Raw genomic sequence first — 69,654 nt, forward strand, 5'->3', positions numbered from 1 at the left:
CTCAATTAATAATGCTTCACATAAATAGCTGAAGGGGGTCACTTGAGTGGCAGTAAGATTGCGAGCAGGAGCTAGCTCTCCAGAGCCAGAACAACGATCATGTTACTATATGCATGCAGTAGCAGTTCTCAAGCTGCAGGCTGAAGCCGTCGATAGATATGCTACATGCATCAGGATGCAGCAGAGACCGGCCGGAATCATTAATTATTATCTTAGAAAATGTCACTACTACAAAATAGGCCTTTCTTCCATGCCATTTGTCCCGGTTACCTTTGGGCCCGGGACAAAAGGTGGCTTTTGTCCCGGGTCCAACGGCTAGCCGGACCAACGTGGGGGACAGGGGCTTTTTGTCCCGGGTGGAGCCACCAACCCGGACAAAAGACCCCCCTTTTGTCCCGGTTGGTGGCTCCACCCGGGACAAAAGGTCCAACCCTTTTTATCCCGGGTGGTAACACCAACCGGGACAAAAGGTGACCCTTTTGTCCCGGTTGGTGTTACCACCCGGGACAAAAGGCCCCTTTTATCCCGGTTGGTGTTACCAACCCGGACAAAAGGCCTCTCCACGTGATAGTTCAAAAAGAAGTTATTCTATACTGAGTCACGTGTACTACTTAGGTGAATTGGCAAGGAAACCATGCGTTGGGCAAGAGGTCCTGGGATCGAATCCCGTGGTGAGCGAAAATTTTTTTAACGTCAGACACCTTTTGTCCCGGTTCTTCCACCCGGGACAAAAGCCTCGAGAGGCTTTTGTCCCGGAAGCCTTGTCCCGGTTCCAAAACCGGGACAAAAGCCAGTTTGGAACCGGGACAAAAGGCCAAATCTGTAGTAGTGTGTTGCAGTTACCTGAATGTTCGTTTCATCGATCTCGCATAATTAATAATCCTTCACAACGTACGCGCACCAATGCAATCATCTAGCTTCGATTGCATTCAAAGTCTGCCCTGGAAATAGCATGGACGGATCCGTGTGCTAAATTAATACTAGTAACACGATCCGGTGATGTTGAAGTTGTGATTTGCCGGAGGAAAAGATCTGGTACGTCATTTGCTGTTCTGCACCCAGAATGCACTTTTTGCATATAGGTTCGTGCCCGTGCATTGCTACAGGCGGCAAAAAAAAATTCAAAACAATGCATAAAGCTTGAGGAGAATACGATCAACCTCATTGATATCCACAAGCAAACATGCATCTTTATAATAGTTTCAAAATAAAACAAACTAAGGTACACCACGATATCTAACTCACATAGCTCGCTTTCATCTGGTCCACCTACTTGCCTTCATCTGGTCCCCTATTCAAAAAAGGATGCTCAATTGTATTAAAATTTGCTTATGGTGTTGCATCCGGAAACCATAATCAGTGAATGACATCATCGAACAATGCTGCAGAGTTAAAAGATGAGAGCCAATCGATTTCAGAAGATAAGAGCAACTTCTGACAGCAAGCTCGTCATATTCCATCAGCCCATTATTTCTAGACATGATCCGGTGTTTTTTATGACAATCCTTGGAATCAGTCGTGCATTCATTCCAAATTTAAAGGCCGATTAGCAAATAGAAAAATAACCGAACAAACAATCTCAAATGTTAAAATGTAGTTCACCATTGCAAAGAGCTCGTCGAAATAATTAAAATGAATATATTATTTATCTAATTTCGAGTCCATATAAAAATCGTCCGGTTCAATTAAAACCGTCCGGTTCTCCTGTTCCCTAAAAGTCAGTTAATCCAATTAATTTTTACCGGCCTGAACGCATGGACAACCCGTGAAATGAACCAAACCGCGTCTGATCTGGTCCTAATAGCTTTTTTTTTTAGAAAAATATCTGGCCGTAGTCCTAATAATTGGAAGTGCGCCAAGATGTCTACGGGACGTGCATACTCCAGTGCTGCATCTTGCTTTATTTAAACAATATCTTGCACCTGGTCCTAATCTGGATTCTATTAAACAATATCTACAACTTTTGGTACATAAAGTTTTTCATTTGATAAATGTATCTTGCTTTATTTTAAATACTAGTTTAATGCATTTTTATTTAAATCTCAAGATTCATCCTTTGGATGCATGTCATATTTGGCCAGAGTATTGCAAATGGTGAGCATAGGCTTGTACAAAATTGGTAGGCCCAGAAAATATTTCTAGAATAATTTTTTAAATTAGATCTTGCAATATGTCTAGTTAAAATGGGTTATTTATCCATACTGTTATACTGAGTATTAGAAGCCATAACTTTTACAGTACCATTATTTTATTTTTTTAAGAGCTATAAAAAAATCTTGGTAAATTTTAGATAAGCAAAACTAGACCAAATGAATTATTTCAGATTTTTCTAGGTACAAGAACTATTTTTCTTGATTTAGATACAGTGATCAAATGAAAACTTTATGTAATAAAAGTTGTAGATATTATTTCATAGAATCCAGAATAGTTGAGTTTGTATTTTTCCGATTTTTTTATGATTTTATATCGATTTTACAAGTTCACTGTTTAATGCGCCTTGGGCGCCAGGACCTAAATGTATTTTTTTTACATTTAGGTCCTATGCCAAATGGATGAGCGATAGGTACCCTGTCTCCCATTGGGGGCGATAGGCACTTATTTTTGAAAATTTTCCTATTCGATATATATTTTTGAAATTTTGTTTTTTTTAAATATAAAAATGAAAAAAAAAACAGCCGGCGCCTCACGGGCCCGTGGCCAGCCGCGCGAAGGGCGGGCGGCCCTGCACGCTGCAGAGGGGTTCGCGGCCCAATCGAGGGAGCTGCTTGCCCGGCCTGCTGCAGGCAGCAGCACGTGGTCAGCCCAGCAGCCACTCTGCGGCTGCCAGGTGGTGAGGTGAGTGGGGGCTGGCAGCCCAGCAGCAGCTCGCGGCCAGCACTGGCGAGTGGCCCAAGCAGCACGAGGAGATTTCAAGACTCGGTTTACATTGCACTTGTTATTAATTCCTTATTTAAGACTAGATGATTAGCTTTTGGTGCTGCTAATGATGCTGAATTAATTTGTTGCTCAGTTAAGTACCTGTTCTTTCTAATGTTTATTAGTCTTTGCATGCTTAGAAGAGAGACACGTCAGGCGGTAATCGGGATATAGGCCTTGTTCTCATCAAGGAGAATTATTAAAGGCTCTCATTCACTCCCCCCTCTCTAATCTCCCGTCCCAATCCTTCAAATTCCATTCTAATAATTATAATTTAAACACAAATCTATTAAGCTAATAGGATTATATGCAGAATGTATTTGTATAATATTGTTGGTCAAATTTCATTCCAATAGAGGAGTGGGTCAAAGAGCGTGCTATAAGTTATAGAATATAAACATGGCTCAGTGATGTATAGTTTGGAAAGTGGTTGAAAAATGATGGGATGTCAAATTCTAAGGTAAATAGTTCGGTTTATTAAGTAGATTTCAATTCCTACAAAATAAGATGATCCAAAGGGTCCCCCTTAGGGAGGAGTGGCGTTCAATGGAAAAAATTTCACCCTTTGTGGTTTTCTAAGTGAGAGAGAGAGAGAGCTTATAATAAACACTAAATTGCTCAAAGTTTATTTTGTTGCCACAAATGATATTAAATATATATATGAGAGATTATTAGCGATCAAACTGTGATCTTTAAAACCACCATACAAATTCAAAACACATTTTGTGACGAGTGAGTATCTGTTTACATGCTGTAAAGCTTCTTATTCACTGTCACCATGATCCGCAATGATTGACCTCAAGTTTGAACTCCACTTCTCCACCACATCCGATTAATCTGCATTATTTTTTATCTTTACAAAAACAATATTCGTCCTTCCGGTAAAATGATACGGCACTGGTTCATCTTTTCTTCTCTCCACCTTCGGCTTTGGGCCCAACGATTTTCAGCACTGACGCGCACCGCCGTGCTCGTTCTCTCCTCTCCCTCTAAAAACTGGAAAAAAAAGGCAGGTTATCATTATCCACGTGCTGTGATCTGTTGCGTCTATTCAAACTCGAAGCGAAACAGCACTCCGAATTTCGAAACTTCGTTACGATATAATCCCGCCCATTTTCCTCTCACGTCTCTCTCTCTCTCCTGACTCTCTCGCTCTATATATACACACATCAACGGTGTCCACTCTAGACTCATCGCCGCGCGCCGCACCTCGATCGTATCGCTAACCAACACCACAAAGCTCGCTAGGTACTTCCTGCACAATGGCGTCGTCGTCCCCGTCGCATCTCCTCCTCCTCGTCCTCGCCGCCTCGCTGCTCTGCGGCACCATCCCCGTCGCCTGCTCGTCGTCGCGAACAGCCGCCGCCACCACCGTGAACGTCACCGCCTTCGGCAAGGCCTACGGCAAGGTCTGCGACGCCGACCGGTTCGCGGAGCTGGGCCTGAACATGTCGGCGTTCCCGTACTGCGACGCGTCGCTGCCGTACGCGGCGCGGGTGCGCGACCTCATCGGCTGGATGACGGTGGAGGAGAAGGTCGGCAACCTCGGCGACGTCTCCCGCGGCGCGCCCCGCGTCGGCCTGCCGCCCTACAAGTGGTGGTCCGAGGCGCTGCACGGGCTCTCCAGCACCGGCCCGACCACGCTGTTCGACGACCTCCGCAGCCGGCCCGGGAACCACTCCGGCCGCGCCACCGTCAACAACGGCACCGTCTTCGCCAACGTCATCAACAGCGCCGCCTCCTTCAACGAGACGCTCTGGAAGTCCATTGGCCAGGTACGTACGTTACGTGCTTGAATCATTTCGATTATTTGAGATCTACAGCAGTCAGCAGATTTGATCTGTATTCTTCAGAAAATTAAATTTATTTGGTGTCATTAATCGATCGATCTGCACGAATAATGAACGATCTGTTCTTTTCATCGATGCGCTGCAGGCGGTGTCGACGGAGGCGCGTGCCATGTACAACCTCGGCAAGGGCGGGCTGACGTACTGGAGCCCCAACATCAACGTGGTGCGCGACCCGCGGTGGGGGCGCGCCCTCGAGACCCCCGGCGAGGACCCTTTCGTCGCCGGCCGCTACGCCGTCAACTTCGTCCGCGGCATGCAGGACATCCCGGGCCACGACGGCGGCGACCCCTACGCCCGGCCCATCAAGACGGCGGCCTGCTGCAAGCACTACGCGGCGTACGACGTCGACGACTGGCGCAACCACACGCGCTTCACCTTCAACGCGCGCGTCTCGGAGCGCGACATGGCCGAGAGCTTCCTCCGCCCCTTCGAGATGTGCGTCCGCGAGGGCGACGCCGGCAGCGTCATGTGCTCCTACAACCGCGTCAACGGCGTCCCGGCCTGCGCCGACGCGCGCCTCCTCTCGGGCACCGTCCGCGGCGACTGGCAGCTCCACGGCTACATCGTCTCCGACTGCGACGCCGTCCGCGTCATGACCGACAACGCCACCTGGCTCAACTTCACCGGCGCCGACTCCAGCGCCGCCGCCATCAGGGCGGGGCTCGACCTCGACTGCGGCGAGAGCTGGATCCAGGAGGGCGGCCGCCCGCTCAGGGACTTCCTCAGCGTGTACGGCATCGCCGCCGTCGCGCAGGGCAAGATGCGCGAGTCCGACATCGACAACGCGCTCCGGAACCAGTTCATGACGCTCATGCGGCTCGGCTACTTCGACAACATCCCGAGGTACGCCGCCCTCAACGAGACGGACATCTGCACCGACGACCACAAGAGCCTTGCCCTCGACGGCGCCAGGCAGGGGATCGTGCTCCTCAAGAACCACGGCGACCTGCTGCCGCTGGACGCCAAGAAGATCCTCGCCGTCGCCGTGCACGGACCGCACGCCCGGGCACCGGAAAAGGTCATGGACGGGGACTACACAGGTCAGTGCTGTGTGTCAAGTAGTAGTTGACAACAAGAATCTTTTTTTATTTATTTGTAACCGCACGATCGATATGATTTAGCCTTGTTATTAAATATAATGATGGCACGTTTAATTTGAGAATAATAGTTTAACTCCTCATGTACATACAACAACTTCTGATCTGAATCGTACGCAGGACCACCATGCCGGTACGTCACGCCGCGCCAAGGTATAAGCAAGGACGTGAAGATTTCGCACAGGGCGAATACGACCATCTACTTGGGTGGCATAAACCTTCACATCGAGAGGGAGGGCAACGACAGGGAGGACATTCTCCTGCCCAAGAACCAAACACAGGAGATCCTGCACTTCGCTGCGGCCTCGCCGAACCCGATCATCCTAGTGATCCTGTCGGGAGGCGGCATCGACATCTCCTTTGCGCAGAACCACCCCAAGATCGGCGCCATCCTTTGGGCCGGGTATCCTGGCGGGGAAGGTGGCAACGCCATTGCCGATGTCATCTTCGGAAGATATAATCCAGGTTAATTATAATTAATTAGGAAAAATACCTCTATTTGTGGACTATAATGTTCTGCTAGAATTTGTTGTCTGCAATACTGACTGAAACATAAAGCTCTGTTAACTTTTTTTTTTTGTTTGAACAGGAGGAAGGCTGCCATTGACATGGTACAAAAACAAGTACATCCAGCAGATCCCCATGACTTCCATGGAGTTCCGGCCGGTGCCGGAGCTGGGGTACCCCGGCAGGACGTACAAGTTCTACGACGGCCCGGAGGTGCTCTACCCCTTCGGCTACGGCCTCAGCTACACCAAGTTCCTCTACGAGACAGGCACCAACGGCAGCGCCGTCACGATCCCCGTGCCCGGCGGCCACTGCAAGGGGCTCAGCTACAAGCCCAGCGTGGCCACCACGCCGGCCTGCCAGGCCGTCGACGTCAACGGCCACGCCTGCGCTGAGACCGTCAGCTTCAACGTCAGCGTGACCAACGCCGGCGGCAGGGACGGCGCCCACGTGGTGCTGGTGTACACGGCGCCGCCGCCGGAGGTGGCCCAGGCGCCGATCAAGCAGGTGGCGGCGTTCCGGAGGGTGTTGGTGCCGGCGAAGGGCACCGCGACCGTGCCCTTCACGCTGAACGTGTGCAGGGCGTTCGGCATCGTGGAGAGGACCGCGTACACCGTCGTGCCGTCCGGCGTGAGCAAGGTGCTGGTCGAGAACGGCGACTCGTCGTCGTCGGTGTCGTTCCCTGTCAAGATCGAGCTCTCGGTTTAGTTTCTGTTTGCCGCGGTGATGTTCTCGAGTCCGTGTTCGTGGCTGTCTTAATTGGATTACGTTCAGCATCCAGCTGGACCTGAAAAGAAAGTACTAGTTCTAGTATAATTTGAAGGTAACCGTTTGTTCCATAGCATTGGGATCTCTCTGTTTCCAGTCGAGTTTCTTGAATCAGATGAATACTTGTGTGAGATTTGTAAAATTATCCAGTGCTTTTATCTGTTGTTGAATATTACCAAAAAAAATGGAACAGTTAGCACGCATATTTCTAGGTGCAGGGTAACGAACTTGGAATACATCTTTATCTTTTTGCCGTGACGACTTACGATGATGGCGGCAGCCGGCGGACCCAGGAAAAAATTCTAGGTAGTTCGGACAAATGAACACACATCAAGCATATACCAAGCTGAGAAGGCTCTTGCAACTGATGTTGTGTAACTACCCTTGTCTCACCGGCGAGATCGACCGGGAGCGTGAGTAAGAACAGGAGAAATCACAAGCGGGCAAGGAGATCTCGAGTGGAGCTGCCGAGCTGGCAGCTTGCCAAAACTCCAAGTTCAGTATTCTGAATATTGGAACGATAGATGATGTTCAGGTCTCATAAAACATTGGCTTATGTAGGACAACGCACACTGGCCTCCCAGGGCCCACTCGTCATACACTCGTTATTACAGACTCCCACTACTCAATAGTCGATGGCATATTTCCTTCTGACGCTTTCTGCTCCTCATTGGTGACAACACCCTCCCCTGGAGAACTTGCTTGTCCCCAAGCAAGAGCATCAGGAAATCTCTCGCGCAGAACATTGGCATCCTCCCAAGTAGTAGCATCTGCCGGCAGATTAGTCCATTTGATGAGAACCTGGGTAATAGCATTGTTACCTTTTTTGACGAGACGCCTATCCAGGATCTGCTCAGGTTCAACGAGCCTGTGTGAGATCAACTGGTGTTGGTAGAGAGTGGAACACAGGCGTGTAGTCAGGTGTGAATGGTTTAAGCTGACTGACATGGAAGACTAGATGGATCTTTGCATCTTTAGGCAGATCAAGTCTATATGCTGCTTTGCCAATTCGTTCCAAAATTGTATATGGACCGAAAAACTTCAGAGCCAACTTGGGATATGGTCGATTGACTAGTGAACTTTGGGCATAGTGTACCTGCTGCTCCCTGCTGAAACTCCCTATCAGTTCTTCTCTTGTCAGCCTGATTCTTGATTCTGTTTTGAGCACACAGTAGGTTGGCCTTGAGCATCTCATTATGTGCGTCCCTCTCCTGTACCCAGTCAGTTACTGATGGATCATCTGTAGTACTGAGAGAAGGAACAGCAACAATATTTGGATCATAACCATATAGTGTCAGATAACTAGGCAATTTTCGGTATATTTTAATTCCAAATATTACTAGCAATTTCATGGCATAAATGAGTGATAATGTGTGAATAAGATATGTGCATGTGTTTATGTTATTCTAACTAATAAGCGTGAACAAAAGGTTAAATCAGAATAGGTTTAGAGTGTACCCCAAGACGGGACCAGTGCCGGAGGCACCGGTTGCGCCGTTACCAGCTGGAATAGACATGCTATTCGACTGGTCTTGCCTGAAGTAGTTGAACGATGTCGATGCAGGAAGAGGTTCGTAGTGCAGTCCAACGAACGGTCACCAGGAAGCAGACGAAGTAGTCGTTCATTCACGCCGGGAAGTAGACGAAGTAGTCGATCAGGGAGCGAGCAGTCGCGTCAAGACGCTCCCCAAAAACCTGATTGCCCACGTCCCGTGCAGGACCTTCAGCGAGCAGAGGTTCCGGAGGCCTGCTCTCGCTAGAGCTGTGCGCGCAGCACTAGCGATGAGAACGGCAGAAAGCAGCAGAGGGAGAAGGGAGAGGTCTCCTAAGCAGGAGTACCTGGATCAAGTGCTGAAGTGTGTGTAGATGAGAGGAGGAAGGGGTGGTTTATATAGGCGTGGAGGTACCTCAGGTTCAACGAACCTGGACGTCGTAAAAAGCTTTGTTGAGCGGCAGTTACTGGTGTGATTCTCTAGTCATTACTGTCAACGTTTATTCTCTGTTTTAATGTTCTTAACAGAAAAACGTTCTTCTCATCTCAGCACATCATGTCGCACCTGCACGTCACGTCCGGCCGCGCACCCCCACGCCCACGGCCACAGCCTCGGCCTCGGCCCGGCTCGGTGAGGCGAGAGAGCGCGCGCGTGTGGTTCACCGACCTCCTCTTACCGGCTTCACAAGTGGTGTACACGAAGTCCACCCTATAAGTCGGTTGAGATCCTTCTCAAATCCCGGTACGGAATTAAGCAATTGATTCCCTAGCATTTAATAGTGGGCTTTAAATTCTTTTATTGTATTGATTAGAATAAATGGGCCAAGCCCATAATTCCAACAATCCCCACCAAGAAATTCAAGCCACACTAGAAATGCCCTCATTGATATACCAGTATTTGACAGAGACTGTTAAGTTGAACTTCCATATAGGACAAAAGCTACACTTATTCACAACTGTACAATGGACTATGCCTTGAATTGACAGTCTTGTGCAAACAAGTTTGACCAGAGCCCTACACTGGTACTAGGCTGCAAAAGCATCCCCGCGGTTTGGAGCTTATAAGTCATACTCCAGGCCCTTCATGAGTTTCTAGAGAATACCCAGTTCTCATAGACCATGACAAGTAGTTAGACTCATATAGGTGCGTTCCTTTCAGATGTTCTGTAGGACAACATCTTTGTTTCAAGAAAACAACTCATTTATTTTAAAGAAACCACCTGGAACACATTAAGGTATAGACCAACCTGCCGTACAGATTAGAAGAGAAATGCACCTTATACACGGTATGAGCCCTTTTAACAAAGGTACTCTTCTCTCAGTCAGACTTTAGTTTGTTTGACCATCCTAATTCACGGGATCTCCGATCACATAGGACAGGTTTCCACTATAGAATGACTCACGTGGGTCTCAAGCCCAATTCCATAGATGCATTGTCTATCACATTTCGTGAAAGACCCTTTGTAAACTGATCTGCCAGATTTTTAGCCGTCTGAACATAGTCCAGGGATATAACTCCGGAGTTTCTCAATTTTCTGATAGATTTCAACCGCCTTTTCACATGTCTAGATGACTTCATGTTATCCTTTGAACTGTTCACCTTGACAATCACCGTTTGATTGTCACAGTTCATTAGAATTGCCGGTATCGGTTTTTCAACTATCGGCAAGTCCATAAGGAGCTCACGAAGCCACTCAGCCTCAATAGTGGCGGTATCTAATGCTGTGAGTTCTGCTTCCATAGTTTACCTCATTAAGATGGTCTGCTTGCAAGACTTCCAGGAAACAGCTCCACCACCAAGTGTAAACACATATCCACTTGTGGCCTTATCTCATCAGCATCAAAAATCCAGTTTGAATCACTATACCCTTCTAGTACCCTTGGGTACCCGGTGTAGTGAATTTCATAGTTCATTGTCCCCTTTAGATAGTGCATTACTCTTTCAAGAGCCTTCCAATGATCATCTCCCGGGTTTGAAATAAACCGGCTCAGTTTGCTTACAGCAAACGAGATGTCAGGTCTTGTAGCACTAGCTAAATACATTAATGAACCAATGATCTGAGAATATCTCAGCTGATCTCGCATTATCCTTTTGTTCTTCCTCAGAATTAAACTGGCATCATATGGTGTTGAGACAGGTTTATAGTCGCTATAACCAAAGCGACTTAACACTTTCTCCACATAGTGAGACTGTGTAAGAATCACCCCACTATTGCTCTCTTTTACCAGCTTTATATTAAGGATAACATCAGCTTTTCCCAGATCCTTCATCTCAAAACTTTGAGATAAAAACTATTTGGCTTCCTTAATCACATTAAGGCTAGTGCCAAAGATCAGTATGTCATCCACATACAAGCACAAAATCACTCCTTCAGCCCCACCATAGCGATAGTACACACATTTGTCAGCTTCGTTCACAACAAAGACAACAGACATCAAAGTTCTATTGAATTTTTCATGCCACTGCTTAGGCGCTTGCTTGAGACCATATAAAGATTTCAACAACTTACAAACCATTCCTTCTTGACCCTTTGATACAAACCCATCCGGCTGATTCATATAGATCTCCTCTTCTAACTCTCCATTGAGGAAAGCCGTCTTAACGTCCATCTGAAGAACGAAAAGACCATAAGAGGCTGCCAGGGAAAATAACACTCGAATTGTGGTCAATCGGGCAACTGGTGAATAAGTGTCAAAGAAATCTTCTCCTTCTTTTTGGGTATAACCCTTGGCCACAAGACTAGCCTTGTACTTTTCAATAGTACCATCTGGCCTAAGCTTTTTCTTGAACACCCACTTGCATCCAACCGGTTTACATACATAAGGACGTTCAACGACCACCCAGGTTCCATTAGACATAATAGAATCCATCTCACTCCTCACTGCTTTCTTCCAATAGTCAGCATCAGGAGATGAATATGCCTCTTCAATGGTTCTGGGTGTATCATCTATGAGGTATACAATGAAATCATCACCAACAGACTTTACAGCCCTTTGTATCTTGCTCTTTCTCGGAGCATCACTGTTATCCTCCTCAGGATTTTCCACAAGTGTATGTTCATTATGTTCTATCGGCACGGCAGAGCTATCATCCTCGATGAACTCTTGCCTAGATGAACTTGTTTCATCTCTCATGGGAAAAATATTTTCAAAAAATGTAGCATCTCTGGACTCCATTATAGTACCAACATGCATGTCAGGTACTCCAGATTTCACTATTAAAAATCTATACCCAACCTGTGAATAGCATAACCTAGAAAGATACAATCCACAATTTTAGGTCCAAGCTTACTTTTCTTGGTTATTGGCACACTCATTTTTTGCCAAACAACCCCATGTACGGAAGTAAAGTGTTGGCATTTTCTTCTCCCATTCCTCGAATGGTGTTATCTCTTTATTCTTTATAGGAACACGATTTAAGACATGACATGCAGTCAATATAGCCTCACCCACCATTCCTTGGAAAGTCCCGCTGTATCTAACATGGCGTTAACCAAATCCGTTAGAGTGTGGTTCTTTCTTTTGGCAACCCCATTTGACTGAGGTGAATAGGGAGGCGTCCTCTCATGAATAATACCATGTTCGTCGCAGAATAAAGTAAATAAATTTGAGAAGTACTCGCTACCACGATCTGACCTAACTCTTTTGATCTTTCTCTCAAGTTGGTTTTCTACTTCAGCTTTATAGATTTTAAAGTAGTGTAAAGCTTCATCTTTTGACTTCAACAAATAGATGTAACAAAATCTAGTACTGTCATCAATCAAAGTCATGAAATATCTTTTACCACCTTTTGTCAACACTCCATTCATTTCGCACAAATCGGAATGAATTAATTCTAACGGTGCCAAGCTCCTCGCCTCCGCGGCCTTATGAGGCTTGCGAGTTTGTTTTGATTCAACACATACATGACACAGAATTTTTTGACAAAAGTAAACTTTGGAATTAAACTCAAATTAGCTAAGCGCATCATACAACCAAAATTAACGTGACAAAGCCTCGAATGCCAAACATTTGTTTCATCAACGTTAATAACATTGTATACAACTTTATTACAAACATCTGACAAAGAAAGACGGAACAAGCCTCTGCTTTCATAACCTTTTCCATCAAAAGTACCAAACTTAGACAAGATACATTTATTGGACTCAAAGACTAATTTAAAACCATCTCTACACAATAGAGAGCCGTTGACTAGATTCTTCTTGATGGTGGGGACATGCTGCACGTTCTTCAGCTACACGGTCTTCCCCGAAGTAAACTTCAGATTTACTGTACCAACACCAAGAACACACGCATGCGATCCGTTCCCCATCAGCAAGGAGGAAGTCCCGCCGTCCTGGTAAGAAGAAAACAAAGAAGCATCAGCACAAACATGAATATTAGCACCAGTGTCAACCCACCATTCGGGTGAACAAAAAACTGAAAGAACTGTAGGTAATAAATTACCGTACCCCGATGTTCCTCCAGGCTCGCTAATGACCATGTTGGCGGAGTCGTTGCCTTTGCGGTTCGGACACTTTGCAGCAAAGTGTTCCGTACTAGCGCACACATAGCAAGCTCCCTTCTTCTTCTTCTTCTTCTTGAGGGTGGTTGTCTGCTTAGTCTTTGGTTGGTTCTGCGGTGGCTTTTTCTTATTCTTGTGGGAGTTGTTCTTCTGAATAAGGTTGGCGCTAGAAGCACCAACAACTCCTTTCCCACGTATGTCCTTTGCTCTGGCCTTCTCCTCAACATCAAGAGTCCCTATGAGTCCATCTATGATGAACTCATGTCCCTTGTGTTTTAGAGAAGTAGCAAAGTCCCTCCAAGAAGGTGGCAGCTTAGAGATAATACCTCCGACCACAAACTTATTTGGTAACACACATGGGAACTCTTTGCTACAATTTTTGAGATCGTTTGCCAAAGTATGTATTCCATGAGCCTGTTCCACCACAGAACGGTCTTCGACCATCCTATATTCAAGGAACTGCTCCATCGTATACAACTCACTGCCGGCGTCAGACACTCCATATTGAGCCTCAAGAGCATCCCACAACGCTTTGCCAGTTGGCAGCCGGACATAGGAATCCACCAGGTTTTCACCGAGAACACTAATGACCAAGCCTCGAAAGAGGGTATCAGCCTCATCGAACACACTCTCTTCCTCTGGAGTGAACTGTTCAGGCTTACCCTCTTTTACATGGATCACTCTCGATATTGTTAACCATAGTATAAGCAGCTCTTGCCAACATTTGTAATTTGAACCATCAAAAGGTGGTGGTTTGATTGATGCAGCAAAGCTAGATACCAAAAGCCTATTAACAAAATCAGGTTTTTGGATTGTTAGATAACTAGGCAATTTTCGGTATATTTTAATTCCAAATATTACTAGCAATTTCATGGCATAAATGAGTGATAATGTGTGAATAAGATATGTGCATGTGTTCATGTTATTCTTACTAATAAGCGTGAACAAAAGGTTAAACCAGAATAGGTTTAGAGTGTACCCCAAGGCGGGACCAGTGCCGGAGGCACCGGTTGCACCGTTACCAGCTGGAATAGACATGCTATTCGACTGGCCTTGCCTGAAGTAGCCGAACGATGTCGATGCAGGAAGAGGTTCGCAGTGCAGTCCCACGAACGGTCACCAGGAAGCAGACGAAGTAGTCGTTCGTTCACGCCGGGAAGTAGACGAAGTAGTCAATCAGGGAGCGAGCAGTCGCGTCAAGACGCTCCCCAAAAACCTAATTGCCCGCGTCCCGTGCAGGACCTTCAGCGAGCAGAGATTCCGGAGGCCTGGTCTCGCTAGAGCTGTGCGCACAGCACTAGCGATGGGAACGGCAGAAAGCAGCAGAGGGAGAAGGGAGAGGTCTCCTAAGCAGGAGTACCTGGATCAAGTGCTGAAGTGTGTGTAGATGAGAGGAGGAAGGGGTGGTTTATATAGGCGTGGAGATGCCTCAGGTTCAACGAACCTGGACGTCGTAAAGAGCTTTGATGAGCGGCAGTTACTGGTGTGATTCTCCAGTCATTACTGTCAACATTTATTCTCTGTTTTAATGTTCTTAACAGCAAAACGTTCTTCTCATCTCAGCACATCACGTCGCACCGCACCTGCACCTGCACGTCACAACACGTCCGGCCGTGCACCGCGCCTCGCCCATGGCCTCGGCCTCGGCCCGGCTCGGTGAGGCGAGCGAGCGCGCGCGCATGTGATTCACCGACCTCCTCTTACCGGCTTCAGAAGTAGTGTACACGAAGTCCACCCTATAAGTCAGTTGAGATCCTCCTCAAATCCCAGTACGGAATTAAGCAATTGATTTCCTAGCATTTAATAGTGGGCTTTAAATTCTTTTATTGTATTGATTAGAATAAATAGGCCAAGCCCATAATTCCAATATATAGTGCCTTGAATAAGGAGCACTGATGAAGAGATGAATGGTGAGAGGTGTTGTACCAAAACTCAGCCTGTGCTAGTCATTTCTTCCATTTCTTGGGTTGATTGTACACAGAGCATCTTAAGAACATTTCTAAACATTGATTGACCCTTTCACTTTGGCCATCTGTTTGTGGATGGTAGGCTGCGCTCAATGTCAGCTGCATATCCATCAATTTGTGCAATGCTGTCCGAAAATTGCTGGTGAATATTTTATCCCGATCAGACACAATGGACTTAGGCAAGCCATGGAGCTTCACCACATTGTCAAACACTACTTGAGCAACCACTTGGGCAGAAAAGGGATGTCGGCGAGGAATGAAATGTGCATACCTTGCAAACCTGTCAACCACGACCGAAATTGTGTCATATGAGATCGGGATTTATTCCTAAGTTAAGAAGCGTAGAATTAATTCCGATCTCTTATTATATCTATTATGAGTATATTTAGTTGAAATTAATTTTCAATCCGGAATAAATTCTAATCTCTTTTTTTACTTATGATGAATCTCTTATTGTCCCTATCAATTCAGGCTCAGAATAAATTCATGTGTAACCAAACGAATCCTAAACTCGTAAGCAAGCAAACCATGTGAGAGGCTTATTTTTTTAGGTCAGTTGGATCCATGCCACTCCAATTTCTTGAAATTGGATCTCATGTTGAAAATCATGCCATTGAGTGGCATGGTTTTCAACATGACACCCAATTTCACAGAGTTGTGGTGGCATGAATCGAATTTTCCCTATTTTTTTTCCTTCGGCAGGGGATGGTGCGAATTTTATCCAGATCCGCAAATCTTGGTAATGAGAATAAGTACACGTGGTTGGCCAAGAGCCCAGGAACCAGTAGTCCCACGTGCTCGTGGGATGCAGAAGAGATCGGAGCATGAGAAGCTGGGCTCGGCTGCTTACCGCCAAACACGTAGTGCGACTCGGTGGCGACGGGGCTCCGCAGCTGTGACGCGCTCAATCGCTACAACGACCCATTTAAAAGTGCATGCCACTGTTAAGGAGCGGGATATAATTGGCGAGTTTTTACCTGTATATCATTATAAAAAACTAAAATTATCTACGCACCATCAAAATTTTAAAAAGTTCTTTTGTACCCTTGTTCGAAGATGTGTGCCACTTCGGTCATTTTACCTCTAACAGTAGTTAACTTGTAGCCGAAATAACGATTTTAGCCTCAGTTGTAGAATACAACAACTTTTCTAGAGATTGTTACTCTTGTGCACTGTACAATTTGATAAAAAAAATTGTACAGTGGCATAAGAGTAACAACAGAAAAGCTGCCTCATTTTACAATTGAGGGCAAAATCGTCATTTTCGCTGCAAGTTAACTACTGTTAGAGGTAAAATTGACGGAAGTGGCATATAGGTAAAAGAAACTTTGAACAAAGATACAGAGAAACTTTTCAAAATTTTGATGGTACGTAGGTAATTTATATTTTCTATAATGGCACATGGGTAAAAGACTCGTAATTGGCTCCTCTGCTGAGGGTCTATTTATAAAACTACTGCTCTTTTAATATGTTTGTGGTTCTTATAAAAAAAGGAACCATCTCATCTAGTGATATTAGAGCACCGATATAACTTGCTAGTTATATTTTTTTATTATGTATATTTAAAAGAAAGTTAAAAGGGCGAGAATAACTTTAACTAATAATTAGAAAGAGTTCTAATAAGCGCGGGTTTTCCAATATATATTCAGGGCCCTGTACTGATTCATTTGCAATCTGTGCGGCTCTGCTCCACGAAAGCAAATAGGTTCTGAGCTGAAGCTCTCGGTGGCTAGCTATGAAGATGGATACTGACTTCCATATGGCCAAAGGCGGGAGTGAAAGCAGCTACAGCAGCAACTCCAGGCTTCAAGTTTGTGTCCAATCTCTTTGTAATTCTCTTTATCCACAAAAGATGCTCACTTACTGTTATTTGATTCTTCTGTTCTGACATAATTCATTTCGTGCACCATATAGAGAAAAGCTTTGTTAGAGACTGAACAAGTTCTTGAGAAGGCCGTGAAAGAAATATGCTCCGCTGTGCTCCCTCCAAAACTGGTGGTTGCTGACTTAGGCTGCTCTTCAGGAGAAAACACACTCATCTTCGTCTCTGAGGTGATCAAAGCCATGAGTGACCACCAGCAACTGGAGGTCCAATTCTTCCTCAATGATCTACCCGGAAACGACTTCAACTATATCTTCGGTTCACTTGGAAACTTCAAGGAGTCGATTGCAGCGGAGCACAAGGGAGGAACACCACCTCAATTTTACATTGCTGGGTTGCCTGGTTCCTACTACACTCGGCTTTTCCCCTCCCAAATTGTTCATCTCTTTCACTCGTCGTACTGTCTCCATTGGCGCTCTCGGGTTTGTTTAGAGTTGCTACTATACCTCTCAGCTTTTAAGCTTTTACACCCACTAACGTTCTAAAATTAGTGTTTTTCTGTTCAGCTTCCTGATGGCCTCGATGTGAACGCAAAACCTTACCTAAACAAAGGAAACATTTACATTGCAAAGACTGCACCGTCATCTGTGGTGAAACTGTACCAAGAGCTGTTCGAGACAGACTTGTTGCTCTTCCTCAAGCTGCGGCATGAGGAACTCGTCTCTGGTGGGCAGATGGTGCTGACGTTTCTTGGGAGGAAGAATGAGGATGTGTATAAAGGAGATCTGAACCATGCTTGTGGGCTACTTGCACAATCTATTCAGTCTCTCGTTCACAAGGCACAACAGAATAAATTGAAAATGGTTGGCAGTACAAAATAATTATTGTATCACATACATAAAACAAGATGATTTCAGACTTTCAGCATGGTAATCCTATATGATAACTGTACTCACTTTGTACAAAATAAGAAGAAAATCTTTTATGAAGACATCCTCCACTATTAATCGCTGGTAAAGACGCAACAAAAAGGCCAAGTGACCCAGTTGTAGTCGAGAGGCGACCATGTAAGCCTCTGAATAATCTCATCTTACTTAGCTTGGGAGGAGAAAGTCACCTTAAAAGGGAGAGCCACCCTTTCCCTAGTGAACTAGTCTTGGATGAGCCTTTTCCCGAGTGGGTGTGCCTAAGAACTGTTGGGTCCGGACAACATTAATTTATTGGGCCTCGGCCAAGCCCACCTGGGCCGGATTCATCAATCTTGGTCATAACAACAAAAAAGGAGACATCATTTATGTCTTTATTTGTACATAGCAATATTAGAGAGTAGATAATATGTATACATCGCTAGTAATTTGTGTAGCAAAATCTTTGGCTTCTAAATTTTGATAAGTTTATCATAAAATTATATGTGTTGAGTTCCACATATATTGTCATAGGGCCTTGTGCAAGAGGAGAAGCTTGATGCCTTCAATCTCCCCTTTTACGGCCCATCGGTTGATGAAGTTAATGCAGTGGTCAGAAAGAGCGAGCTGTTCGACATCAACTCTGCCAAACTGTTCGAATCCAACTGGGATCCTTACGATGACTCTGAGGATCATATTGTCCAAGACAGCCTTCAAAGTGGCCAGAATGTTGCTAAGAGCATCAGAGCAATCATGGGGCCCTTGTTTGCGAGCCATTTCGGTGTAGCCGTGCTGGATGAGCTGTTCAGAGAATACACACGTAATGTTGCAAAGCACCTTGAGAGGGAGAAGACCATGTACTCAGTTATTGTCCTGTCCTTGCAACGAAGATGAAAGTTGGTAGAACATATCTATGCATGTATTAACCTCAAATGCCTGAGGATTAATTATCCTGCAGTTTTAATTTATACGTAAATGTACACGATTCTACCATTCCTTGCTCTATTTCTAAGCCTGCTTCTATTCTTAAAAGTAAGTCTATTTTGCTACTCAACCCTTATGTTGTTAAGCATTGAGAGGCACAGGCATAGCGACATGCAAAGCTGATATTATGCTCGTCTTTATTTCTGACATCAACACGGGACTTGGCATTGGATTGGTAGTACCCGCAACTAGTTCTCCGTCCCCATTGATCATGTCAGCACAGATACAAGATCTAGCTTTTACTAAAGGATGGATTGAGTACACGTGGCCTCCAACGCAAAAATATGGTGCTCTAAAGCTATGACTACGTGCTTTGTCAAGGTCCTTACAGGATAAAAGAATGGAGACAATATTATGAAAGTTTGAACTTCTGGGAGCATGACCTGTATTGTAATAGTAAACCTTGTTTTATTAAGCTAGCTCCAAATCTCCTACCAATGCGGGCGTTTTATAGGCGATGTTAGACTATGCGCAAACATGGCTTGGATTCATTGTACCTAACTATTTTGCTCGCAGACCTGGAATGTTGTTCAGACCCATCTTCCTGAGAACAAGCTTAGGCACTGCAGGAGGGTTGTTGAGACCCATACTTCTACTGAACTCGTTGGCGAGTGATACGAGCTGGTATTTGTCACGTCCAATGAACTTATTTGAATTGTAGTATCCAAGCCATGCCTGGTAAGCAGATTCCTTGTCCTTAACCTCCACGTGTGCAAGAGCCTTATCAACCTGCACACAAGAACAAAACATGAAATGTAGCATAATGCAATATGCCAGCGACCAGATTATTATCCTAAAGAAACAATGGCATGCGAAGCTCTGTCTATGATATATAGTTCAATACTAAACAATTATCAGATAGGACAACATTGAACATAGTGCTCAGCAAAATGTTTTGAATGAAGCATCAGCGATTTTCATGGACTGCTCGGAGATGCAAGAGACGATTGGCAGAGTTCAGTTTACTCATTTATCCAAGGTAATAAAATGGCACAGCTCATGATATAGCTAGTTTTTTTTTTGGCATAAGATTGCATGTAATTGGGTTGATAAATCCCCAGATTTTATCGTTAGTATGGGATCGTGGAGGATGTCACTGTTTTTTACAGTCAAAGTCTCCATGATGGCTTTTCCTGAAAAAAAAATATCCATAAATGTAGATAGGCTGTTATTGTCTTGTCAAAGAATTTGTAAAATATCCATATCATTCAGGAAGCAAAGCTTTTCCATAAGTAAACAGCTGATGTGAACTACGAAATTATAACCTGAACTGCATTGAACATCATATATTCAGGAAACATTGGTTTAGTTAGTAAATTGATTGCATAAACATGTTGTTAACATCCACGAGTATCTGGAGAAGGGGAATGGGAATCAGGGAGGAATCTGGGGAAGAACAGCAGCAGGAGACAAAGAACAGGGAAGCAATTGGGAATTGACTTGTCTGCTTTCTCCTTGCCCAGGCACGACGCCGGGTCTCCTGTTATATCGGCACGGTCACAGGCCAACCAGCTGGCCACAACTCAGCATATGCTGGCGACTCAGTGGGCTTGGCCCAAACCCAACTATACTTACGGCCTACGTATGGCTGTTGGAGTATATTGAGCTCATGTGTATAGAGGCTCATCTAGAGGCCTATGTATAGGTATTATATATACCCACCCTTCTAGGGTTGGAGGAATACAAGCATTATTCTCTCCAATATGGTATCAGTCGCCTAGCTCTCTCTTCTCCAGCCGGCGCCGCCGCCGCCCCTCCCTTCCCTCTCTTCCTTCCCTCTCCTCTCTTCCTTTCCCTCCCCTGTTCTGGGCGCCGTTTCCCCCGCGCCTGTGCCTTGCGCGGCGTCGCCTGGGCAGATCCAGGCCCCTGCATGGCCACGCCGGCCCTTGGCGCGCGCTGCAGCCGGCCGCGGCGCCCCTGCCTGGCCGCCCCTGCTTCCTCTGTTTCCTCAGGGCGCAGGCCCGCGTGCGTGGCCGGATCCCGCGGCCTACGACGCGCCGCCACCGGTGGAGGGCCCGCGCGCCGCCGCCCGGGACCCTGGCACGGATCTGCAACCCGGGACGTGCTGCCGCGCGGATCCCGCGGCCCACGCGCCAAGCCCCGCCGCTGCCGGACGCCAGGCCGCGCTGGGCCCCTCCGGATCCGCCGCCCCCTGTGCTCCTCCGGCCGTGGACACGGGAGGGCCGCCCCTGGGCGCCGCTGCCGCCGCCCCCGGCGCTCCTTGGGCCGTCCTGGGCGCCAGCACAGACCTGGCCGCCGTCGCCGCTGCTCAGGCAGCCGCTGCCTTGACCGCCGGGCGCGCGTGGCCTGATCAGGCCGCCGCCGCTGCCCTGCCCGCCCAGGACGCGCTCGCTTCCTCTGCTTCGGGCGCTGCCGCCGCCGCCTACGGCACGGGGGCCGCGGGCGCGGGCGTGCCAGCCGCCGCCGCCTCCGTGGCCGCGGCCCCTGCGGGCGCTGGGACCCCGGCGCGCGCCGTGCGCGCCGCGGGCCCTTCCCCCGCTGCTGCCCCGTCTGCTCCGGCCGTGGGCGTGTGGTCTTGCCCAGCCCGATCTGCCGCCGCTCCTCTGTTCCCAGCCGCCGCCCAGGCGCCTCCTCCACTCCAGGGCGCGGGCCGCGCCGCCGCCGCTGCCGCCTCCCTCGCCGCCGCGCAGGCCATCGTGCCCGCCGCGCAGGCTCAGGCCGTCGCGCCCGCAGACCTGGCCGCTGCCGCTGCATTTGTGGCCGCCGTTGCGCCCGCGGCGCACGCCGCGCAGACCACGCGGGCCGCCGCCTCCCTCGCCGCCACGCACGCCGTCTCGCCCAGGGACCCCGCGCGGGCCGCCGCCTCCCTCGCCGCTGCGCAGGCTGTCGCGCCTGCCGCGCACGCCACGCAGGAACAGGCCCGTCGCGAAGGGGCCCTCGTCCTCAACCCCAGTCGGCGGCCATGCTCGCCGCTGCTGCTCCCTTGTTCGCGCCGTTCTGGACCCCGCCCGCCCCACCCAGCAGCCGACCTGGCCTGGGGGGTGGGACCAAGCCGCACTGGCGCAGTCCTTCAGCGCCATGGGGCGGACGCCGCCGATCAGCACCGAGTGGATCGCCGACTCGGGTGCCTCCTTCCACACCACACCACATGCCGGTATCCTCTCTTCTGTCCGATCCCCACACCCTTGTCCTTCTTCCATCATGGTTGGTAACGGGTCTTGCCTTCCTGTCACCGCCGTGGGTTCTGCTCCTGGCTCTTTTCATCTTCCCAATGTCCTTGTTGCTCCTAAGATGGTTCATAACCTTCTTTCCATTCGTTAGTTTACAACTGACAATTCTTGTTCCATCGAGTTTGATTCTTCTGGCCTCACTGTAAAGGATTCGACCTCCCGGCGTCCGCTACTCCGGTGTGACAGCACGAGGCCCTTTTACACCATTCGCCTTCCTTCTTCCGCTGCACCACTCTCACCTTCTTCTTCGCCCTGGTCGTCTTGGTCTGCCGCATTTGCCGCGACGCCGTCTTCCACCACCTGGCACCGCCGTCTTGGTCACCCTGGCCGCGACGTTCTGACTCAGCTCAGTCGTAGTACCGATGTTCCTGGTACTATGGCTCCTGCTGAGCCCCTCTGCCATGCGTGCCAGCTCGGTCGTCATGTTCGGCTCCCTTTGTTTTCTTCTTCGCATGCGACGCATGCATTTGACCTTGTTCACTGTGACCTGTGGACCTCTCCTGTACTTAGCCTTTCTAGTTATAAGTACTATCTGGTGGTGGTCGACGACTTCTCGCACTACTCTTGGACGTTTCCTTTGCGCGCCAAGTCTGAGACCTTCCCCACCCTCCTCCACTTCTTTGCCTGGGTGTCCACTCAGTTCGGCCTCACCGTTAAGGCCGTCCAGTGTGACAACGGGCGGGAGTTCGACAATTCCACCTCCCGTTCTTTCTTCCTCTCTCGGGGTGTTCAGCTGCGTATGTCTTGTTCGTATACCTCTCCTCAGAACGGCAAGGCTGAGCGGATGATTCGCACAACGAACAATGTCGTGCGCACCCTTCTGATCCAGGCCTCTCTGCCCCCGCGCTTCTGGGCTGAGACCCTCCACACCGCTACCTACTTGCTCAACCGTCTTCCATCCACTGCTTCTCCTTCTCCCACTCCACACCACGCTCTTTTCGGTATCACTCCTCGCTACGACCACCTTCGAGTCTTTGGGTGTGTGTGTTACCCTAACACCTCCGCCACTGCTCCTCACAAGCTGGCGCCCCGCTCGACTCATTGTGTGTTCCTCGGATACTCCCCTGACCACAAGGGGTACACCGATGCTTTGACATCACCTCTCGCCACGTTCTGATCTCCTGACACGTCGTCTTTGACGAGTCGGATTTCCCCTACGCTACCTCCTCTACACCTTCTCCTGACCCCGAGCTGGAGTCTCTGTTTCCGACTGACCCGGTGGTTCAGCCACCATTACCTGTCTGTCCTTTTCATGCAGGTTTTCCCGGCACGCCGGCACCGTTTCCGGTGATCCCTACTACGCCGAGCGCGGCCCCGGTGCCCGCGGTCGCGCCAAGCGCGGACCCGATGTCTCCTGCTGCGCCACGCGCGGCCCCGGTACCTTCACTTGCACCTGCGCGGTACACTCAGCCGGTGCAGCTGTACCGGCGTCGCTCGGCACCGACCCCGACACCGCAGCGGTACGCTGAGCCGGTGCAGGTGTACCGGCGTCGTTCGGCGCCGACACTGGCGCCGCATTCTGCTCCGGAGGCTCCTGCGATGCCGACGCCGGAGCCGTCGCCGCCACCGCCTCCTCCGGCTCCCTCTCGAGCCGAGCCGGAGGTGTACCACCCGTCAGTCATCCATCGGGATCCTCGACATATCCATCCCATGGTGACTCGACGGATGGCGTCTCAGGCCGCGACTCTCTCCGCCACCGAGGGAGAGCCGCGGGTCTCTTCGGTACCCTCCTCTGTCCGCGACGCCTTGGCGGATCCTCACTGGCGTCGCGCGATGGAAGAAGAGTATGCGGCTCTTCTTGCAAACCAGACGTGGGACCTCGTGCCGCGTCCGTCTGTTTGCAATGTGGTGACTGGCAAGTGGATCTGGACGCATAAGCGTCGGGCTGATGGTACACTGGAGCGCTACAAGGCTCGCTGGGTTCTCCGGGGGTTCACTCAGCGGCATGGTGTGGACTATGCTGAGACCTTCAGCCCAGTCGTGAAGCCCGCTACGGTGCGCACGGTCCTCTCGCTTGCGCTCTCGCGCTCTTGGCCTGTGCACCAACTGGGCGTGAAGAATGCGTTTCTTCACGGCACTCTGTCAGAGACTGTCTACTGCTCTCAGCCAGCGGGATTTGTGGATTCGAGTCGTCCGGATATGGTCTGTCGGCTCAACAAGTCTCTCTATGGACTGAAGCAGGCTCCTCGGGCTTGGTACTCTCGGTTCGCCACGTTCTTGCTGACATTGGGGTTCACCGAGGCCAAGTCTGACACGTCTCTCTTCGTCTACCGCCGTGGGGATGAGACTTCCTATCTGCTTCTCTACGTTGATGACATTGTGCTCACAGCCTCTAGTCAGCGGTTGCTTCAGAGTGTCATCTCCTCTCTGCAGCAAGAGTTTGCTATGAAGGATCTCGGTCAGCTCCACCACTTCTTGGGCGTCATTGTTGAGCCTCGCCCGTCTGGTCTTCTCCTGCACCAGCGGCAGTACGCACTCGATATCCTGGAGCGGGCTGGGATGACTGATTGCAAGCCCTGCTCCACTCTTGCCGACACTCAGGCGAAGCTGTCTGCTGATCTGGGTGATCCGGTGGCTAATCCTACTGACTATCGGAGTCTGGCTGGTGCTTTGCAGTACCTCACCTTCACCAGGCCGGACCTCACCTAAGCTGTCCAGCAGGTCTGTCTCAATATGCATGATCCCCGGGAGTCACACCTTACTGCGCTGAAGCATCTCCTCCGCTACGTCCGTGGCACTGTGGACCTCGGCCTGGTACTTCACCGCTCGTCCTCTGCGGAGCTGGTGGTCTACACCGACGCTGACTGAGCTGGCTGCCCAGACACTCGTCGCTCCACTTCCGGCTACGCCGTCTTCCTGGGCGGCAACCTGGTCTCCTGGTCGTCCAAGCGGCAGCCGGTTGTCTCCCGCTCCAGTGCCGAGGCGGAGTACCGGGCTGTCGCTAACGGCGTAGCGGAGGCGTCCTGGCTACGACAGCTCTTGGCGGAGCTCCACAGCCCGCTCGCCAAGAGCACGCTCGTCTACTGCGACAACGTCAGCGCCGTGTACCTCTTCACCAACCCCGTCCAGCATCAGCGGACGAAGCACGTGGAGATCGACCTACACTTCGTGCGCGACAGAGTCGCAATCGGCGATGTTCGGGTACTCCATGTCCCGACTACCTCCCAGTTTGCTGACATCTTCACCAAGGGGCTGCCCTCCTCAACCTTCTCGGAGTTTCGATCCAGCCTCAACGTAGCCGGTGGCTAGTTGTGGCTGCGGAGGGGGGGTATTTGCCCTTTGTACTCTATTTGTACTCTCTTCTTGTCCAGTCTTGAACACCGCTACGTCGGTAGTTCAGACTGCGGGGGGTGTTAGCTTTCTTGTTGTCCAGTCTTGAACACCGCTGCGTCGGTAGTTCAGACTGCGGGGGGGTATTGGAGTATATTGAGCCCATGTGTACAGAGGCTCATCTAGAGGCCCATGTATAGGTATTATATATACCCACCCTTCTAGGGTTGGAGGAATACAAGCATTATTCTCTCCAATAATGGCCCATACAGATAGCATACTACAGGGTCCTGCACATGTATCCCCTACTCAGTATCCCCTACAATTATACTGCTCGATTAGGCCCAATTGTTATGATCTTTAGCGAATCATCGTAGTGAAAATATCTTGTCCAAGGTTCTCGCATAATACATAGATACAGAAATGGAACCGCTAGCTGATTGTCGAGATATATTAAGAATGCGCATTTCAAATCATATACATATATACCAGTGGTAATGTTAACAAAACACCCAATGTTAATGCATGGAGAGATACAACAGTAAGATGTGAACTGGAGTCTTTTAAGTACCTTTTTCTTAGTGTCCAGATCAATTAATGGTTGTGTTGCCTCTGTAATAGGCAAGTCCTTGATACTTCTCAAGAAATATTCCTCCCATGGTGCCAATAACAAGACTCCCGCCCCCTCATTACCTTTGCGACCAGTTCTACCAAGTCGATGAATATATTGCTCTCTGTCAGTTGGCACCCCCAACTGTAATATTGGTGACAGATTGACACTTCAATTAGAAACTATGTGAAGGTAAAAAGATAAGCAAGCTAATAATGAGTTCAGAGTTCCAATTAACTAGCTGTGAGCTGCATGGAGAAAGAAATTTCTCAACGGCAGGTAAGCAGATTTATTTAGGAATTTCATAATTTCTTATTTGTATCATAAAGTGCATATATCTATATTTGCAACAGTAATTAAATATTGTACAAGAGGTTAGTTACCTGCACAACTAGTGTGACATTGGGATAATCAACACCCCGGGCAGATACATCAGAGCTAACAAGAATGAGACCTTTTGACTCCTTAAATTCTTTTGATATCCTGGTTCTGTAACTTTGAGGTTTCCTGGAATGGATCTCACGAACATTCAACTTCAATTCAGACAGAAGCTCAGCAACAAGGCTTGTTACTTTTGCTGTTGTACAGAATACGATCACCTGCATTTATTTCCTCAGTCATTGTACAGAACATATAAAGAACTAGAATAAACTATAAAGATGACAGTAGCAATTAACGCTTACCTTGTAGTCAACATTTTCAGAGATATGATCAGTTAGAAGACCATATAGGATAGAGAATTGTTTGTCTAGTGGTGCAATTAAATGCATTTGTTTCACCTGAATATGGTAATCATAAGCAGTTATGCACACCATTATTTAAAAACTAAGGAGCAATCAGTATATATTCTGTTTGTCGAATACCTGAGAATGTGTTTCTTCACTTCCTTCTTGAACAGTGTTGACAAATTCAAGATCCCTTTTCATGGCAATGTGACATACTTGACGAACCTAGCATGAAAAGTAGAAATACATGGGAAACTGACCAAGCAGTAAAGAGTTACAAGTATACTACGGTGATACCTCATCCGGAACTGTCGCGGAAAATAGGAGTGTTTGACGCTGTTTTGGGAGCGCAGCCACTATTTTCTCAATATCAGATCGGAATCCCATATCTAACAAGCGATCAGCTTCATCAAGAATTAGAACTTTGACTCCCATTAACCTTGTAGCAAACCCTGGTGTGTTCTCCATATGATCCCTAAGCCTTCCTGGAGTAGCTACTAGAATCTGTAAATCAGCAGTTCACCATTGCTTGTGGGTCAGATATCAGAACAACTGACACAGAAGAGCAGTTCAACAAGATAATTTGAATCACCTGGCAAGGGTTAGTATGCATGCGCTTCTGTTCAAGAGCCATTCTAGTGCCACCTATTACAAGCTGCACTCCAATTGATGGATGGAATTTAAGAAGCTTGTTAGCTTCTGCAGCAGCCTGGTCAGCAAGCTCACGTGTAGGGCACACTACAACAACACTGATGGGAGGCCTCTTTTGATCACGATCGGCAGGTGGTAATTTTGAGACAACTTCAATGGCTGGAAGCTGAAGGTAACACAGTTGTACATTACAATTCGAGGGGGGGAGGGAGCATTTACTATTAAGCAGGGTACTTACCAAGAAAGCTACAGTTTTTCCTGTTCCAGTCCTTGCTTTGGCTAGTACATCCTTCCCTATAGAGAGAAGACGTGTTTGTGTGAGAACTGAATAGAAAATATACAATTTAAGTGGGAAATAAACTACTTTCACGATCATGTGCTGCAAATTTTTTTTTACACATTCATTTCATAATTAGTGCAGTTCAAATTGCCTGTCTCTCGGAATGATATACTACTTAAAAATTACATAAATTCAATGTTAATATTTTTTTTCTTGAACCATTGGGCACAGATAATTAGAATTTCTCAAACTTGTTTCCTCTCTCAATGTTTTTTTCTCCGAATAATTCTGATGCATAGAAATTGTGCCACAGTAACTAAATTTTGGGGGGCTTACACTTAGAGGCAAAATAGGCCATTCAATTTTTTTTCTTAACAAATTTTTTTGCATATGTGATTCTCGCAGGTGGACATACAGATAGATGGAAAAAGAGAACTTTAGCATCTCTTCTAAGTTCTTGTAACACCTCCATCAAGCTAGGGAGCTCAGAAGTAATGCTAGGATTCCATAATCTATACAAGCTAATGAGTTGAAGGCATAATGTCATAACTGTTGACACGGTTACAGGGTCCAAACATGCTCACATCAACTGTGAGAATGGCTTTTCCAAAGGGGTGCAAAGAACCTCAACATAACTCATGCATAAACTACATGGATGATTCACTAACAATACAACAACAACAAAAACAAAGCCTTTTATTCAACAACAAAGCCTTTTATTCCCAAGCTAGTTGAGGAAGACTAACAGGTGCTAAAAAATATGCAAGCTACATGGATAGCTTATGCAATTTAGAGCAGGAATTCTAGAGAAATGAAAAAGGCAGGTAAATAGATCTGAAAGTCGAGAAGGCAAGAAATTACAAATTAGAAATGTGTGGGCAACAATGTCCCTTTGCTTAAACTTAATATATTTGCTGAAACAAAATTAATATCATAAAGTAAATTCACAAATGTCAAACATATATCAAACAATACTGAAATGAACCTTGAAGTATGATGGGAAGAGTAGCCTCCTGGACAGCAGTCATTCTTTCGTATCCAGCAGCCTTAACACCTCTTAGTGTCAAGGGAGATAGTGGGCACTCATCAAACCTGTCAGGAAATGGAAGAATATCCATCAGCATGGAGGCTTATAAACCTTTTCCTTTTGCAGTACATGTATGAACTATTCAGGAGAAAAGCAATTAATCTACACTCATTGCTAATCATAGCCCATAGGAATATAATATGCCAATAATCCAATATAACTAACCAAACACAGCGCACGGCTAGTACAGATTCAGTAAGCAACATCATTGCCATCTACTACAAGTTACAGGCTTCAGAGAAATTTGACAGAGATTTGGAAAAATGCTTGATTCAAATAAAGTAGCAGTAGCAACATCAATCAATCAATGTTCTTAAAGCATTAAGGCGAGCCTTGGCGACCCACAGAGAAATTAGAGAAGAAAAGGAAAAATAAGCCTATCAATGGGCCATAACCACACCACTAAATGAGCCCAACCCAAGCCAACAGCACGTAAAGAACCCCTCCCATCCCACCTCACATAACCTATCAAGTCACCCTTCTGCATCGCCACTCCCATCCCCAATGCCACCACCCTGCAGGAACAGCGATAAGCACACCATGAGCCCATGAATCGGCCTCTTACCCCAACTCAAATGGAGCCCCACCGACACCCCTTCCAGACCACCACCGCCGCAGTTAAGCAAGGCCAGATATACGCCAGCAGTTGCGCTGGAAACAGTCTGCGAGCTGCGCCAGCCACAGCGCCAAAGATGAGACAGATGTGGAAGAAGGAAAGTGAACCGTGCAACCTGATGGTTCGTCTCTCCCTCCCTCCTCGTCCCTCCCTCCCACTTTTGGGCTAGGCATCAGGGCTTGCCCCAGAGAGCGTCTCATCGCCTAGGCTACCCTAGGCATCAGAAAAAATTAACAAACAGTTTGTTGCGCCCTCCAAATTTTGTGACAAAGTCAGCTCATCACAAAACTGTGCTTCGAAGTTCAAAAAAACCAATATGAGGGTTCATAGTAATAACTTAAATACCAAGATCAATATCATTAAGAACCTTAACCTACAATCTCAGAGGATATAAACGATGCAATCCATTCCTATGCCATTTTTCCATGGCTCCATCTTTAATACTCTATTCCCTATAGCAAGTAGATTCTGGATTCAAAATGTGTATTGTTTGTGTATTTCAAATACCAATGCTGTGGGTGCAGCTAGATGCAGTCGACCATTGCTCAAATGATAGTAAAAACTCATTCATAGTACTCTTGCAGAATGATCCTCAAACCCACGCATAGTTTCTCCACCTTTTGAGGACAGAAAAATACTCAATTTCTAATAATGCTGCTACATCCAGTGGACCACTGAACCTGTTACACTAAGAAAGAAATCCACCAAACAACATGAATGGTAGGAGACTAAGAGGTGTTGCAGCCAAGTTGGAAGCAGATTGAGAAGCTTTTAACAATATAGTAGCTGTTGTTGACATGGAAGTGATGCAGTCAAACATCATACAAGTTCATATAAGTACCATACAATACAGATGGTGAAAGTAAGCATGATGTGCACTTGGCAATTAGAAAATACGAACCACCATTTTTCTCATATTGCCAATATGGTCATTTATCAATAATCTAAGCATAATTTACATCAAGAAATCTAAGCATAATTTACATCAAGAAAACGAGAAACAATCTACCAATGTACCAAAGAGAGACATACGAGCAATTAACGGAAACAGCTCAGCTTAAAGGAATAAATACTACTCCTTCCATTCACAGATGATAGTCTTATTTCAAAATCTGAAAAATTCAAGATTGATAGTATTATTTGAGCCCGCCCACCCATTGCCTCTCGGGCCCAACACCCATTAACTGCGCAGAAGTAAATTCATGCCTTAGGAAACGACGCAATGTTTCAACTTCGCGTGCCTATGGATGAAAACCAACTGCATGCAGGAGGGGCATTAAAGACCGTTTGTTTTCACAAGGTTTAATCATTAATGATCACTTCTTTTCACTAGGTAAATAATGACGGGATAAGTAGAACTGATAAGCAAAGTTTTTTTGCCTTGGTCATTGTGCCAATCCCAAATAAGACTATCATCTGTGAATGGACGGAGTATTCAGCATTATCTCATAGTTGAATAAGAGGTACCTCTTCTGGCTCAGATAAGAATCACCGCCTCCAGTACTTGTGCCCACTATACTCTTATGTTTAACTGCTTCTTCTTTGTCTAATTTGAAAGAGCCAGACTCCTTACCACCCTCATCATCAATAAGATCATCTTCGAAACCTGATGGGTCATCATCCTCATCAACTTCCCCCATCTCATCATCATCATCCTCTGACAAGCCAAAATCAAACTTTTTCACTCCCCTAGCACCAGAATCACCAAAGCCAACCACATCATCGTCGCCATCGTCATCCAAATCACTTTCCCTCCCTCTTCTCTGCGACACACCAGACATCCTTCCACCACGACCACGTCTTCCCCTCGAGGATTCAAATCCAATGTCATGATCATCATAATTATCATCCAAATCACTATACCTCCCTGCCCTCCTCGACACACCCAAATCACTCCTTTTCCCGCCTTGACGTGGTCCAACACTCTCTGCCCTTCCCCCTTTTCTGCCACCTCGATGCTGCATTCTGTCGGAACAGCCAAACCCATCATCATCGTCCTCCTCACTTCCATCACTCCCTCTTCCTCTTCTCTGTGAGAAACCAGACATCCTTCCACCACGACCCTGTCTTCCCCTCGAAGGCCCAAATCCAGCAGCAGCATCACCATCATCCAAATCACTGTACCTCTCTCCCCTCCGCGCCATACCTGACCCTCTCCCACCGCGACCTCGCTGCCCCCTAGGAGACCTAAACCCGGCCTCGTCATCAAACCCATTTCCCCTCCCTCCTCTCATCACAAGCCCGGACGACCTCCCACCCCGCCCCCGCCTTCCCCTCGTGGAACCAAACCCGGAATCATCCTCATCATCATCCAGGTCACTACTCATTACCCTCCCCCTCCGCTCGAAGCCGCCGCGCCTACCGCCACCGAACTCACCGCCGCCAAACCTCGACCTCGAGAACGAACCCCTCGAGTCCCGCCCGCCCCGGCCGCCCCTGGAGGCGCCGGCGGGGGCCCTGCGGGTGGATGGCGCGTCGCCTTCGTCGCTGCTGCTAACCCCGAGGTGGAACGAATCGGTCTTGAGGTCGCTGATCCAGTCGCTGAGGTGCGCCTCGTCCTCCACCAGGCTCTTAGCGGCGCCGGCCACGGAACGGCCGCGGGAGGAGAAGAGGCGCGGGGAGAAGAGCCCGGCGGCGCCATTTCGGGGTGGGGCGTGGTTGAGGTGGAGGAGGGGGTCCGCGCGCTGGGATGCGGCGGAGGTGGAAGCGGCGGCGCGGCGGAGAAGGGCGAGGAGGTGGTGGTGGCGCCGCATGGCGGCGGGCGGAGGCGGCGTGTTAGGGTTTAAGGTGAGAAAGCCGGAATTGTCAGGGGTTTTAGGCCCAGGCTCTACCGCTCTAGGAAGGAGATGGTCACTTGCGCAAGAGCTCTTGTGAACCGTTCGATCCAGGTTGATTACGGTTCAGATTTGTCAGACTCCCTTTGAATCTCTGCTCATTGCTCAACTGAATCAGGTGTTCATCATCTGGAATCACATTGCCGAAAAACTTTGCGGTCCCAAGAATACGACACAGATTTCATTCATTGCCAAAATGTTTGCAAAGATTATTTGTTTTGTCAAATTCGATAAATTTTCCTACATTCAGCCAAATAACAAACATACAATTCCGATAGCCAATTCTGTTGTGCCAATTTCTCCATAAGATGCCAGGATGCGAACAATCCTTCCAAAAATTGAGAACTTTCTATATGGTTTGACTGAAAATTCACAAATTTAAAATTCAGGTTTTTAATATATGGCGTTATGTACATATTGCAATCTAGCACCAGAACAGGGAACACCAAGAAGGATAGAAACAGCTGTTTATATGGAAACCGGAACCATTTCGCATCCAAGAACCACCACAAAGCAAACAACATATGAAGTGCAGAATGCTTCTGTGAAGCTGGTAAAAAGTTACTGAAGAAATTTCATTCGAGCTCATACTCATCGTTTGGGTGTTTTCTTTCCTACAGAATAAAAGAATGAATCCTCAAATCTGTCAGGGTTGCTCATGTCTTGCAGCAGCCGCACATATCGGCAAAAGCAACTATGTTTTATGGATTTTTTGGGCATAACGCCATACAAAATTGTACTACCGTCAGATGAAAAACTGTCTAAACCGACTACTTGTTATGGTGAAATTGCACGACGACACATGTGATGTTGTCTGCGCTGTGCCTGGAGTAGGCAATTTCCGTCAGCTTCACAGCCGCAGCCTGAGGTCCATCTTCTGCTTTCAGAAGAGCAACAGCATCCTTGTTGACAAACAATGTAAACCCTGATTAGCAATCGAGAAAATATAACCCTACGCTAATATGAAAAAGACCTTGTTCACTGTGAACATTCTTCTTGTGTGTGACCATTTGAGACAGGATACACTGGGTAGCATGTCAATAACTGTTAGGGAGGCTTTGCATGAAGAGATTGGTCAAGTTCACTGAGAACAGAGCAACCCTTCTAAATTATACCAGTAGCTATTGTACTGTGATGGTTTCCTTCTTTGACTACAGAACCAACAGGTTGCCATAGTTGGTTGTTAGAAGCTGGAATTCAAGGAGATACCTCATTTCGCACAACATCCCAAAGACCATCAGTAGCAAGAATTAGATATTCCAAATCACTGTTGACATCTTCTTCCTGCATTTCATAGATGTAACCAAAGGTTAATTTTCCATTGGACTTATCTGACATAAGAAATCAAATTGCTAAAAAAGAACTTCTCAGAAGACTATAATCCTACTCAAGTCAAGAACATCAAGAAAATTTCAAATGGACTAATCATGAGCTTCAAATACTTGAGAACCTAAACTCTAGAATATCACTTCCAGACTTCAGTGAAGTCCTACTGACAGCTTAAGATTTATGCCCTTTTTCACAAGATATAAACCTAAAAGGAGAGAAATCTATCGTTCACACCTCATTGTAGCATGATAAGCAGAAACCATGACCGTCTTCTTAGTTATTCTAGTTCCCGAGTATTTTGAATGTCTAGATGTGTTAAGACTGCGATGCCTATCTCTCCAGAAATAGCTAACACTTGCCAAGTAGTCCCGTGTGACAAATTTCATTAGGAGAAACCATGCTAGCATGCTCCAACCTTTCCCTTGCCACGGAAAACCAGTAAAGGGAAAAGGTTCCCTTCCATGAATAGAGTCCTTTACTTTTTTCCCACATACCACGCAAATCCACTAAAAGATCCAAAAAAAATGAAAAATTTAAACAAACTTCTTCTCAAGAAAAACTCTGGGCTTCACATCTTATTTCAGTAATACCCAATTTTTATGGTTATTGCAACAACATTAATACTCACTCATGTTACAAATAACATAACGATACATTGATACAAAGGTACATCTGTAAATCAAAGAATCAAGGATGAACTAGTATAAGATGTTTTTTAGCTTGTTAAGTAGCTTGATTTATCCTATTAGCGGATCCAGTTGTAAGAGACTAAGACCAACCACAAGAACACTTGCCTAGGTATCAATGGACTGCCGAACTACTAAAAGTTTTGATTAGACTTCAAATGGATACCTGAATGTCAGGTTCGGCTATCACATATTCCTTCAACATACGATTGCCAAATGCACGGGACATTGCCAGAATGCCACCAACCCTCCATGTATCTGCAGAAGTGCTACTTTCAAATGAAGAATTACAGCAACCACTTGATACTTATGAAGCACCATCAACCATCTGAGTACTTGAAAAACAGGAAAAACAAGTATAGACACAAGCAAATGATGCCCCATTAAACTAATGTAATGTCCTCACGTATCATATATCAGACTTGCTTAAAACTGGAGGGCTTGAGGTTCAGGCTAAATATTTTGTTTTTATCCAATTATAAGCAGGCTTAAATACAAAAAGAGTGTTCTGAGGATTAAAAAGGCTTACCATCCCATATAACAACACCTCCAGCATCCTCAATTCGCTTTCGTTCATCTTTCCTGTTTGGTTTGTGATCTTTTGACAGTGGGACAGCTATAGAGCACAGAAATATATGTCAAGTTTAACATATTCTTCACACATAACAAATAAACCAAAGAATAATCGACATTGACAGACTCTAAAGTCATTGGAAGCTTATCAAGGCAAAATAGCAATATAATGAAGTAGTGTTGCATTGATAAAATTTTATTCCAGCACAGCTTATATTCATTAATCATGTGAATAGAAATAAGAGCAACTCCCCTTGGTGACTGAAGCTCAGCAGAGTACTGGTTCAATTGATTATGCTCAGGTATAATATACAAAAACTGGTAAAACAAATATCCCCTCCGTTTGTAAAAGTATGACATTTGGGACAAGCTAATTAGAACATCCAATTCAAAAGGCAGAGGGAGAATAATGACAAACTGGGTATTAATTTTCAAATATGAGAAAAGTCGATGCTGTACGTTTTGGTCTTTTCTTTCTTGCCGCCACTTTACCTTTGCTGGCTTTTGAAGCAACAGCACGTGAATCACCAACATTTGCTACATATAGACGCTTGCCAATCAGAACAGCAGCCAAAGCTGTTGAGCCATCATCTCTAAATGAACTAGATATTGTTTCTAAGATATCTCCATCAGTTTCAAGGAATGTTCTGCCTGTGTTTTGCAAAGTAACCATAAACAATAAGAATATCAGAGTAGCAGCATTTGAAAAGGAAAACAGATGAAAAGACACCACCAAACAGAAGGTAAAACACATTACTTATTGCAAGCTTTGTGTCTGTCAGAAAGTCAGGTTGCTTCATAAGGTTTTGGAAAAGATTATCCTTCAGATATTCAGCAGCAAGGTTTCCTCCATGACCTAGTGGACCAAGGCATCAACTAAATATGATGCCCTAGGAGTTGCGAAGCAATGAAGGCAAGAGTGAAAATGGTACCATCAAATACGCCAAACAGGTTAACTGGCTGTCCATCAACTTTAGTTAATTTAATGGCATAGCAGTCCTCCATAGTAGGTCTCCGTCCTATATAGCTTGAATATCCACAGGTTACTTTACCATCCTCACTGCCAACAAAGTTAATGACCTAACGTTAATCAATTTAGTGCATGAAACTTTAGTAAATTGGAGAAATTTGAGCTGTTAACACAAAGGTGGTATTGCAAAAACAATGTAACTACTTAAACTCTTAAAGCCAGCAACCAAAAATTATATATTGAAGACTAATAGCTAAAACTAGATATATCCATTTATCATGCCACCAGCATCACAAAACGAGACATCTGTAAAATATTTAGTCGCACAACCACAACAGCATGTCAGTGAGCTCTCAAGCTTCCAATAACAAAAATGTGTTAGTAAGATGAATATTTGATGGAAAAGACCAAGGACATGCCATGGTTTGCATCTTACTGCCCGTCAAGCAAATCAATCTGAATTAATAATATCCTCCTGTAACTTCACGAACATAGGCAATTTAGGCACCACAACACTTATCTATCAAGTAAACGTTTATCCACTGATCCACGAACACGACTCACGACACGAGCACACATGGATAACATAACACTGATTAATTCGAATTTAGGAATAAAGATAGACGGTGACGTTTTATTAACCCATCAATTGGCGCGATTATTGCGGCTGCATTGCCCACCTCTCGAATCCGCCGCTGACCCAGCCCTTGCGCCCCGCCGCAGCCGCCACGCCGCGCAGCGACCCCGCCTGCCGCGCCGCCGAGGCCGCCGAGGAACGGGAAGGCGAGGAGCGGCGGGGCCCCGCCGCCGCCGCCCTGCCACCGGAGGGCCCCGCGCGGAACCCGCGCCAGCCGGCGTCCCACCGCTGGCCGCAGGAGCGCACGCGGCGCCCGCCCGCTGCCGCAATGCCGACCAGGCCCCGCAGGGCGGTGGCCCGTGCCATGGTACCCAGCGCGCGACGGATGCCGTCGGCCCAGCGGCGCCGGCCTTCGCGTTCGGGAGCGGGAGGGGGCGGGGGCGGGCCTGAGGCTGGAAACCCTGTGCACGGGACGGCGAAAACGAGCCACCGGTTATTACGAATTGATTGATCGATGGCAGGCTGCGAAAGGAAAAAAGGAGTTTGTTTGTCTGGCTTGGGGAGGGAGCTTATCCGTCCGCTGCACAAGCTTTGTTTGGTTCGTTACGTGAGGACATACCGCATCCATAATCAGCATAGTCTATTCTTTTGCTCCAAAATATTAGTTAACTCTCATGATTGCGTCATCGTGAATGCTCAGTGGTGGCATCTCTTTCTTAGGACATGGCCCGTGTCCTCTTCCTCCTATCCAGAGTAAGGTACATTCCAATCAGCTAAAGTTGAGGCCTTATTTAGTTCGCGAAAATATTTGGATTTTGACACTGTAGTAATTTTCGTTATTATTTGACAATTAATGTTCAATTATTGACTAATTAGACTTAAAAAATTCGTCTCGTGCTAATCAGTTAGACTGTGGAATTAGTTATTTTTTTCCAACTACATTGAATGCTCCATGCATGTGTTCAAAAATTCGATGTGAGGGGTTTTGAGAACTAAACGGGGCGTGAATGTTAAATTTTAGCATATATTAGATCAGTCTCAATAAGATTTCTTTGATAGTTTCATTACATTAAATTCAATATTACGTCATCAATTTTGCTGATATGGCGAGGAGAGATAATGAGAGAGTTTCATAAGATGAGAGAGGGGTTTTATTCTATGAAACTCGACCGGCATAGTTATTTAGTTCTTAGTCTTGATAATATGCTATGAAACTGTGTATTGAAACTGGACTTAGTACTCATACACTTGCAAAAGTTTTTAAATCTTGGCTAAAGTTAGTCCACTCCATTAGCAGCCTCAATTAGATGAGCTAGTACTAAAGTTTAGCAGCTACACCCATTGACACTTGGATCCAATCGGAACATAAAACTAACAAGATAAAACGACAGTTAATGAAATATGAAGTAGATATGCAGATATTATCAGCTCAGAAGAATAAGTTTGAAAACACGGAGATAAGATAGCGGCCACTAATCCTAAGCGCAAAAGGTAACTCAACGTGTCATATATTTAACTACCCAAATGTAATTATCATGCTAAGCATTGAATCATGACATTCTTGTTCGCATTCATAAAAATTTTGTACTTCATTTGAATGCATTTGAATCTAATCTTCAATTGTTGATACATTTGAAACTCATGCTTTGACAAGCAACTTGCATTTTCATATGTAACTTATGTTGGGAATTATTTTAATAAAATACTATTTTGAGAAATTTGAATTTAGGTGATTTTTTCTGAATTTTAGGTAACCATCTTGAAGCCAAATAGCTCAGCCAAAAATTTGAAAATAGCATTCCAAGAAGAATTTTCATTTCAAATCTATAATAGCTTTTATACCAATTCCAAGCAAAATGGGTCGCTCAGCATAAAAATTGGTGGATTTTTTGGAGGCTTGGAAGATTAGTTTTGAAGATTGGAGCAAAGAAAGAAGTTTTAAATCTCCATGTTACATGACTTTGTTCTTTATGATGTCTGCTCCTTTGCCGTAGACTGTTCGGAAGAAGCACCTGTGTGTGTCGTGGCCGCCTCTGCAGGGAAGTGGTGCCACGTAACCCCACCATGTGTCCACGCCCCACCCAACCCCACCTCCACCAGCGCCTCCTCCCCTCCCAATAGCCTCCCTTCACACTGAAGCCTCTTCTTCCTCCTTGCTCTCTCCCCCAACCAAACTATGGAGAAAGAACTCACTTTCTCTCATCAAATTCACCACATACTCCTCGGAGTTTGACGGAGAACCAGTCAAGGACGACATCGACAAGCTCCTCCACCATCTTGACCATCTCTTCCTTGTCGGAGACTTAGGAGAAGGCCATTCCCAAGCTTCTCCTTCACCTTCACCTCTCAATAATTTTTTAAACGCATTGTGGTGTTCACTACTACCTTACAAAATTTGAAATTAAAATTCAACTATTGTATGGAGAAAAAAAGACAAATTGTATTACCGGATGAATGAAGTAAATGACATAGTTTAGGGGGTTATTTAGGTTTAGCTATACTTAAAGGGAGAGTAAATTGGACTTCTTCCTTATCTAAAGTGGTTACACATTTCTTACTTTCTTACAAGTTTGAGCTTTTACTTGCTGCCATGCACTTATGGAAGAATTTACATGGTGACCTGGATAAAAAATTGAACTAATCATATTTTGATTCAGCATTCAGCTGGTAATAACGTAACATGACCTGCTGTTTGTAACGGGATCCTGTTTTTGCTACTTTGTGGTTGGCCAATTGCTTGTATTCTTTTTTGAGATTATGGCCAATTGCTTGTAAGAACTGTACATCTTCGCTATTGACCATTTTGTGTGGGCTGGGAGGTAATTTTTTTAGATTATACAGTACAACTCTGATATTTTTAACACACGTATACTTATTCTTATAAACACACATACACAAATTCTACTCTTTGAAAATTGAACTAGCAAATTCTTAAAATTGACGAAGTCAGATACGCGGGCAGGGTACGAGCGCTGCCACTGCATGTGTGCTCTTTTTTTTAGGGGTACCACGTGGGCTCATTTGGGTTTGGGCTGCTTGGGAAACGCAGCCAGCAGCACGGCTCATTTGTGTTACTGGGCTGCTAGTCTCCCATCACGCGTTTGTGTCCTTGGAATGGGCCGCATACATTTGCTGGGCTGGCTGAAGAGAAGTACATTACCGTGAAAAAACAGCAGCTCCGATCATACTATGCTTGAAGCCTGAAGCTTCGTCTCAAATAAAAAAAAAGAGAAAAGATGCTTGATGCTTCACTCTTCTGCAGATCGGGAAGGTCTCATGTGCCGTTCCGTTTTTGTTTTCCCAAGACTAGCTTGTAAGCAAGCACATGTCAACTGAAGATACGTACCTGCACCGACAAACTAAAATATTAGTAGTTCTTCTAATACTTATTTTTTAGAAAAAAATAGAATAATTAGTGAAGAGCCCAATAAGATTCTCTGGTGATCATAAAGTGTAAGCATCAACGCATGCACGGTGTTAGGGCTAGTTTAGACGGCAGGTCAATATCCGATTGAGCTGTCTAGCTAACAATCTAATTAATTCCACAAGAACTCAGACGCAACGTCGTCGAAGGTCGCAAGCTAGGTAAAAATGTGAACTTCAGGGTTCGTTCTCAAGTAATACAGGCAACAAAATCAATTACTCTCTAAACATATATGGGTGCATCAATTAAGAAACTCTCATTTAGAGTCATGTGGTTGCATTGCTTCATCATCGACTTGCTAAATCGAACCCTTTATTTGCTTAACTGTGTCACACAACAGACTGGGACTAATCTTTTAGAATGTACTCCATACTTAAAGTTGGTCAACTTGCTAGCTCCTTTTGAGCCAGAAGTTTTAGTCAGATGCAAGCTTTTTACGACTACACTAGTCCTTTTTCCAAAAAAAAAAAACTGCGTAGTGCAGAACATGGGGGGCAAGTGTATACTACTTCTTCGCACTCCTTTAGACAAAAGACAAGCCACATCTTCGTTTCTCTCGATGCATATAATATAGTAGATTATGTATGCAACAATGCGATCTTGATCAGTCGCGTCTTAATAACTTGCATGTCGTGCTCATTTGATTGAGATGGGGGTAGCTTGTGATCTGAAAAAAGTTTACATCAAGATCATGCATTATTGGTAGCTAGGAGGGCCATGTGAATATGGGCTGGCATCTACTTGACGTGTGTTCTAAATTTTCATCCAGGTTGCATGTACAGCAAGCAGGCATCACAATGCATTTCCCGTTTCCAGTTTAGTGGCATTCATTGGTAGGCCGATCCTATGGCATATATAATGATCTTTTTGTTCATTTTTAATTTAATTTCAATGCATTACAATCTATTTTTTGGATGCAGTACACACGGTACTATGAGAGTTGATTCTTAGGATGCACTCTACTAGTGTTTGATTTGATTTTTGTTTGGGTCCACATTGCACTTTTTAGGAGGCAAGTACACTAAAGATTAGGCAACCTAATAGTTTATACTAGAATGAATTGCGAACTTCCTTTTTACAAATAGTCAAACCTGGCATTTGGACGGAAAAAATACGGCAGCATTTTCTTTTCTTGTCACTTTTCTGACAACGAAATCATGGCGAGTTAGCCGAGGGACATATCAGTTTGAATTGAATAGGGAAAAGGAAAAAAAATGAAATAAAGCAAAGTGGAGTGACTTGTCTGTATATATAAGTCCCGTCCGGTCCCTGGGCAGAGATCTGGGAGTTGCAAGAAATAACTGCAAACCGGAAGGGCGAAAAGGGGAGATCAATAGGGGGGCAACGGAAACGAGCTCCACGCACAACACCACACCACACCGCGCTCCTCTGACGAGACGAGGCGGCAACAGACCACCATACCCGCCGGCGCGGCGCCCACCCAAATCGCAGATCAAAGCACCACGCCGGCCGGCCAGCCGGAGGGATCCATTGCTTCCGAGCAATCGAGAGGCCCGGCGTCGCAGGTAAATAGGTAATCCCTCCCTCTCACCCCCTTCGCGATTCCCTCCTCTGCTCTTCTTTCCCCTTTCCTGGGTCGTTTCTGGGTGCGAGCAAGCCCCCACCTTTTTTTTTCTCTCTCTCGTGCGTGTGTGGGTGCCCCGCCGGCCTCCGCCGTCCGCGCGGCGCGGCCGTAGCCACGGCTCATCTCTGAATCCGAGGTGCTGCTGCGGCAATGGAGTGGGGAGGACGAGCTACACACGGGCGGAGGTACTAGCAAGCTGCGGCGAGAGGCGAAGGTGAGCGACAAGGCCGGCTGTAAAGCGTGAGTGCGCGCTTTGTCCTGCACGCCCGGGGCAGTACGGCACCACGCCACCACCACCGGCTGCCTGTTGTGCTCTTCGTACTCACCAATCCTTGCACAGACATGTCGCGTCTTGATCGCGAATCGTTATCTGCCTGTCTGTCTGATAGGTACCATGCCCCCCTGCTTGTGCCGTGGTAGCGTCTTGCTTTGGGTGCCTACTTCTCCTGCCTGCCTGGTGGTTGTTTGACACAATGCCTACGTAGCAGATGCTCTTTTGAGTTAGAGGCGAGTGCTGATTCTACCTGATGGAGTGTTAGTCCTGCTCCATACTTCTTGTGATGCAGAGAATGCACACGTGACACAACTCAGGCAATTGTTTACCTGTATCGTGAACCAACATTGCCTGTGAAAACTATAGAGAATCATTCGCATCGTTGTGCAATCACTTGAACTTTGCTGGAAATCTCAGGCCCAGGCATAACCTGCACCACTTCCCACTTGTAAAAACTGTATTGCTCTACATACATACATATATTTATGCTTACTGGGTGAATTGCTCTTCTGGTTAATCACTTTGCCTTGTGCAGTTCATACTTGTATTCCTGGATCTGATGGTGTCGGTCTCTTGGAGACTCTAATTCAGCAAGCATTGAATTGAATCCGTGGAAGTGGAGATGACTTCCCTGAAGAAATCCGACAAGAAGGCTGTCCTTGACTTTGCAGCATGGAGTTTCAATGTTACTACATCCGTTGGAATCATCATGGTCAACAAAGCTTTAATGGCTAAGCATGGATTCAGTTTCGGTATGTCTGTGCCTAACTGAGCATTTATTTTTAATATATCAGACTATCATCTTCGGACTCTAGTCCTTGTATCTGTGGCTACTGTGTGGTATAATCTTGTGCCACATTTTGTTATGTGTTTATCAGACTTCAAACTGAATGCTGTATGCATATTTTCTATTTTGAATAACAAACCAGTATTGTCCTGATTGTTCTTTTTTCCTGAACAAAGTAATGGTATTTCTTTTCTTGTGGACTTCATACGTTTTCATTAGGCATTGCACATTTGGAAAACTTGAAAACATCTTATAAAAATTATTTTTAGTAGTTTTAACAGTACCACTGAAAGTTTCCTACCTAAATTTTATTTGAAGGAAAAGGATTTGTACTTCAATTCGAATGATGCATACTCTTCTGTAATAAAATCTTGGTTGCAAATGACAATGTAAACCAAAGCTTTCACCTCATTTGCTTTCTTAACTATTGAAGAATAGTTCTATAAAATGCCCTGACTATTGGGCGCTTCTGCTGAACCTGAAACCAACACTCTTCTAGACTTCCTTGGTGTAATTGGTAATGTGTCTGTTGAGCTTTTATGGCCTTAACAGAAGTAATAGGAACATGCTAACGTTTTATAATTTCCTACTGAAAATTAGGTAGTCATGTGTTCTACGATATTTCTGTACCTTCTCAACAAACTGTACATAGGAATTCTGATATATCTCCTGCCATTTCATTAATTACAATTTTTTTTTTGCAGCCACAACATTAACCGGGCTTCATTTTGTGGCAACCACCTTGATGACAATCGTATTTCGGTGGTTAGGCCTGAGCCAGCCCTCCCAGTTACCACTAGCGGATCTGATTAAATTTGTGATATTTTCAAACTTGTCAATTGTTGGGATGAACGTGAGCTTGATGTGGAACTCTGTGGGCTTTTATCAGGTTAGTGGATTTTTCAGTAGCTAAACTCAATGGCTTTAAATTGTTGCAACTGATTTCATTCTTTTCCTTTGTTCAGATAGCAAAGCTGTGCATGATACCTGCTTCATGTCTTCTGGAGATTGTCTTTGATCATGTACATTATTCCCGCGACACAAAGCTGAGCATAATGGTTGTGCTTATAGGAGTTGCAGTCTGCACGGTTACTGATGTCAGTGTGAATGCAAGAGGTCTAATTGCATCTGTTATAGCTGTTTGGAGCACAGCCTTGCAACAATATGTAAGTTTGATCACCTTAGTATGCTGATTTCTTGTATGTCAGCTCACCAGTAAGATTGCTTCCTATAACTGATTGTCTGGTTCTGGTTGCACTTAGCTGCACAGTTTGTTGGCACGCTATGAATCTTTTCAAAAGTCAAAGTATTAAAATATGCCACTCTAGTGACATGATGCTCCTTAATTCGGTAAAGTTGTGAATAATTAGCAGTTTTCTGAATAATGCTCTAACTTTTCTTCTATACTACGATATATAAAAAAAAACTCGACTGGTGGGGGAAGAGCACCCCCACAGCTTTGCATTAAGAAACTCCTCTGGCCCGGTCTAGAAAAGGCCCTGAAGGCTGGCTGCCCACAGTTCAGTGAGATGCACGTGGTCCAAGTGTCCTGGGCCTCTTGTGGCGTGTTCTATACACTAGGATATTGCTACCCACCATGCCAGTATTGGTATTTTCCATGTTTGAACTGTTAGAATTGATACCATGTTCTCAATTTCTCATGATATTACTACTTATCATTACACAAGTTATAATTCCATTTCCGAAATGTGAAAACATGATTTCATTTAATTTCACAAATTTTGTACTCATACTATATTCCTATTGTGTACCCGATTAAAAGGTGCACAGTTTTAATTCTTTTGTAATTTCTGCTCATTTTACAGTATGTTCATTTTCTCCAAAGGAAGTACTCTCTGAACTCGTTCAACCTCCTGGGCCACACTGCTCCAGCCCAAGCAGGGTCCCTCCTGCTAGTGGGACCATTTGTGGATTACTTGTTGACAGGCAAAAGGGTGGATCACTTCAATTTCTCATCTCTTGCTCTGGTAAGGGTAGTCTCATAAGAATGTTTCATATGGCAATTTATGCTGCTGCTTTTCATCTATCTGTTCGCTTAAGAGATAAAATGGTGATTACCCTTCATAAGAATGGTTGAGAATTCTCATCACTGCATATGCGATGGTTTATAAGTTTATGGTGCACTTATATCATGGTCTTGTGGATGTTATGAAGAAACTTTCACACTAGTTCAATGATGTCATTAGTTCTTGTGTTCTGAAATTCCACCATGTACTGCTTGGTCTGCTACCGCTAACTTCTAGCAACCATGGCTTCCTTCAACTGTCATCCTTTTGCTGGATAAGAGTTATTTGACTATCATTTTTACCATAGAGTTTCATTGATTCTGCAGTTTTTCCTCACACTCTCATGCTTCATCGCCATTGGGGTTAATCTGAGCCAATTCATCTGCATCGGACGGTTCTCTGCTGTGTCGTTCCAAGTGCTGGGCCACATGAAGACTGTGCTTGTTCTGTCCCTTGGGTTTGTCTTCTTTGGCAAGGAGGGCCTGAACCTTCAGGTAGTCCTCGGGATGGTCCTCGCTGTTCTTGGAATGATCTGGTACGGTAACGCATCGGCTAAACCAGGAGGCAAAGAAAGGCGCAGCATCCTACCAGTGAAATCTGGGAGTCTCAAGGGAAGTTCAGAAGAAATGGATGGTGCTGAAAAATAGTCTTGTTACCATACTCCAACTGAGATGGTTACAGGGAATTTTTATGTGAGATTAAAATTCTGGTGATGCGAGTATCACAAAAAATAGAAACTCTGGCATTACATAGTTACGTTTGCTGTAGAAGGTATACTCTTCCTGTCTAGAAACTTAGGATTGTTATAGTTCCAGGTATACAGTAGTGACACTTTAATTTCTGTCTCTGTGGATCATTGGTACGTCAGCGAGGGGAATGCCACATGTATTACGAGGCTAGCTTGAAGAAAGTTTTACCCAATATAGTGTTTTTTTTCTTTTTTTGGGAAATAACATAGCCTTCTGTATGTTGTGGCGAATCTGTTGTGATCACTGCGGGCATGAGATTATTGAATTGCAGGAACAAGGAGTTGAAGAGCGCCATAGGGGTGCTGACCATGGTTGATATATATGTCGTTTCAATCTCAAATGAAGCTGCTATACATACATATTGTTTCACTTTCTAGCTAGGTAGCTACGAATAGAGCTCAATAATGGACATAGATCCCAGCAGAGGCTTGGCCTCGTAGTGCCTATATCCTGCTTCCTTGAATATCTTCATCTTGCGCCACTCCTCGTCGCTCTCCTTTCCCGATGTTACCGCCATCATCAACGGATCCAACAAGACCTGGGCATCAAACATGGCCTTGCAGCAGGGAGAACCAGCAATGGCGTCTATTATGATAACTTTACCTCCTCCATTTGGTTTCTGGGAACAAATAGCCTTCATGCATTGGGTTAGGATCTTCACGCAGACCTCGTCACTCCAGTCATGCATCACGTACTGCACGCAACAATTGTTTTTTTTAAATGATGGTTTTGTTCAGTACAATATATAACGTCGCAGATGAGATCGTCATTGTAGTAGCTGTTGAGAATAGAAGTGAAAGAGAGAGAATTGAGGAAATGAATGATTGATTGTTTTGATTGACGAGAAATTTCTGCTTATATACAAGACTAAGGAGTCCGAAGGGACATGGCCCTTCGGTATGGCCCCTTCGGGATGGCCCTTTCGGGATTCATCACTAATTAACTAATTACAAAAATTAATCACTAATTTAATTTTCTTCACAACACTCCCTCTTGATCAATTTGTTCTTCTTGTGGTCTTGTAATCAATTTGGTTTTCTTGTGGTCTTGTAATCAATCAAAAAGCTCCTTCAAAAACCCTATGGGAAAAATCAGGAGATGTATGTATATGCCATGGGAAAAACTCCTTAAACCCTTTTGGGACAATAGGAGAAAATATTGATATGACATATATGTGTTGGTATTCCATTAAAAACTCCTTTAAACACAGTGGGAAAAATATAAGGAGAAAATAATATGGAATATCATTGATTGCAAACTTATATGAGAAAAACCTCGAAAGGAAAACTCATAAGTAAGTTTGAATGTATTACGATCTGCTGATCATATTTGAACTTATTCTCCCCCAAAATCCGATGAGAAAATATGAGGAGAAATAATATCTTTAATATCTTCTTCAAAACTCTGGTGGGAAAACAGAAGATATGATATATGTAATATATCTTGAATATCCCTTTAAAAATCGGGGAAAATTTGAGATATGACATAGAATATTGCCTCATTAAAAACCTATGTATGAGAAAAACCTTGATAGGAAAACTCACTAGGAAAAAAGTATAATTATATAATCTGATTATTATAGTTGGTTGTATTGGTTACAATTCAGAGAGAGTCTCCCCTGAGCCTTGCAAATCTTATGATTTGCTTTGCAAGGTTTGCATTTCCCCATAAAATAGTTTAGGAGCAATATATTTTATGATATTGCCCTTTATATATAGCTTGCATTCTTTTGCACAAATGCAAGCAAATTATCTTCATAGATAATTGTTGGTTTCGTGATTGAACCAATGCCACATTACTGTTGTATGTGGTTGATCATTCTGTGAAGCCATACGATTTCACGTGAAGCTTCATGTAATATAATTATTTCAGAATGATTAGTGAATATTACAAACCTATTTAAGGTCTAGCATTATGGGGATTAGACATATAGCTAATGCTAGTGTAACCAACAATGGTCTTGTCTTGGCTAAACCAAGATTAGTTGTGCCTTGGAAATATCTGAAGATATTCTTAATTTATGTCCAATGGCATTTTGTTGGAGCTGTGCTATGTATTAGTAAATAAATTTACAAGCTCCATTATCATTATAGATAATGTTTAATGATTCGATGGAATCATTGTTTAATCATGCATAGAAGTCATATGTTGATGTGATGCTTCAGAATGATAGACCAAAGTTTTCTATTAGAATCTGTTTTGATGATTCATATGAAACTTTAGTACTTTGATATCAGTTTATATTCTGGCATAATAGGGATTAGTCAACCAGTATTGATATCCCACTTTTGTTGTGTTCTGATTTGATAATAACAAATCAAGATCTGTTGTGCCTTCTAGATATATGCGGATATCTGATTTTACTCCTACCTGTATGTCATTGTTGGAGTTGCGCTAATTTGAGCTAGCAAGGTATCTACAAAAGCAATATTAGGCCTATTGCAATTTGTACGATACTATAGCGCTTTGGCACTTAGTTTCTATCCCAGGGTCTAAATGGATATTGATCCATTTTTAGGGATAGAATGAATATAAGTGTTGATGGATACGATTGTCCAATATTAATTGAATATTGGCAAACTGATATATGTGCTTAAGTTGAAAAACTTAATCATTTGTTGGTCTTGCCAACTTTCATCTCGAATTCCGTCATAAATGAACGCTTGTTGTTTGTGTGCTGAGATGATGTAAATTTCATTTGGAATTTATTTTATGAACATACATATGCATTTATAGTGATTAGAGCAATCCTTTTATAGGAGATACTCATGTAGTCAGTTGTACCATAATCAACCTGACTATCTCAAGTCATAGAGTGACTTGTATGTAATTATATGTTGCGATTTTTTTGGGATTAGAATACAAAATCCTCTAGGTATATATAAATCCAATCTTATCAAATTCAATTGATCTGCCAATAATTGAATATGGGAACATAATTCTCACTTATACCTTGATGGTATATTGCTCGGTCTCTGCGTGAAACCATATGCTACAAGCTCTTGTTATCTCACCACCTTGCTTTCTTGAAGAAAAGCATTATGAGAAGTATATGATACTTCCTTATGTGAAAATGAGAGTACTTCTTCTTAATTGCCATCTTTTTTTTATTTGACCCAATTTGAGTGTTTGTTAACATTCTGCCTAGGACTTTTTGGTCTGGATCCAGTTAAAGGTGCATATCAATTTTCAATAGGAGTATATGTCGACAAATTTGTAGTCTTAATATGATTGATTGATAAGAATCAATATATATATATTGTGAGAAATTAACCCTTTTTAAATTATATGTCATTTCCCATGACCATAGAATTAGGGCGTTCCCCGACCCAGTGCCTAAATTATGTGCACACATACTGAGCTTTTGAATGCAGAGCATTCATAGGCTTTGGATTCAAATAAATCTATAAATAAAGTGTCTAACAACATTCATGATGTTGATTTGCATTTACTGTCTTGGAGGATGTCTCCCCCTATTCGACGGATGCTTGTAATAAGCTGTATTTCTAGCTTATGGCCATATCGTGCTGATAACGTGTTGAGAATAGAATTGAAAGAGAGAAAGAATTGAGGAAATGAATGATTGATTGTTTTGATTGATGTGGAATTTCTGCTTATATACAAGACCAAGGAGTCCGAAGGGGCATGCCCCTTCGGAATGGCCCTTGCGAGATTAATCACTAATTAACTAATTACAAAAATTGATCACTAATCTAATTTTCTTCACAACAGTAGCTAGGTACGATGCATGTGAATAAATGCTTTTTTTAGGACAAATTTTAAATCTTAGAATGACTTTTTTTAACGGAGGGAGTAGTGAGGAAATGTACCATCCTGCAATGCACCGCCTGGTTAAAAGATAAAACCCCGTCCTTCATAGCAGGCAGCTGCAGGTGCCATCCTGCCATGGCCATGGGGAGTTTGTTGTGAAGAAATTAAAGTTTAAACAGCACACCATATTTATTTGGTTCGTTTTAGGTATGAAAAACTCACAGGATTTTAACGGAATGAATACTTTTTCAAAAGTATACTTAATGTATTCAGGATATAGACAATCCATACATACGGCGAGTGTAAATGTTTTTTAAAGATAAGCAAGCCAATTTAACAATTTAAAAATTCTAACTGTAGTCTAGTTTAGCCTTGACATGTTTATTATAATTTAACTTTCAATTCATCGACGACTGCTCGTGACTGATGTCTACGCGCTGTACTCAAGTTTCTATCGAGCATCTAAGGTTTTCAACCATGTGGTGAAATTTCTATCAAACGCCTGTGATACACCCAGAGACTCCAATTTCATTCAAATTAACCAGCACACATGCAAGCATCCCGGCTGTAAGGCCAGCCATGTATGGCTGCGGTCATATTTATCAGTATTTTTTATGCCTAATAAATCACCATTTGATCAATCAATGGCTGGTCTATTTTCTAACAAATATATACCTCCATCAAAATTAGCTCAAACATTCACACACCCAGACCGCTGGTGGCTTGACTGCCTGAATGCAAATTTCCATGGAACGTCTGATGTTCTTACTACGAGCCATATGCATGCAGTTTCTTCATTAAATCCGTCAATTATTCATCCTGAATACAGCAGGTGTTCTTTACTCTTTACATTATCAACTCACACAGAAATTAAAGTGAAACAAAAATCAACACAAATGCCACGCCCGCCGCCGTACATCCCTATAGTGGAGCCTTAGGTGCAGGAGGGGCTCACAGCAAACCCGCTTACGGGGAAGGACTGCGTGAACTGTTTAACATGGAACGTGAGTTGGTCACCGGCACGGTCGACTTGGTTGAACCCGAGCCAAGCGTACTTGACCTGCACATCGACGCCGTACACTTCGGTGATGGACCCAGCATGGATGACTCCGCCGAAGGTGCTGGCGAATTGCAGGATGAATCTCTGGCTGCCGAGGTTGACAGGGAACCTGCACTCGCCCGAGAGGGTCACCTCTAGTTTGCCATCTGGGTTGAGGACGTACGACCGCACACCCTTGGGGAGGAGGCCGCGTGGGAAGTTGTTCTTCTCTAGAATGTCGTAGGCTGTCGTAGTTGCATCTGCTGTCAAATTCACTGAAGTCGTAGTGGCTGCGGCATAAGCAATATGGTGAATGGAAGCCACGAGGACGAGGAGGAGAATGTGTTGCTTGGCCATGAGTGCGGATTGGAAACGGTAACAAGAAGTATATATATATGATCGAGCTTGATCGGATGGGATAGGACAGAAACAATGTATGGCTCCATTTTATAGGCCAGTGCCGGCCGTGTATGCCAGTGCTATTGGAATTCATCGTTTAAATGCATTGATTGCCGCAGAATTATGTTCTCAAATCCTTTGTTGTAAATACGTAAGAATTAAGCTAGGTTTTAATTGCATTCATTTCCAGCCTAATGGCATTCCATCCAAAAACGTTTGTGCTACTACTGTATTTTCTGAAATTTATGAATTGGATATATACATACGTGCAAACTATATTCCCATGAAACTCACTCAGCTGTTATATAACAATAAGGCACTATTATGATGTTCAAAATAAATTGTATTGAAGACTACAAAATGAGGAATCATATATTATTTCCAGGTTGGAGACTCATAATTATCCATAGTAGAAATATAAGACCCACCAGTTAATCTTTTTTTGGTTATTTGCATCTTTTTTCTTGACTTCACAAAAAGGGTATAATGACAAAGAAAATTATATATAGAATTAATAATTAGAAATAGATAATTTTGTGGCCTCAAATGCACACAAACACCGCCATTACTGTAGAGAACTGCATCCTTGCTTTTTCCAAACCGGCACAAATTTGGCAATATGGCGCCGATAATATGCATACTTCAAAATTATGCTGCTGAGAAGCATAATGCCTGTAATTTTCACAAGTAATAATTAGATATATAGAGAGAAACATGCATGATCAAAGATGACACGGGAGACACAATTTTATTGACAAGGATCAACAGAAACCTAAATGGTTCGTGGGGCACAACATTAGGTTTGGCTGAAACCTACTTCTGCTGGTCGCTTCGAGTCCTAGAATTGGCTGCCTCTACAGTAAGTATATCGCTATGTTGTCAATATAGTTACAGCAAATCCCCATGTCTCATGTTTATGAGTGGTCTGGGTTAACACGAACTCTAACCTGTGGTCGTGATGTACCCATCCATAGTGACGCGCCTGTGCTGAGGTCATGCTGATCCCACCAGCAGTGGGGTACCTAGGATTTGAGTAAAGGGTATGCCGTGATATTTTTTTCACTTGCAATTCGGCATATTGTCCATATACAAACGGTATATTATCTTATATAATTCGGTAAAGAAACTCTTAAAATTCGGTAAATAACATTGCATATCTTAAATTCAACAATTAAATACCAAGGTTCCATAAATTATAATGCAAATGGTTCAAACATATTAAGTCCAAATGAAAAAGAAGCTTACATAGGAAAGTTAAGAGATTATTACAGATAAAGTATGGAAGTCCATCAACAATCAATCGACCCATGAATCAATAATTCCTATGTGCTACATTAATTTGCAATTGTTCAATCACTAAAAAAAATTAGGCACGGACTGGTACATACAATTAGGCAGTTAAGGTTCCACATATTGTAATTTTTTATACCTGGAATCCTGGATGCGGAGCTCGAGCTTGGAGGGGTGGAGCCGTGGAGGGAAGAGCCGAAGAGGTCGTGCTTGTGGCGACGGGGAGAAGGGAGCGCCGCCGTCCGCCAACCTGTCGGCGCCACACAGCCACGCCAAGCAACATCGACGTCGACTCGTCGAGACTTGCCAGATGCGGCTGCTGCAGGGTGTTCCGGCATCGGGCACTCGGGCAGACGGGCGGAGCCGTGGAGGGCCGGACGCCGAGGACGGAGGCGGCGCTGGATGCGCTCGCCTCTCGCCAATCCCGCGGAGAGCCGCCAGGAAGCGGGCGGCGGCCGACGTAGCCGGAGAGTTGGGTATGGAGTTTTTTTTCCTGGGCTTTGGGCTGAAAATTTAGGTATGCCTCGGCCCACCTGGCCCACCCACTGGGTCCGCCATTGCCCACCAGAGGGTCAGAATTGCTGACATCAACAATCAGCCCTGCTGATGTCAGTGTCACTACTACAATAACTATTAACCGAGGCGGGCAAAACTATTAACAGATGCGTTTTTTGCAACCGTCTCGGACCCAAGATCACGGTAAATGACTTATTTTCCGAGGCGGTTGCTTGCCCCATCTCGGTTAGTCGAATAGAAAATACAAAAAAAAATAGAAAGCCCATGGACAGGCCCGCCAAGTCCATCTATGGGCCCGCCAAGCCCATCCACCGGGGAGGCTACCGCCGCCGCGCCTTTGCTCTGGCCGCCACCGGGGGAGGCCGCATCCGGCCCCTGCTCGCCGGATGCGGTGTCCACGACACCGCATCTAGCCCGTGGAGGATGAGGAGTGCCTCGCCCCGCCATGGTTCGCCGCAACCGCCGCATCGCCGCGCGTCGAGGACCGCCCACTGGCACGCCGTTGCACGCCCGCTGCAGCCACGCCCTGCCGCGCACCAAGCACCGCCCGCTCGCGAGCCGGAGCGTGCGAGCACCGCCCTACCCGCACGCCGCGGCCATGCCCCTCCGCGCGCCGAGCACGATGGAGGGAGGGGGCGTGGCTGGAGGAGGGAGAGGGCTGGACGGGGAGCGACGTCGGAGGCAGGTGTGGAGAGGAGAGGATAGGAGAGATGCACCTGGAATCTGGGAGAGGAAAGGACGAGGAAGAGTTATGGTTTACTTCTTTATATACTCCTTCTCAGCAACTGGGCTCATATGGGCCTCGCCTAGGCCTGGTCCATTAACCGAGGCGGACCTTTATAAGTGGCTGTGGGCACCTACCAATGTCACCACTGATTGCCCAGCGATGACGCCCGCAGACGCCAAGGGGTGGCAAGTATTTCATGAACCACGAATAAATCCGCAAGCACACAGAATATCACTGCAGCATTTTACCCGAGAGTACACCGGGGTGTCATATATATTTCCGCAAGGAAGGTGGCGAATGGAAGTACATTGGCTAGTTAATGAATTGATCTAGATTGGATATTCAAATGCATAAACTAGATAGAAGGTAGTGTGACGCACACAAATTCAACTCTAGAGATATTCTATAGGCAGGAAGAAAGGAAGAAGTTAGCAGCTCGAGTCAAAAGTGTTAGGCTAGCTATATTTATGCTATCTTATGGCTAGATCAACAGAAGATTAAACTGGTACAACAGGGAGACCACTCTTGTAGCTTGGCGGGAGAAGCCCGACCAACATATGCCGCTTTATGCACCTCCTACCCCCAATCCGAACATGGAGGATTATTGGGCACAGATAGGTCTGTTACCACCAACTGGATACCTCTACAAACTGTGGGAATGAACGACATCCAACAACACTTAACTAGTCTAGACACCACATCTACATTAGAGCAAATATACAAATATTGGAGCAGTTGCCAGAGTTCTAAAGCTAGTATGTTAACCATCACAAGCACGGGACGATCACACAATGCAAGCATTAAATGATAACGCAACCAGACCACGAAATATAAGTCCGATAACTCAGCATATAGTTCATGATTTTCTAATCAAATTGATGCCTAGAATTGGTCGTTACTGAGCGTCAATAGTGGCCCGCCTCCGAAAATAGAACTATTAACTGAGATAGTTATTTTAATAATGACCACTTTAGAACTATTAACTCCGAAAGGTTTCGCTTCGGTTAAAAGAAATGTCCACCTCGGTTAATCAATACCATTAACTGAGGCGGTTGAAGTTCCTGCCCAACTTGGAGCTATTTTAAAAAGGTCGCGGTAAATTATTGGGCTAGAGTTAATCAGGTCGAGCCAGCCGGCCCAATAACTTGGCTCGACAAAAAGGGCTGGCTACATTCGCGGCTTGCCAGCTCGGCTGGGTTTCATTGGTTGGCCGAGGCTACATAGTCCGGCTCGGAATTTAGATTAAAGGTCTTGGCTCTGTCCGGTTCATATGGCTCAGTCAAGGCTGTAGGGTCGGCACAAATCAGCTTGGTCGTAGTAGGCCGGCTTAGTTTAGAGGCCCAACAAGCTAACTTGGCTTTGGCTCAGGCTAACAAGAACGGCTCAGGCAGAAGTGATTCGGCTGGGCCTGCGGCTTGCAGGCAGGCTTAGATCAAGTGGGCTGGCTTGGGCTGGCGAGCTAGTTTGCAGCCCAGTTTCCCTTCATCTCCCTCTCTCGCTACTAGGGATGGCCTGCGGTACAGGCGCTCCTCCATCTCACTAACCATCAAGCACCCCTCAAAAAAAACTCTAACCATCAAGCCTCGTGTGCCAGTGGGGTCTAGATCTGGTGCAACCATATTTCTCATTTTGACAGTCAACTTCTCGGAAATAACATGAGTTTTATACCATGTTCAATACATATTCTACTTATTTCTAACAAGTGCAACAAGTTTTAGATGAGTTGTGATTGTAGGAACTAATATATCAAAAATGAGCCAAAATCGGGAAAATCCAGGCCGAGGCCGGCCGACCTGGAACAATATGGCTATCGTAAAAATTTCATATTTTTATCAAGTATTTTAATATTTTATTTGAATTAAACTAATTTTATAGGGAATTTTAAAAATGATTTGTAGGGGCGGGCCTGAAAGGACCTTAAAGATGCCTAGAGGGGGGTGAATAGTCAATCTGCAGCTAAAAACTACTTTAAAACTGTTAGACGCAGACAAAACCCGGAAACTCTGGGTATAAGCCTGGAAACTCCGGGTTTTGTGTCCGGAGTATCCGGACCTCTTTCCTAGAGACCCCGGATATGAAACTACTGAATGTAAACAGCAAGAATCTGAGCGAGAAAAGTAGATCGAGCAAAAAGAAAAAAACAAGTACCAGGGGTTCCTAGAGATGAAGTTCCACAAGATAGTTCTCACTAGAAACACGTATATTAGTAGATTGATCCCAAACCCTAGAAACAAGGTCTCACAATTAAATAGTAATGAATTCAAGTAAAACAACACAAGTAAGACAAGGATTTGTTTTCCGAAGTTCACACACAAAAGTGCTACGTCTCTGTTGAGGAAGGATTCAAGAGACGGTGCTCAAGAACCCCTATGTTCCTCTCCTAAGGGCGAGATCACCTCTCAAGCCCAAGGTCACTTACTATAGATTCCTCGGCGAGGAATGAAGCTTACAACTTCTTGTAGAGCTCACAATCGAGGTCGAGCAATCACAAGCACTCCTAGCCGTCTAGGAGCACAAGGCTCCAAGAGTAACAAATTTGAATCCGCGGGCTTGACCAAAACCAAGTGCTCAAGAGGTGGGAATGAAGCTCACTAGCACGAATCCTTGCTCTTGCTTAGTTCTCACTCAAATCCCTCAAAGGAATCACTCAAGCATGGAGAGAGGGGAGTGAGAGAGCTCTTTCTCAGCTTGGGAAGGTGTTCAGCTCGTCAAAATGGGCAAGAGAGGGTGGCTGAAGGGGTATGGAGGGGTATTTATACCCCTCAGCCCAAAACTAGTCATTGGGCGAAGGGTTACCTGGAAACTCCGGGTATATGCCCGGAAACACCGGGCAAACCTATTTTTCAGCCGGGAAATAGTTACCCGGTCACTCCGGGCAATGGGATCTGGAGTATCCGGCCCTATGCCCGGAGTATCCGGGTAAGGCAGGGAAGATCTCACATTTTGCTCTTTTGAGTCGATTTTGTGTCTCACAAATGTTTGTCTAGGTTCTCTTGAGCACTAGTTTTGAATTAAAACCCTTGAACCAAGTCCCTCTTGATAGTACGACGTTCCTATATTCAATTTTCAAATTTAAAAACTAGTTTCTTGAGTACGCTTGAACTCCACCTTTTCATTTCCTTTTTGAGGGGTCGTACATCATCACTTGATTCACCTATACAAACTCATCATCTGCACACATGCTCAATTACACGATTAAATATACATGTATTTTGTCATTATTCACCAAAACCCACTTAGGGGCCTAGATCACTTTCAATCTCCCCCCTTTTTGGTGATTGATGACAACCCACATGTAACTCATTTGATAATCATAAAGCGATAAACAGCTAGCATATAAGAGCTCCCCCTTAAGGTATGCCATGAACTTTGAATTTCAAATTTGACTTGACACATCAACAATTGGCATAAATCTCGGAAGAAACATAGAAGCTCTTATATGATATATAGTGGGGTGAGCATGTGAGTGCAAAACAAATGTGTAATGCATATGACATGAAATCCACACAGAAAAAGTGTGTTTGGCAGTAGGACCCGGATACTCTGGGTGGGAGCCCAGAAACTCCGGACAGGAATTTCGGAGAATCCGGCCTGTAGCCCGGAGTATCCGGCCCTTCTGAACCAGAACACAGAAAAACAGCCGCAAGTATCAAGCAGATATGTCACAAACTAACACAATTTTCCTTAAAAAAGTTTAAACATGACAGCTAAGCATAGAGTAGCACACATTACAAATGTTCTCACACCACATAGTCCTTACAACGATCACAGTAGTTCGAAACGGAATAAAACGACATTAAGTTCGATACAATCCCAAATGAGTACATAAATGGCTTTCACTCCCCCTTTGTCATCAAGTGCCAAAAAGGGAATGAAAAAGAACATGAAGTCCAAGTGTCATCATCTTGGGCGGTGTCCTCAGAGGTGTCCTCATCTTCTTCGGAGTCGGGGGTGCTCGCGGTAGTCGAGGGGCGCGTCTTCCTCGGTCTCCTCATCCTCATCAAAGATCTCGTGGCCACGTGGAGGAACACGGCCAGAAGAAGTAGCAGCACGGCGACACGGAGAGCGAGCTTGGCGACGAGCTCGGGGATGTGGTGCATGTGCAGCTGCTATGGAGGCCTCATTGGCGGCGTCCCACTCGGCGAAGGGATCATCAAACTCAGGTAACTCGTGGTGTGGATCCAAAGGAAGCACCTTGTGACCCCAAATCTCATTGATTGACCTTGCATTCTCATGGACATCTTGTGCAATGTTCATGCACATCCCAAACAAGCTACGGAGGGCCCTCTTCACAAATGAGTCATGGTGACGGTGATGAGACGATGAAGAGGCACCCAAAGAGGATGGGGCAGGGTCATATCTTGGGTTCCTTGTTGAACCGGCATGAGATGGAGGAGGAGGTGGTGCATTGTGACACCTCCGGTGTTTAGCACTGTTTCAAATATGCATTTAACATAAAATGACATGTTAAACCCCCCCCACATTCTCAATTACTTAAAAGCCCGAAATCCGTTTAAATGGACCAAAAAGTCAACTCTCACACCCTGGCTCAAATGAACTTTTGCCCAAAACGAAAGTTGTAGAGTTTGACAAGATAAACAACTTTCGTGTTCAAAGTTTTTCAAGTTATAACATGAAATTTGGAGTTAACCCCGAAAAACAGTGGTTTTCTTTTAAACTTGAATTCAAATTTTAAACTTCCAAATCGTTGCTCAAACGAAGTTTTGCCTGAAAGGAAAGTTGTAGGAAATTGAATTTTGAACAACTTTCGTGTTCAAAATTTTTCGAGTTCCCATGGAAAATTTTGAGTTTGGATCAAGTCAAAATGTTGACTCTCTTCTCTCTCTACTCCCTTTCTCTCTCCTCTCTCTCTCCCCCTCGCTCTCCCTCCCCTTCTCTGCGCGCGCAGGCAACGCGCTCGCTGCGCTGCTGCCGTGCCATCGCTGTGCCGCTGCCCCGCCGTGCTTGCTGCCTAGCCATGAGCGCTCGCCTGCACGCCGCGCCGCTAGCCCTCCACCCCGCTCGAGTGCCCACGCCGGACCCGCTCGCTGCGCCCGCCCGCACCTCGCCACCAGCGCCCTGCGCACCGCGGCGCCCGCGCTGCCTCGCCGCCCGGCCAGGCCACACGCGCCCTTCAACGCCTTTGACCCCGCGCACGCATTCAAGTGCTCGCCCGCCCACTGACCTTTCCCCGTCCCGTCAAGCCTGCCGCGCCCTACCGTCGGCGAGCACGCCGCGATAAGCGCTCGGCAACGCGCCGCCATCGCCGCCGTGGCGCCCAAACAAGCCAGCCATGCCCTGCCGAGCCGCGGACCGTGGCTAGCCTTCATTGCCGCGCGCTACCAACGCCACCAACCCACTCGCTGCGCCCTGGCACGCCATCAAGGCTGCTCGACGAGCACGCCACCGCACGCCGCTCACGCGCCGCCGTTCCTTTCTTCTACGCCCCCCTCCTGCCGAGCCCCCCCTCCCCATTTGCTTCGCCCAAGGGCGTTCCACCCTCCCACTCCGCTCCCCTTCCCTTCCCAAGCCGAGCCAAGCCGCCCCGTGCCAGAACGCGCTGCCGCCCCGCCATTGCCGCCGCCACTCGAGCTCCCCGTGGAGCCCCTACCCCCGGTGCCCCTCAGTCCCAATTGAACCCCAGAACGGGACCTCCTCGCCGCGGTGAAGCTCCACGGCCAAGCCTCGTCCATCCCCATCGCCGCGGGACACCGCCGCCGCCGTCGTGAACACCGCCGACCGCCCGCCCGCCGCGGAACCCCCTGCTCCGCCCCTCCCCGACTCCAATCAACCCCCGAGTTAGCTTCCTCATGGCGCCTTGAAGCTCCCCGACCTGCCATTGCCCTTCCTGTCACGCCGGAGCACCGCCGTCACAGCTCGCCACCGCCGCCGGCCGTGCTGCCACGCCGCCAACCCTGCTCCGGCCATCCCCGTCGACCACATCACCCACCCCTAGGTAGAGCTCGGTGAGCTCTCACCCCTGGACGCCATCCCCGCCGCCGGCGAACCTCCTCCTCGCTGGGAAACCCCCGCCGCCGCCTCCTCTGTCCCCCGACTCCAGCCAGGGACGCCTGCGCGATTAGTTTTAGATTTACAGGGGGTTTTGTGAAAGTTCCAGGGGCCCCTTTGCAAATCTGAGTTTGTGTTTTCTAGTTTTTCTAGTAAATTTGTAAATTCGTTTAAAAATCATAGAAAAATCAGAAAAATGAAAAATCAATTGTTCTGGAATCTTTGCAAGGAAATCTACAACTTTTGCTACATGCACTTTTTCTTTTGCTCAATAGTTTTTGCTTTAATTAAAATACAAAGAAAATACACCTTTGGTTAGATCTCAAGTTACAAGCATGAGATGTTATCCATTTTTGGTCTGTGGGTTACATGTTAGATGTATAACCTTGTGTAAAAGTTTCGTGGATAGTTGACATGCCTAGCTATCAGTTTATTTAAATCTTGATGTATGCCTAGTATAAATAGTTTAGTTTTTCCAAGTTGTTCCACCTTGTACCACAAGCTGAAACTTTTTCAGTGCCTCTGAGTTGTTACCTGAATGCTCTTGGAAAATGTAGGGACTTTTTACCCAAGCAGAGCATGCTCAAGTGTTTTATGCTATGAATAAATACACTAAACTAAGAAAAATAGTTCCTCTGCCTATAAAAATCTGATGTTTTTATAAGAACTGCTATTTTAGTACTGTATCATGCTGGAAAATTTTGACCTCTGAAACTCATTAGAACTACCTGTGGAAATTAATTTTCTTTATGGCAGTTGTACTTTTCTCTATTTTTCATGCTCTGTACAATGCTTGTTTAATTATGAAAAATTTATGGTAAGCTCATATTTAGGTAGACAACACTTAGTTAAAATTTCTTTACCAGTGCTTGCATAGGTTGATCTGTAAAATTCATTTTTGTTTCTAGCAGTAGCTGTTTAGTTTATTTTTCATGGTCAATAGGCTGCATGAAATAGACTAAAAATTTCACAGTAGGCAAGTTACTCAGAGGAGTACATTGCATAAAAATTTCAAACCCAGAATCTCGGTTTAACTTTATTTATGATAAGGACATGCTTAACCTGGTAATAAATGAGAGGAATCATTTCTTTTGATGCATAGGGAGAAAAGATAAAATCCACCCTAGTTACCTTGTGAAGTCAGATATAATGGTTATTACTCTATAACTGATTGCCCAAAATGATGTAACAGAATATTTTGCAAATCATCTTAAGTTGCGTTGGTTTACAACTCTATAGTGAAGAATTGAATAAATCGTTATCACTAAAGTAACTCACGCATATGCATTTCATATAGATTCAACTACTCTCCCAGACAGTACGTACGAGCTGGTGCCGGAGTCCGAGAGTGAGCAGCGTGAAGCTCAAGTGAATCTAACTAAAGTCACTGAAGACCTGAACCAGAGTTCAGAAGAGCCCAAGGCTAGCTCCGCTCAGGAAGGCAAGCCCTGGAGCATGTCCTACCTGATTTAAATTTATGCAACTGTTTATATTCCTATCTACTTGTGCGTCTAAGTGTATAGGAATTGTTTGGAACCTTAGTTGCATGATCCTAGGTACCTATGCTTGAACACTAGTCTGTGTAGGTCGCTAGTTGGCTATGCTAATGATTCAGTAGAAGTCGAGTGATTTCCTGTCACTCGCGAGAATTATAGGAGTTGGATGATTACTACACACTGCAATATAAGGTTTACGGGCGGGGTTGTTATACTTGTGATACCCCGTCTGTTTAGTGAAACTGGATAAGGCCGCGGTGTGTGGTAGTGGTGGTTAAGCGTTTGAACGTACTAACCACATGCCGAGAAATATGGTAATTGGTAAGCTACAGTACCTGATCGGACCGGGGAGTGGACTTTTCACTCACCCTCTTTGAACAGGGTTCACATGCAACCACATGCGGGTACGAGAAGGCGCACGCCGGGCGTGGATTCTTGTAGTCGAGGTGGGTGACCCTGATCCACGAGCCGGAAAGAAAGGGGAAATGTTGCGTGGGGACTGAGTTCCCATGCGTGTGCTTAGGTCTGCCTGGCTAGGTTAACAAATTCGATTCGAATCGTCCGCCTCTCACGGATATTGGGACTGCTTAACCCTTTTGCCACATAGAGTAAGAAGTGGAACATGGATTATGAGAAATATGGTTGAGTGATGAAAAATAATTGTTTCACCATGCATGTTATTGGATAGATGCTTATGTAGAATGGTTAATCGAACTAGAACTTGAAAGCTAAAATCTGAAAATAAGGACTTACTCTTTATTGCTTTTCGGCAGAAACAACCCCCTCAAGCCAAAAGCCTTGCATGTCTAGGTAGAGGGCTAAGTATATCCGAGTCGGGTAAGCCTTGCTGAGTATTAGCATAAGAGAGAGTTTGACCTTCCCGTCGGTGATGCGAGCCGAACGCTGCCCTCAAGCAGTAGCTTACTTGAGGTGCTGCCAATATACCAACTATTAGTTGGCTATATTGGGAGTAAAGTGTACTCAGTCAGCTGAGGGAGTCTGACTTTCCCGTCGGTGATGCGAACCGAACGCTGCGCTCAAGCAGTGGCCTACTTGAGCTGCTGCCAATATACCGACCATCGGTCGGTATATTGGGAGTAAAAGAAACCGTGAATACGTCACCTCGGTAGCGTATGAGCGCTGTCCATGCAGTGTTGGACGCATGGATGCCGCTTCTATAGTGAGCGGTAATGTATGGGGACGCTTTCATGTGTGCTGGTATGAAAGGTTCAATGAATATATGTCTGTCAATTTTCTACAGGTACACTAACCACAATTACGTAAGCTAAGAACGGTTAGAATTCGACTAGAAATATATATAGGGAGAGAAGTAAATTGTGCCATGCCACCGGTGCTAACCCCGTAAGTCCAAAGCTATTTGGCAATTGTTTTCCTTGTGAGGACGATTAGGTCGTGCATGCATCATGCTCATAAAATTGAAAGCCAATGAAAATAGATGTGGGTTAATCGGGAATGTTAAGGTTGCACATGAGCACGGTTCCTCTCCTCTCAATTAAGGTCTATCTAGAAATCTGTCATTTCTACTATATCCTGGAAGATGATTTTATTTGACATGGTAGATGGCTCTAGCTGTATAAGTGCCAGTGGATAATTTTGCTCCAAAACTTGCCTACTTGCTGCTGCTAAAATTTGAAAAATTTTCGACTTACATACATTGGGGTACACTAGAAACTTTGACACCCTGTTTTTCTGTCAGCTTTGAACACCTGAGTTGCACGGATTTTTAGGCCTTCCTAGAAATGTTTTCTGCAGATGTGTTCAACACAAAACTTGTGACAAATTTACTCACCAAGCTTCTGTAAAAATTTGGTGATTTTAGGCTTAGTAGTGTGTCCTCAGCACTCAGTTTACTAGCTCTCTGTTCACTGAAAATTCTGGGCTGGCAGCAAAGCAAAACTATAAGGATAAGACCTTCTTAGGCTCTGATCTAGCTCTTGAGTTGACTAACAAAGTTGTGCCTAAGAACCTTAGGAATGTTCCTGTAAATTTTTAGAATTTTTAGAGCTCTGTTCTTTCAGTTCTACTCGTTTTCGTGCACTACCCAGAACCTGTTTTAGCCATCACTCACTTGTGCATATCTATTTGTACAGATGGCTGCCCCTGCTCTCCTGGTGTTTGATGAGGATGGGCGTGCACACTCCGAGTGCACACACTGGCAGGGTTTTCCCTCCATTCTTTGGGAAGTGATGCACGATGCCGGATATCCGAGTCCCCCGCGCTATGTGGGCGAGGAGTTCCACGAGATGGGAGTAGCGCGCTGTCGCGTGCGCATGACTCATGCTCCCCACCCTTTTCCAGCTCACTGGGCTTCCTTGGAGTTGGAGGTAGTTGGACACCGTCTAGTTGACACTTGGGAGATTGCAGCCATGACAGCACTCAACAAGTTTTGCGAAAAGAATTATGCAGCTGTCACACTAGCTCCTATTGGCCTCTTCCCAGCAGAGCAGCCCAATGACCCTAACTGGCTTAGTCGGGTCGGACACACTGGGTACCTTCAGCAGAACAGAGTTGCAGAGACTATCTCCATGTCAGTGAAGTGCATGAACGCACTCTACCGCTTGCAGACTTTACAGGCCAAGGCCATGACCCAGATCATTGCTTCTGCACGGACCAGCCATGAGATAGTGATTGCTAAGAATGAGCAGATCAGGGATCTTGATGCCCATGTTGGCCAACTTGAGGGTCTAATTGAGGAGCGTGATGTTCTCTTGGACGGAAGGGATGCTGACTTTGCACTTCTAGAGCAGCAGTTCACCGCCCAACAGGTTCAGCTGAATGCTGCCTTTGATCACATCGAGATGTTGGAGGCTCAGCAGGCCCAGCCTGAGGCCATGGAGGAGGAGCCCCAGGAGGTTCAGGGTATCTCAGGACTTGACACTACGTCTGGAGTGCCCCTGCCACCACTTCCAAGAGCTCACTCCCCAGTGAGGAGCGAGTCTTCAGTCAACAACCTGGACGACTTTTAGATGATGTCTTAAGTAGTCTTTCGCGCATACTCCTCTATAGGGTAGCCTAACTTTGGATGGTAATGTAATAGGCTAACTAAGAGTTGAGTACCTCGCTTTTGTAAAAGAGTGCCACTCATTTGTAAAAGAACCTTAATCACTTAGGCCTTGGCTAAGAACTTGATGGTTGGTTGTAATGGTTTAATTACAGCTGAATCTATCGCTGCAGAAAATTGTCTAAATTTTCATCCATGTTTCCTTGCATTTCTGGGCTGTGCGTTGAATACCAAAGTTGTTCTGAATTTCATGATCTATCTGCTCACCAAATTTCAGCATTTTTAGACCTGTGTGCCAAAAGTTATGGCCCGAACATTGCACCTCGGTCTGCTGAAAAGCAGACTGGACAGAGCGGCAGAAATTGCATTTTTTCGCCCACCTTAACTGTCGATTTAGCTTTGGAGTTGAATACCAAAATTGTAGTATGATAAATTATCTATCTGCTGTAAAAAGTTGGGTGCATTTCGATGAACAGAGTGCAAGTTATGAATTTTCTTGTAACAAACAGCGTTGCTGTCCTTATTGTTATCGTGCTCCTTTCAGTTCTACTTTTCCGCGCTTACCCTTCTGTACTTAGGGAAGTCCTATGTCATCCTACTAATGAGAGAATTTGCCATTCCAGATGGTAGGAGCGACACGTGGCAACCCTGAGGGTTTCGGGGACGCGAATGGTAGCAGTTCGCAGCGACCGCCACCACCGCCACCCAACTTCGCGGAATATCTGGCCGCCCAAACCGAGTTACTCCGTCAACTCGTCCAGGGACAGCAACAACAGCAACAACAGCGGGGTCGACCCAATGTTCATCAACCTCAAGCTGCTGGTTACCCGGAATTCTTGGCGACTCAGCCCCCTCTGTTCAACAAGACAGAAGAGCCACTGGATGCGGATGCTTGGATTCGCACAATTGAGTCCAAGTTTTCACTACTTCTGGCACCATGCTCAGAGCAAAACAAGGCTCGCTTTGCCGCACAACAGCTTCGCGGTTCGGCACGTCTTTGGTGGGATAACTACCTTGGCATGCTCCCAGCTGATCAAGTTGTCACTTGGGATGAATTCAAGGCTGCATTCAGGGGTCACCATATTCCAGAAGGACTCATGTATAGGAAGCTGAATGAGTTCCTGGCTCTTACTCAAGGGACACGTACAGTTCTCCAATATGCCCAAGCTTTCAACAATCTCTGTCAGTACGCGGGCTATCATGCTGACACAGATGTTAAGAAGCGTGATCGTTTTCGTAGAGGCTTAAACACCAAGCTCAAGGAACGACTAAACCCCATTAGGGTAGACACATACAACGAGCTGGTTAACCTCGCACTCACTCAAGAAGACTGTATCATGGCTCACCGTGCTGAGAAAAAGAGGAAAGCGCCAGCTGGACCCTCTAGTGCGCAGCCACAGAGGTATCGCGTAGTGCAGAATGTTGCACCCCAGATTCCTCAGAAAGCCCCTCAGCCAGGGCATTGGGTTATCAGGCCTCCACTACAGCAGAGCGTTGCACGTTTCCCTGTTCCTCAGTTAACTGGCCTAAGGCCAACCGCTCCACCGCCAGCCCATCCAAGTGAGGGAAATCGTTGCTTCAATTGTGGGAGCTCAACTCATTTCGCCCGTGAGTGCCCGCAACCCAAGCGACAAAACCAGGGCCAAGGCTCTAATGAGAACAACAAGAACAAGGGCAGAAGGCAGACTATTCAGGTCAAGCAAGGGCGTATCAATTTCACCACTCTTGCAGAACTTCCTGAGGGCGCACCAGTGATGACGGGTACCTTTTCTATCCACAACAAGTCTGCAGTTATATTATTTGATTCTGGTACATCACATAGCTTCATTAATGCAAAATTTGGTGCAAAAGTGGGTTTGGATTTCTGTCACACCAAAGGGTCTTATATAATATCAACACCGGGTGGAAAAGTTGCTTCAAATCAAATTATGAGAAACGTTCCGCTCAAATTGGGTAGCAAAACTATCAAAACTGAACTAATCCTTTTGGCATTGGGAGGCATAGATGTGATTTTGGGTATGGATTGGATGAATCGACATGGAGTGGTCTTAGACATTCCTTCCCGAGCTGTTGAAATCAATTCCCCAACCCATGGAACCACTACTCTCTATTTGCCATTTCAAGAGTGCATAAATTCTTGTGCATTTGCCATGAGTGGATCCAAAGTAGAAGAAATCATGGTGGTATGCGAGTATGCCGATGTTTTTCCGGATGACTTGCCAGGAATGCCACCAGATAGAGACATTGAATTCATTATTGAGTTGCAGCCAGGCACTGCCCCTATCTCAAAGAGACCATATAGAATGCCGCCTAAGGAGTTAGCCGAGTTAAAGACTCAACTGCAAGAACTTCTAGACAAGGGTTTCATTCGCCCAAGTGCATCACCTTGGGGTTGTCCAGCCCTCTTTGTAAAGAAAAAGGATGATAGTTTGAGGTTGTGTGTGGACTACAGACCTCTCAATGCGGTGACAATCAAAAACAAATATCCCCTTCCCCGCATTGATGTTCTCTTCGATCAACTGGCTGGGGCTAGGATTTTCTCAAAGATTGATCTTCGCTCTGGCTATCATCAGATCAAAATTCGTCCATGTGATATTCCTAAAACCGCCTTCTCCACACGGTATGGACTCTATGGGTATTTAGTCATGTCGTTTGGTCTCACGAATGCACCTGCCTACTTCATGTATCTCATGAACTCGATATTCATGCCTGAGCTCGACAAGTTCGTCGTGGTTTTCATCGATGACATCCTTATTTATTCCAAGAATGAGGAAGACCATGCTAAGCACCTGCGCATTGTTCTCCAACGTCTTCGGGACCATCAGCTCTATGCTAAATTTTCCAAGTGTGAATTCTGGCTAGATAGTGTGAAATTCTTGGGCCACACTATTTCCAGCGAAGGCATAGCTGTGGATCCTAGCAAGGTGCAAGAAGTGATGGACTGGAAACCTCCTACCTCCGTTCATCAGATTCGCAGTTTTCTTGGTTTAGCCGGATATTATCGCCGATTCATTCCGGATTTCTCCAGAATTGCTAAGCCAATGACTGAACTATTGAAGAAAGGAGTAAAATTTGTGTGGGATGAAAAATGTGAAAAGGCTTTCCACACCCTAAGGGAACAGTTGACTACAGCACATGTCTTAGCTCAACCTGATAATACCAAGTCCTTTGACGTGTACTGTGATGCGTCAGGTACTGGTCTTGGTTGTGTGCTCATGCAAGATAATAGAGTTATTGCTTATGCGTCACGAGCTCTTCGACCCCATGAGCAGAATTATCCTACTCACAACCTTGAATTAGCAGCTGTCATTCACTCTCTAAAGATATGGAGGCATTATCTTATGGGTACTCATTGCAATATCTACACCGATCACAAAAGTCTCAAATATATCTTCACTCAAGCTGACCTAAATATGAGACAAAGACGGTGGGTAGAATTAATCAAAGATTATGATCTTGAGGTGCACTATCACCCAGGCAAGGCTAATGTTGTAGCAGATGCACTAAGTCGCAAAGCTCATTGCCATTGCCTATCCGTGGAATCCTATTCTGAAACCCTCTGTCATGAGATGAGAAAGCTCCAATTGGAAATGATTCCCCAAGGCACTTTGAATCACATCTCCGTTGAACCAACTCTTCATGATCAAATCATTATGGCCCAATTACATGATAAAGGTGTTGGGATCATTAAACAAAAACTCTCTCAAGGAGAAAGGAAATATAAGTGTTTTCGTCAAGACCATAACAGAGTCCTATGGTTTGAAAGTCGTTTAGTTGTTCCGAAGAATCATGATCTTCGGAAGCAAATTCTCGACGAGGCACATCTTTCCAAATTTTCTATTCACCCGGGCAGTACCAAGATGTATCGAGATCTTAGGCAAAATTTCTGGTGGACTAGGATGAAAAGGGAAATTGCTAAATATGTCTCGGAATGTGACACCTGCCAGAGAGTCAAAGCCAGCCAGTTGAGAGTAGCCGGTTTGCTTCAACCTCTGCCTATCCCATCGTGGAAATGGGAAGACATAAGTATGGACTTCATAGTTGGATTACCCAACACATCCCAGAAGCACGATTCCATTTGGGTTATCGTGGATAGACTAACCAAGACGGCACATTTCATTCCAGTACATACTACTTACACTGCCAAGAAGTATGCTGAGATCTATCTCGATCGTATTGTTTGCTTGCATGGGGTACCCAAGACAATCATTTCTGATCGTGGGACACAGTTCGTTGCACGCTTTTGGGAACAGTTGCAAGCATCTCTTGGGACAAAATTAATTCGAAGCTCAGCTTATCACCCACAAACTGATGGACAAACTGAGAGGGTGAACCAATTCCTGGAAGACATGTTGAGAGCGTGCGTCATTCATTATGACAAGAGTTGGGACAGATGTCTAGCTCTAGCGGAGTTCTCTTACAACAATAGTTACCAAGACAGTTTGAAAATGGTACCATTTGAGGCCTTATATGGTCGACGGTGTCGTACCCCTTTGAGCTGGTCGCAAGTCGGAGAACGAGTGGTATTCGGACCCGATCTCGTAACAGAGGCAGAAGAGAAGGTGAGGGTAATACAAGAGAATTTAAAGGCCGCCCAGTCTAGGCAAAAGAGTTATTTTGATAAAAGGAGAGACCCTTTGCAATTTGAAGTGGGTAATCATGTCTATCTTCGCGTCTCGCCAACCAAGGGTGTGCAGAGATTCGGAGTAAAGGGCAAATTAGCTCCCCGATATGTTGGCCCTTATGAGATCACTGAGATTTGTGGACCCGTAGCCTATAGACTACGACTTCCTCCTCGACTTGCAGCGGTACATGATGTTTTCCATGTCTCTCAACTCAAGAAATGTGTTCGAGTTCCCACCGAGATCATCGAACAAACAGAAATATTGGTAGAACCAGATCTCTCTTATGTCGAATACCCTATCAAGGTTCTTGATCAAAAGGAAAGGGTCACTCGAAGAAAAGCAGTTAAAATGTACAAGATTCAATGGAGTCACCATACCGAAGAGGAAGCTACCTGGGAAACTGAAAGCTACCTAAATCAAAATTTCCCCGGTTTTCTGAATTCAACTGGAGGTATACCTCTTTCCTGCACTTAGCTTGCTTACCTGAATCTCGGGACGAGATTCTTTTAAGGAGGGGGGGTAGGCTGTTACACCTCCAGTGTTTAGCACTGTTTCAAATATGCATTTAACATAAAATGAAACGTTAAACCCCCCCCCCACATTCTCAATTACTTAAAAGCCCAAAATCCGTTTAAATGGACCAAAAAGTCAACTCTCACACCCTGGCTCAAATGAACTTTTGCCCAAAACGAAAGTTGTAGAGTTTGACAAGATAAACAACTTTCGTGTTCAAAGTTTTTCAAGTTATAACATGAAATTTGGAATTAACCCCGAAAAACAGTGGTTTTCTTTTAAACTTGAATTCAAATTTTAAACTTCCAAATCGTTGCTCAAACGAAGTTTTGCCTGAAAGGAAAGTTGTAGGAAATTGAATTTTGAACAACTTTTGTGTTCAAAATTTTTCTAGTTCCCATGGAAAATTTTGAGTTTGGATCAAGTCAAAACATTGACTCTCTTTTCTCTCTCTACTCCCTTTCTCTCTCCTCTCTCTCTCCCTCACTCTCCCTCCCCTTCTCTGCACGCGCAGGCACTCGAGCACGCGCTGCCGCGCTCGCTGCGCTGCTGCCGTGCCATCGCTGAGCCGCTGCCCCGCCGTGCTTGCTGCCTAGCCATGAGTGCTCGCCTGCACGCCGCGCCGCTAGCCGTCCACCCCGCTCGAGTGCCCACGCCGGACCCGCTCGCTGCGCCTACCCGCACCTCGCCACCAGCGCCCTGCGCGCCGCGGCACCAGCGCTGCCTCGCCACCCGGCTAGGCCACACGCTCCCTTCCCCGCCTTTGACCCCGCGCACGCATTCAAGTGCTCGCCCGCCCACTGACCTTTCCCCGTCCCGTCAAGCCTGCCGCGCCCTGCCGTCGGCGAGCACGCCGCGATAAGCGCTCGGCGACGCGCCGCCATCGCCGCCGTGGCGCCCAAACAAGCCAGCCGTGCCCTGCCGAGCCGCGGACCGCGGCTAGCCTTCATTGCCGCGCGCTACCAACGCCACCAACCCACTCGCTGCGCCCTGGCACGCCATCAAGGCCGCTCGGCGAGCACGCCACCGCACGCCGCTCACGCGCCGCCGTTCCTTTCTTCTACGCCCCCTCCTGCCGAGCCCCCCCTCCCCATTCGCTTCGCCCAAGGGCGTTCCACCCTCCCACTCCGCTTCCCTTCCCTTCCCAAGCCGAGCCAAGCCGCCCCCGTGCCAGAACGCGCCGCCGCCCC

The 69,654-nt window shown here is 45.7% G+C and overlaps 6 protein-coding genes and 1 long non-coding RNA gene across 12 annotated transcripts in view; 4 read left to right on the forward strand and 3 right to left on the reverse strand.

The window, feature by feature from the left end:
* The window catches only part of LOC120704750 (transcription factor SPEECHLESS-like), a 2,484-nt gene extending 2,264 nt beyond the window's left edge, over positions 1-220 (forward strand). Inside the window, exon 3 of the mRNA XM_039989262.1 lies at positions 1-220. This exon is cut by the window's left edge and continues 93 nt beyond it. The gene's annotated coding sequence lies outside the window, so the exon portion shown is untranslated.
* A 4,129-nt stretch (positions 221-4,349) lies between these two features.
* On the forward strand, positions 4,350-7,234 carry LOC120704737 (probable beta-D-xylosidase 2). The gene is made up of 4 exons (XM_039989231.1): positions 4,350-4,691; positions 4,852-5,806; positions 5,984-6,328; positions 6,453-7,234. The coding sequence occupies exons 1-4, from the start codon at positions 4,365-4,367 to the stop codon at positions 7,076-7,078; spliced, it is 2,253 nt and encodes a 750-aa protein (XP_039845165.1). The 5' UTR covers positions 4,350-4,364; the 3' UTR covers positions 7,079-7,234.
* Positions 7,235-16,783: 9,549 nt separating this feature from the next.
* On the forward strand, positions 16,784-18,722 carry LOC120704764 (anthranilate O-methyltransferase 1-like). The gene is made up of 4 exons (XM_039989305.1): positions 16,784-16,911; positions 17,016-17,405; positions 17,490-17,762; positions 18,363-18,722. Exons 1-4 carry the CDS (start codon positions 16,837-16,839, stop codon positions 18,720-18,722), a joined length of 1,098 nt encoding a protein of 365 aa, XP_039845239.1. The 5' UTR covers positions 16,784-16,836.
* A 269-nt stretch (positions 18,723-18,991) lies between these two features.
* On the reverse strand, positions 18,992-32,062 carry LOC120704732 (DEAD-box ATP-dependent RNA helicase 31). Of its 2 annotated transcripts, none has more exons than XM_039989221.1 (10): positions 30,710-32,060; positions 28,525-28,631; positions 27,498-27,553; positions 27,201-27,425; positions 26,906-27,112; positions 26,747-26,833; positions 26,567-26,662; positions 26,267-26,482; positions 25,845-26,027; positions 18,992-19,541 (listed from the first exon to the last, which is right to left on the reverse strand). In XM_039989221.1, the coding sequence occupies exons 1-10, from the start codon at positions 31,993-31,995 to the stop codon at positions 19,314-19,316; spliced, it is 2,691 nt and encodes an 896-aa protein (XP_039845155.1). In that variant the 5' UTR covers positions 31,996-32,060; the 3' UTR covers positions 18,992-19,313. The 2 variants fall into 2 exon arrangements, with proteins under 2 accessions (XP_039845155.1, XP_039845156.1); XM_039989222.1 differs by lacking the exon at positions 18,992-19,541 and adding an exon at positions 19,566-19,945 and having other exon boundaries at positions 30,710-32,062.
* A 548-nt stretch (positions 32,063-32,610) lies between these two features.
* On the reverse strand, positions 32,611-36,716 carry LOC120704753 (probable protein phosphatase 2C 56). 2 transcript variants are annotated; one of them, XM_039989265.1, is made up of 8 exons: positions 36,315-36,716; positions 35,597-35,724; positions 35,422-35,520; positions 35,124-35,315; positions 34,621-34,707; positions 34,258-34,349; positions 33,286-33,360; positions 32,611-32,978 (listed from the first exon to the last, which is right to left on the reverse strand). In XM_039989265.1, exons 1-8 carry the CDS (start codon positions 36,575-36,577, stop codon positions 32,847-32,849), a joined length of 1,068 nt encoding a protein of 355 aa, XP_039845199.1. In that variant the 5' UTR covers positions 36,578-36,716; the 3' UTR covers positions 32,611-32,846. The 2 variants fall into 2 exon arrangements, with proteins under 2 accessions (XP_039845199.1, XP_039845200.1); XM_039989266.1 differs by having other exon boundaries at positions 35,157-35,315; positions 36,315-36,711.
* Positions 36,717-40,923: 4,207 nt separating this feature from the next.
* On the forward strand, positions 40,924-45,275 carry LOC120704755 (UDP-rhamnose/UDP-galactose transporter 4-like). Of its 3 annotated transcripts, none has more exons than XM_039989269.1 (6): positions 40,924-41,169; positions 42,030-42,246; positions 42,986-43,170; positions 43,247-43,447; positions 44,108-44,269; positions 44,635-45,275. In XM_039989269.1, the coding sequence occupies exons 2-6, from the start codon at positions 42,117-42,119 to the stop codon at positions 44,953-44,955; spliced, it is 999 nt and encodes a 332-aa protein (XP_039845203.1). In that variant the 5' UTR covers positions 40,924-41,169; positions 42,030-42,116; the 3' UTR covers positions 44,956-45,275. The 3 variants fall into 3 exon arrangements, with proteins under 3 accessions (XP_039845203.1, XP_039845204.1, XP_039845205.1); XM_039989270.1 differs by having other exon boundaries at positions 41,017-41,161; XM_039989271.1 differs by lacking the exon at positions 40,924-41,169 and adding an exon at positions 41,240-41,434.
* A 5,295-nt stretch (positions 45,276-50,570) lies between these two features.
* On the reverse strand, positions 50,571-52,094 carry LOC120704770. 2 transcript variants are annotated; one of them, XR_005687669.1, is made up of 4 exons: positions 51,696-52,094; positions 51,214-51,288; positions 51,039-51,120; positions 50,571-50,938 (listed from the first exon to the last, which is right to left on the reverse strand). It is a non-coding gene; the product is annotated as an uncharacterized LOC120704770 (long non-coding RNA). The 2 variants fall into 2 exon arrangements; XR_005687670.1 differs by lacking the exon at positions 51,039-51,120 and having other exon boundaries at positions 51,696-52,087.
* Positions 52,095-69,654: the final 17,560 nt, after the last annotated feature.

This window comes from Panicum virgatum, chromosome 4K (assembly GCF_016808335.1).
Source record: "Panicum virgatum strain AP13 chromosome 4K, P.virgatum_v5, whole genome shotgun sequence".
NCBI classification, from domain to species: domain Eukaryota; kingdom Viridiplantae; phylum Streptophyta; class Magnoliopsida; order Poales; family Poaceae; genus Panicum; species Panicum virgatum.

Bases quoted from the DNA above. Each gene is read 5' to 3' on its own strand.
- LOC120704755 (XM_039989269.1), top strand. From the start codon at position 42,117: ATGACTTCCCTGAAGAAATCCGACAAGAAGGCTGTCCTTGACTTTGCA. The intron at 43,171-43,246 runs GTTAGTGGATTT...TCCTTTGTTCAG, and splicing joins ACTCTGTGGGCTTTTATCAG to ATAGCAAAGCTGTGCATGAT. The intron at 44,270-44,634 runs GTAAGGGTAGTC...TTGATTCTGCAG, and splicing joins ATTTCTCATCTCTTGCTCTG to TTTTTCCTCACACTCTCATG.
- LOC120704737 (XM_039989231.1), top strand. From the start codon at position 4,365: ATGTCGGCGTTCCCGTACTGCGACGCGTCGCTGCCGTACGCGGCGCGG. The intron at 5,807-5,983 runs GTCAGTGCTGTG...AATCGTACGCAG, and splicing joins CATGGACGGGGACTACACAG to GACCACCATGCCGGTACGTC. The intron at 6,329-6,452 runs GTTAATTATAAT...TTGTTTGAACAG, and splicing joins CTTCGGAAGATATAATCCAG to GAGGAAGGCTGCCATTGACA.
- LOC120704753 (XM_039989265.1), bottom strand. From the start codon at position 36,577: ATGGCACGGGCCACCGCCCTGCGGGGCCTGGTCGGCATTGCGGCAGCG. The intron at 35,725-36,314 runs GTGGGCAATGCA...CTTTGTTGGCAG, and splicing joins GTCAGCGGCGGATTCGAGAG to TGAGGATGGTAAAGTAACCT. The intron at 33,361-34,257 runs GTATCCATTTGA...TATGAAATGCAG, and splicing joins TAGCCGAACCTGACATTCAG to GAAGAAGATGTCAACAGTGA.
- LOC120704764 (XM_039989305.1), top strand. From the start codon at position 16,837: ATGAAGATGGATACTGACTTCCATATGGCCAAAGGCGGGAGTGAAAGC. The intron at 17,406-17,489 runs GTTTGTTTAGAG...TTTTCTGTTCAG, and splicing joins GTCTCCATTGGCGCTCTCGG to CTTCCTGATGGCCTCGATGT. The intron at 17,763-18,362 runs GCACAACAGAAT...ATATTGTCATAG, and splicing joins TTCAGTCTCTCGTTCACAAG to GGCCTTGTGCAAGAGGAGAA.
- LOC120704732 (XM_039989221.1), bottom strand. From the start codon at position 31,995: ATGCGGCGCCACCACCACCTCCTCGCCCTTCTCCGCCGCGCCGCCGCT. The intron at 28,632-30,709 runs GTACCTCTTATT...ATTTCCTGACAG, and splicing joins TCTTATCTGAGCCAGAAGAG to GTTTGATGAGTGCCCACTAT. The intron at 27,426-27,497 runs GTAAGTACCCTG...TGTTACCTTCAG, and splicing joins GAAAAACTGTAGCTTTCTTG to CTTCCAGCCATTGAAGTTGT.